Below are 71,501 nucleotides of genomic sequence, written 5' to 3'. Positions count from 1 at the left end.
TAGTGTGTATAATTATTAGTATTAAATCTATGTTCAACAGTGACCTTAAATCCACATCCTGTTTATTATAGTAGTGTTTTATTCCTCGTATACCACAGCAAAAGTCTGTAAATCAACACCTTCTGTGCAGAATTCAATAGCACTTATATGTAATACATATATAGTTTATTATGGTATGCATGTCTTCTTGGGAACGAGGCCTTAAATAAAGTTCAAATAATGTCAAAGTTTTAAATCATTTCCATTTGTTCAGCTATGCATGTTACCTGTGAGTATTTATTTTCCGCGTTCCAGACAAATGAACAGGAGCCAATACAGTAGTTTGCATAGTAGCCAGAGGGTTCATGTATCCATTTCCAACCCAGGTCTTTACGGAAGTCTATATACAGTCTTCTCACACAGCAAACATCTGACTGCCTGAATAAACCACAAGGAAGAAACAATAAGGCGAATGAAATAGAGTAAAATAGGAGAGATGGAGAGAGAGAAAATACATAAACAATACAGGTTTTTCAATACAAGTTTAAGGATGCATCAAGTATGGAATATTTAATTGGATTTATTCTGTGTAATAGCATCATTTTTTTTAAGTGCTCAACTCAGAACAAACGGCATCTCCTGTAGCTTGTCGTTTAATCCGTGAGCTGAGATGACGGGCGCGATCTGCAGGAAGTGACATAACCAGAATATGTGGCTTTGTCATTTTGGCTTGTAAACCTTCTGTGTCTCCTCTCCCACTGGGTATCCCTAAATGTACATTAAACAATACAGGATTTTATTTTTTTTTTAACAACACAGATACACATACTAGAAACATGTACTCAGTATCATTGTGCTTTTTATTACAAATTAATTTATTACAAACCTGAAATTTTGAAAAGCATATTTTTATCAGTCTCCCCACACCCACAATGCAACTTCACTTCTAGTGCTTCACTCTCTGTGGCTAAAACAGTACAATTAATCAGCAATGCATGTTATTTAAAAAAAAAAAATAGCAATTTACACTTCATTACAATTTATTTCTCTTCTAGTCCTGATTTTGTGAAAGATTAAATTAACTTACCAGGATTTTGTAGCCAGTTTTTCACAGTCTGTGTCACGTCAAAAGATATCCATTTGCCGTTCAACTCATTGGTGATGGTATGTGAATAGAGATACCGAGCCTTATCCCCAGAACCATAATAAAGCTCCAACCTCTGCTCATTGCCAGGAGCTATGCGAGAATCCTTGATAAGAAGACGGAGCTCAGCCTGGGAAACCATAGGGTTTGCGCCCAAAACGGCTTTCATTGCAGTAACGTTGAACCGCATCACACTTTTATTTTGAACTATAATAAAAAAATATATATATATATATGTTTACAATTTTGTCCTTCTAATCAAAGTATTGAAACTGACAACTAATGAATTAAACATCTCCATCCAGTGAACTTCACCAATGAACTTTTCCGGCTCATAGGTCCACCAGTTTTGGTTTGTTGGTAGACCAGACTGACATTAAATGGGTGCCAGATCCTTTAATGCTACACTACTTAAACTACACAATGGTACCTACTGTCTGTCCTGAGATGTCTGAAGTAAGATATGTATATATTAAGGCCAAAAGGGAATAAACATTTTTCTGAATTATTTCATTTGAGCTGTTGGGGATTTTTGTTTGAATCCAGGTAGAAAGCCAATGAAGAGAGCAGTGAGAATGTCCATAGAGGAAATAAAACTAAAAGAAGATCTAGTTTTTACCCTTAACACCTTTTTATAGTAAAAAGGTGGAACTAGATATTTAGTCCCAGTCAAAATGCACACAAGTGTAATATAAAACAAAGAGCAAGTATTATTTCTGGAACCTACTTTAGAAAGAACCCAAAGTTGGCAGAGGAGGGTGAAGGTTTGGCAGAATGCCTGTTGCTCACCACCTATCCCAGTGTGATGCAAAATTATCTGTCATTTGTTACAGTAATTACACCCTGGCTAAGGCACTGGGAAAATGGTTTACACACCAAACCTCCCTCTTCAAATAAGTGCTTCTGTGCATTTCACTCTATGTAAACTGCAGAGAAGTGTAATGAAAGAAGAGGCAAAAGACTACATGAATGGAAATACGTATAGGAAAGAGTGTAGTGGTTGTTATAGTAGTTTTTTATAATGTCTGTAGTTTTCCAATGCTCTCAGTTCAAAACCAACAGCCAGGCATGTCCAACCTCATCGAATGATCTAAATTACAAATCCTAAAACTAGCCTCCCTACAATGCCATAGATTAGGACCCTAAATTAACTTGGATATTTAAAAAAAATCATTGGAATGGGGAGAAAATACAAAAAGTGATTATTTGAAGTGATGATAATGTGCTATAATAGAAAAAAAAACATGCCATACTATACCATCACACTATACTGTAAAAGCAGGTAATAGGGGAAAATACAAAAAGTAATTTCAAGTGAAGATAAAGTGGTGATCGAAATTTTATTTTAAAAATACTCTAGGAAGGAATAAGCTTAAAAACCATTTCCTCCAAGTATTAATGTTCCTCTAATTTAGTAGTATTGCAACAGTTTCCTGAGAAAGCCTACAAGTAGTGTGGTTAGGGTTTCTGATAACTATGACAGACAGGTCTGCAAAACTCCCAAATGTTTTTTTATACTTGTCACGCAAGAGTAAATGAGTTTTACAATAATACAACTCCCATATTTACTCTATTATTACTATCCTACCACGGTGCTGTTTATGATTCTTGAATATGGTTCATCAGAAGCTGATGATTAAATGATCTATAACCAGCTCTGAAAACAGTGCCTGCTGTAATACCATTTTCTATAGTAAAATATTAAAGAGTTACTTGTATGATGGATGAACAAAGCTGTGAATAAAACAAAACATATAAAAAGTTTAATGGAAAAAGTTTGTGTATAAGAGTTTTTCTGTAATTAAACTTATTGTATTCTTGTTTTACTAATTTCAAGACAAAAAAAAAGAGAAAACAGGATCTACTTTGTTTTATTGACATTCCACAACACTAAATCTAACTATCAACTGTGTAAGTGTGACTGCCTTTTTTAATAAATAATCATATATCTTGACAATTTCATGTGATATGCCGAGAAAAGAAATAAACTCTTGGGGCTTTATAATTGGTCACTTTAGTGTGGTAACAATTACTTGCACTGGGCTGCATCACACTACGCTATTGTACTTTTACTTCCACATTTATGTGTAGGAGATGTAAATGTACAAGCAGTAACATTTTTTAGGCTTACACTGACTATTGCATGCATATATAATTTATATATAAAAACTTTTTTTTGTCCTTTAAGGAAGAAAAAAACCCTTATATGTCTCTACATATAAGAACTCTACAGTGGTGTTTCCCTGTCAGAAAGGTTTTTTTTTTTAATGCTAAGAACCCTTTTATCCAGTGTGTGGTACCAGTTCCAACTTATTGGAAATGTCATACACACACAATTTAGCTAAACTTTCTTGTTTTTTAAATACTCTTCAAAAGAAATGGGCCTCCTTAAATAGTTTAACTTGTTCTACATGGAAATGTTAGTGGTTTCCCCAAGGGACAAGCCAAAGGAACTACTGTGGGTGGTAGCGTCCTGTCTTCGATATCACTTGCTGGTTAAAAAATTGCTGTACATTGCTAACAACTAACCGAGCAACTTATTAATATCAGACCTGAGTCGTCTACCAAAAATCATTAAAAAAAGAAATATTTTCATCAGAAATGCCAGCTCTAACATTAGGCTATAAAATAAGCAAACATTTTATTTTAATTCATCTAAGAAATGATTGACTTTACTTGCTTTAACTGCAGTGTTCTGTTTAAAGTCGATATGCTTTCAATTAATTTTTTTTTAAATAATGATCATCGTCTGGCTTTATAGGATAAGAGTTAAGTGATGGACATGTGCACCAAGATAGCAAACACAAGCTGGCCAAAGGACTATTAAAAGGAGGATCTGAGTCACTCCTTAGCAGCCACTAAGCACCCTTCCTTCCTGTTTGTGGTTCTGCTAACCAGTGTGAAACCTCAAAAGAAATAGAAAAGGTTTTGCTAATAATTACAGCCTGTTATCATTGTAACTGTTATATATTTTTATACATCTGTTCATATAGAGCCTTTGGCATTTTGATAGAATCATTAAGGAGGTATTTGCTCTAATGGTACTTGTTATACTGATATAACCATTCAACCGGTATATACTCACTCTCAGTCATGTTAAACCTATGAACCTCCTTTGCATAATACTCCTCCTCCTCTTCATCAGGAGAATCCACATGCTCTGTGTTCTGCATCAGCTCCTCACTCAACTCCACCGTGCTGTTGTAGACGGACAGGACCTCCGCAGGCACCTTATCTCCCTCTCCTTCATCATCATCTACTGGTTCTTTAGCCAGCCGTAGTTTGCTGAGGATCTGTCCACGGATGGCCTCGATGCGCTTCCTTTTCACAAGCTCCAGGTTTAGTGGTTTGCAGGTTGATAAAGTGCTACAGTAGCCCACACATCCCATTAGGCACAGTAGTGCCAACAGCAAACTTTGTGCTCTCATTGTCCACAATGGTGCTGTGGGGCTGTCGTTTTGCACTCTGAAGAAATCTCAGGAAGTTCAAGACAGAAAATATGTTTAAGGCGCACACGTGTTTAATGCGTGTTCCATTTCAAGATTGAAAAAAATTTTTTTTCCATTAGCTGGTTGCTTGAATTCAAAACTTCACGGTCAGAATCAGACTACACTACACCACTGTGAAATTGCTGCCCATATCTGTCTTGCTGGCAGGCAGTATTGCTGAATCGGACAAACACACGGCTCCCACAACGAAGTCTTTTAGGAATGCAGTGTGCTGGCACACAATAAACTGAATACAAGCTAAAAACGAAAGTCTCTTAAAACATATTACTTACAACACATGAGGCAACTTTAACAGCATTGAGAAGTCTAAGTGTATGAAACAGCTTAGTGTGTGTTGCTTCCTTGTTTCATATGCCTCACTTAAGTCTCAAGTTAAGGGGTGAAAGAGGAAAAGGAAGCAGCACAGCTTAACATAAAGGACACAAAACTTCCTTTACTGCAAAGCAATTTCCCCAGTGAATTTAACCCGTTAATCACACAGTCTCAGATGCAACGTTCAAATCAGCATTTTTTTTTTTTTACTTCTAGCTCACATTAAATATGTAAATGCTTGTTTATAGCAATCTTTGCAGCAATCAAATGATTTGAGAAGATAAACATAATCTGATGTGTAAAGTACAAAATCATACAACAAACTGATAAACTTATCTGTAAATTTGGCTGCCAGGTTTAAAGATGTAGTGGCCAACTTTGATGCAAGTACAAGGTAAATAATTCCCTCCAAGCAAAAAAGCTAGATTGCACCTAACCCCATGCCGACAGCACACACAGTAGCATAATCCCCTGGCGTTAGATCAGCTCTGTCCTTCCCTTCCTCCCTCCTCTTCTCACTCTTTTTCCTCTCATCAGTCATTGGTTAAGAAAAAAACAAAAAAAAAAAAAACGGAAAGAAACTTGGATGTAAACAGGACACCATGCCAATATGCCACAAGCGACAAACATCCACAATGTAAAAGCTGTTTCATGAGCACGTCCTTGAAAAAGGTGAGAACGCTGATGCGGCAAAAGCTGCAGCGGTTCCTATTTTAAGCCCGATCAACGTTGTGTCCCAACGTTTGGTTATGTTCCACATCTATCTTCAATCTGACGTTCTTCCATTTTCTGTTGTACTAACTGCTATTGCTTGCTTCAGTTCACTGAAGAAAAAAATGATTTGTAAAGAGCAGAACGTTCCAAGCAAGACAACATTGGTAAACCACAACTGTTTTTCCACTTTCTTTTACCCTAAGAGAGAGAAAAAAAAAGTTCCATACAGCATACTAAAACGTCTGTAACGGATCAAAAGGTTCGTTTTTAGCTCGGCCTTGAATTTTCTATCATCGGCAGAATATATGCATACATTAACGTAGATGACAATTTCTATAGATATATGCAGTCATTACTGGCTTCTCCAGCAGTTTAATAAGCGCCATTAGCCACTCATTGTGGTTCCATAAAAATTATAAAACAATATGGTTTTATTAAAATAACATAAACCAATAAAAATAACAATATAGTTCTGTTAGAGGAAAATGAATTAGCAATCGAGTGGGTCGTAACATCGTCAATAATTTTTTTCATAACAGCAAATCCCGAAGTGTATTATTCATCTTATTTTACTGCAATTTGTCTGCAAAAATGTATAAATTTGAAAACAAAACAAAAAAATAGACACTTTCAGAATAACCCATCACCCAAATAATATCTGCTCAGTGGTGGTCACTTTTCATTCCTTCAGATGAGGTACAATTGTAAACTGCAGTGCAAAATCAGAAGCCATAACACGATTCGGAGGGATCAGGTCATTCAGTACTTACTGTTAGTCATGTTACAATATTAAATCATATTCCATATTATATGCTTTTTTGTGTGATTTATGACCTGTAACAGTGATGTAAAATGATAGGAAAATGTAAAAAAAAAAAAAAAAAAAAAAACACAAACAGAAAAAAAAAATCAAATCTTGTAATATTTTAAACGTAATATTGGCTTGTATACATTAGTTTGACTAGAAATTTATATACTATACATTTGCACTGTATTGTCACAAAATAGTGAGTAGTGAAAAACCATTTTGAATTAAAAACTAATTTCCACAGTTTGGTATATCTGCATATTATACAGCCAGCGGGTGAATATAATTAGATGTCTACATATATTTTGAAGGAATTATGTCACTTGAGGTGTAAACTGAGAATGTATACATATAAAAAAAAACTTTAAGCAATCAAATGTTTAATTTGTTTATAATACATCAGAAATACATTCAAATTGTGTATAAAATTAGTCCAAAATTTTACAGATTTATCAAAACATACAGGTCAAATTTATTATCACTGCATCCATAGATGCCTTACAAGCCAGAAATCAGCTGACCTTTACATCTTCTGTGAATAAAAATATAAAGTCATAAATCCACTACTCCACTATAAGTGTAAATAAAAGGCTGGGGGTAGGCAAAGCAATAGTCCCAATTCCCAGCATGTTTCATGTCTAAATATAAGATTTTATTTCTAGTTGCTCTTAAGGGAAAAAAAAGAAACGTATCTAATAAGCTAATCATTCCAAATACCATCGCCTAATGACCTACAAATGACCAAACTGGGAAAACTGTGGTCTGTTGACAGTCGTTTTTTTTACAAGGTGGAGAAATTCTTGTGCATTGAAGAAATTTGATCCTGTCAAAAAGTTTTACTTCTCCAGTGCAGAAGCTAATAAATTTATGATTTGAAATACCTCTCATTACAAGTTGCTCTCTGAATATCCTCACAAATCAGAGTCTCTCAGCTCTCTACGCCGTATCGGTCAAAATGCCGTAGAATGATGCACAGCTCCAGTTCTACTGTGCCCATAGCCTCTGTGTGGAGCCTGTATCTGTCTGCTCCGCTGTAAATGAGGTCAGGAGAGCGAAGCTGAGGTCCTCCGCCAACAAACATTTGGGCCAGCTGTTCCTGCCACGTGCCCACTGGCCTCCATGTGACACACTGCAACCGGTGTTGGCCTGGGCTAGAGGGCACATGGCAGTAGCCATAACCATATAGCTGACATCTGCCAAAAGAGTCCTGATGCCAGACCTGCAGATGAAGCTTTGGCCAACCTGGAAAACAAATGATAAACCAAGTCAGCAGTCAGACAACAGAAGAAAAAAGTTATAAAATCAATACAAAATGTTAACCAACCTTGAAGGCCTTTAGTGGAGTAATGTAAATCAATAGGATGACTCCAGTAAGCCATTTCACCTATTTGGGGTATGTCCACTTGTGTCTGTCCCTCCTTTAGACCAGATAAGAGTTTCCATGCTCCTCCTGCTTCAAATGACATTACTATCAGGCATGTTCATGGATAAAAAGAAATCAAAATGTTAAAAAATGATATCAAAGGGCACCTGTGTGAACGCCCCACTTGCAGAACAGGCTGCTCTCTGGGAAACCGCTGGCCCCAATGATCTGCCCGATTATATGCAGCTCTGCCATATGATGTGCTTTGCTCTATGGAATTATCACAACCGTAGCATTAGAGGAATTTCAGCCGACAGCAGTTACCTCCACTGAATTGTCATTTTATTGTTATACCAATTATATTACATTACTGATATCAGATCATTATGAATGTTAAGAATAAATACAGGAAAAAACACTTGACAGTCGAAGATGATTATTTCCTATAAAGATTATTATTATTGTATGGTAATTATTCATTTAACCAAGAACTGTTTGTTATACTTTTATAGTTATGGTTAAGGTTATGGACCAATCATGAACACATGAACTCCTGTTAATCGCTTATATGGTTTACAGCTTGTTAGATAAAAACTGTAAAGCACAATGGGGTTTCTTCTGAGAACTTCAATTTATAGCTTCACCTCAAACAAAGTGCTGGAGACTCCATCCATACCTGTTAAGTAAGTATAGCCTTAAAGAAAACATCAACGACCTTTTTTGTTTGTTTGTTTTATGTGTATTATTGTTAATATTATATTATGGTACTTCTGCCATGCAATTCCCTGTGAATGAAACTGATTTGATCTGAATGATCAATGGACCAAATGATTGATATATAGGTGGCTTTTTTTTTTTTTTTTTTTGCAGCTGGCAGCATATCCAGGGGTCTTCTACAGCTCCAATATTCAGCTAGTGCGCCGCAAAGCCCAGCATATAAAAGCTTTTGAAGGGAACAAGCTCTATCTTACAAGGAGCTTTTTAAAGGGACGTGGAAAAACATTAACTGATAAAAGTCTTGGTCGATAAAATGTGGCAAAAACAAGCACTAGTTAAGCAGTTATACTCTCCGTTCGATAATCCGGCTACATCTGCTAGTTAGTCAGCTAGTTATCTGCTAACATTGGGGTCTTAGCATGCCAAAAAAAAATTACAGTTACACACATACCCAGGTCCGTTCATTAGCTGTTAAACTGATGTAATCTGTTGAAAAGTAATTGCTAAACTTGCAGTTTGCAAACCCTAATTGTTTACTCTCTTGGTACGCAAGAACCTTACTTCCTTAGCAACGACTTCCTCACTACACGAGAGGAGCGAGTGATGGTCAGGCGAATCGTCGGCGCCACCTGGTGCTTGAATAATGACATACCAGTGCGTCTCTGAGCACATTTAGCCACAAATAACATAACCTAAAGTTGCACGTGTTTAATGATAAATGAATAACAGTGATAACATCATAATAGCACACAACGCAATGATATTTCGGATCCATCGAGACCAGTATAGTGAATTAAGTGGTAATGGTGGCATCCCTACTGGACACCTTTGGGATAAACTGGAATGCTGACTGCACCCCAGGCATCCACAGACAGACAGACAGACAGACAGACAGACAGACAGACAGACAGACAGACAGATAGACAGACAGATAGATAGTTTGATCAATCGATTTATCTTTATTGTCATTGCACAAAAAGACCTTTTACAGTACAGAAATCTAAAACAAGATTAATTTAAAATACCTGACTGATATTGAATATTCAATTTAAACCAGCACCAATATTAAATAGCACCAGCATCAGTCAGTAAAATGTATACCATGTAGACCAATATTTAATGACAGATCATTTTTATTTAAGTTTATTACTTTACACACTGCCAGTCAATTTTTTTTCAACATTGTATTCTGAGGTTCTTGTGGTCTGTTCAATTTTGGTCCCACATATAAAGCTAAGATCTTTGTAGTAATTAACAACAAGAGACACTTCACAGGCCATTTTCAGATCCTAATTGTCTTTTAATAAAATATAATTAAAGGCAAGTGCACCTGGAGTGCAAATGTGTTAAACACTCAGATAAATGACTTTTTTATTACAGTATATACATTCTTTATGAATTTCTTTTGCCTACTGAACAAACAATAAAACAATAAATAAATGAATTAATGAATCTCTTTAAAATATATAATAAATTAATCTCTCTTACATCATTGAGCCTTGAGTATGATTTGTGCTATATAATAAATCATTATATTTTCTGGGATACAAAAGTAGCTGAACACATGATTGAAGATGAGTTCTGCTTTTTCAAAGGTCTAGAGATAAGGCATAAGGAGGCTAGGTCCTTGACCATTATGATAAGCATGTTTTCACTTCTGTCAGATAAAAATAGGAATCTGAGGCTATCGTGGGACAAGTTCACTTGAACAGTATGAGATTAAAAAGAATAATCATCAATATGTTCATCAAATGAATTTAATCTGAGTAGATGCAAATAAATTCAGAAAAAATTTTAAAAATGTAAACTCTATCCCAAAGCTAACTATAACTTTTGTCTTATCGTACATATTAAATTGTGTTGAGTTATACATTTAGAAGTGATAAAGATTTTAGTGAAGAAATATGCTCCTTTGTCCACAGAAAGAAAATCCCACCTACGGGGCTCACAAAAAGACAAGCCAGAAAGTCATCAGGCCAGAAGGTCATCCTCTATATGAAATTCTCTGGTAGGCTGTAAAGGAGGCTATAGATACACTGAATGCTTGTATTAGTTGTAATAAAGTAAACAACCCCATGTTGGACAGCAGTGAAAAAAGTGTGGACTTTTTTTTGTACGTTGGTGTTCACAATGAGGCAGGATCTGTCATGGTACTGTCATATTACCACCCTGGTGAACAAAGTCAGTCAGCTTTTTTTCCAACTTACATGCTCAAGGAAATTTAAACTGTCTTCATTGGTGCTAAGGAACCTTAAATCACACTCTCCAGAAGGTGATACAATCAGCAAAGCACACTATCCACACTTACCTGCAGTCTATCCACAGCAAGTGAACCTAAACCAACGCCTGAAAAAAGACAGTGAAGCACCTGAGTCAACTCTTGCAGTCAGGAAATTGCTTCTACTCACTGTGGGCCAACAGAGAAAAAAAAGGAGAATATTTTTCCCACAGAAAATATGAGCCATCAAACAGAAGAGCACTATGGACTAGAGCTTGTGCAATGATTGTGCACAACATATACTGCCCAAACAACTGTACACATAATGGAACACATCTGTACTTTATTCACAATGTCATTCTGTTTCAGCTCCTGATCTCTGTATTTAACATATATTTTTGTATTTACTTGTAATCTTTTTTTCTTCTTTGTAGCAGTACAGACGATGTACCAACGGTGTATGTAAACTCCGCAAATTTCTAAAGCTTTTCATTGCATGTTCAACTGTGTGACCAATAAATTTGAATGTGAAAGAAGCTCTTATTTTATTAATACACAGATAAAATATATGTAATTTCCTTAGGCACATCATACATTCTGATGTTAGATTAAATCATTAGATTCTTTATCAGGATCTAAAACACCCCATCCTTTGTGTATGTACTGTATGTACAGAAATACATGTTTACATTTATTTACATACAGATCAAAGAAACATAGTTCATTGTTCTTGTCTAATCATTAGTGTTTTGTAAAAGTCACTAAAGGCACAACTTTCTTTGTGCCACAGAACATGAAATTCTGTTTGAACAATGGCCTGAAGGTGTCATCCCTCAGACCATAGATGAGTGAGCTGAGGCAGCGTGACAGGACCACCACTATGAAGTAGGTAAAGAAGCGCACATGTATGTATATGGCAGGTGGCAGGCTTAAAATCATCGACTCTATATATTCATAGAGAAACGACATGAGTGAGAGGCCAAGCTGCAATGAGTGAAATATCACAGTGCGCAAGGCCTTCTGGGCAGAAGAGGTGTTAGAGGAGGCTTTACGGGCCTGCTGCAGGATGGCCACATATGTGTAGAGCAACACAATAGCCACTATGATGAACAGCAGAACTTTGAATGCCACACTCCTGCCCTGCTGCCAGGGAGCCACCATGACCTGTGCAGTGGCACACAGTGTAGGAGACAAGTAAAATGATGGCTCTGCGAGGAGGAAGAAAGCAAACACATCAATTAGAACATCAGTGAGGCCCAAAACCCACACCATAGCCATAGCCACGTACACTCGCACCGGCGTAGCCAACTCGCTGTGCCGCAGTGGAAAACAGATGGCCGTGTACCTCTCCAGGGACATGACAGCCAGGTTCAGCGGTGCATTTACAAATGTTGATGTAGACAGAATCACAATGCAGGCACAAGCAGCACGCACCATCATAATGTAGAAGGAACTGAGCATGTAGAGCAGCATGCCAATCAACAATTGAATGGTGTCAATCAGGAGCATGTGGGTAAACAGAATGTAACGTGGCGTCTCACAGAAGATTGCTTTGGTGCGCAAGGTGAACAGCATCACAATATTAATGTAAATGAAGAGCAAGTGTGCAAACACCACCAAGAAAGTCCTTAAGACCTTCTCCCCTGTAAAGGTCACTCTAATAGTCGGCATATCAATTACGGTCAAAGGACCAGACATGTTGGCCATCAGTAATCCTGCAAAAAAAAAAAAAAAACAGAATTTCTTATAGCAAGTGGTTTCAATTGTAAAAAACAATCAAACACTCCCAGTGATCACAGCACATTAGTTTCATGGTTACATACAAATATACAAACAGTGAATGTTCTACAAATATGTTCCAATATATTTAATCTAGTAATTTGTGCTTCTTATTTTTGGGCAGTACTTTTTATTATTATCATTTTTTATCACTTTTCCTACATTAATTAGGATTGAAGGTAAACTGATTATTCAACTTCTTAATTATAGACTATTGTAATTTGGGTTGGTTACACTACACACACTGCTGTTTTCTTTTAGCATTTAATGTTCATTTAAAGGTTCAAAGCAAATTTTTACAATTTTTACAACTACTGGTGCAGTAGCTAATCCAAAGAAATAAATTAATAAAGAATAATATTAAACAAACATCCACTAGGGCTAAAAATGTTACGGTGCTGACAGGGGGTAAAAGTTATTTATGTGGATAAACAACTAATTGTATAGCTCAATTATCATTGTTTATCTCAATTTAAAGGTTTATTAGTTATACATATTGTTTACTTCAGTTTTTTTGAAATAGCATTTCATATTAAACAAAGCTAATTGCCAGTTTTTTATATTAATTTCTTTTCACATTTTGCTTAGAAACCCAATTAGAAAGCCTAACTATATATTATATAAGCAGCTAAAGTATTTTTAAAGATTAAAAAATCTAGAAATGTAGAATCCACCCACAGTGTTATGTGCTACTCACACCTCTGCTCTAGCTCTGTGTGACAAAGGCCACTATTTAAATATACCTCATCTCTCTTACATCAGCGTGCCTTGAGAGTTTTATGTACCAAAAATATCTGTGTCGATAAACATTGTCGTCTGTTTTTTCCCATATGTCAATTGCTTAGTGTGCACCCATAAAATATTCATAGCGCTTCACTTTTTCCACATTTTGTTATTTCACATCCTTATTCCAAAATACATTTTATTAATTTCCTCGAAATCCTAGAATCAATACCCCATAATAACAAATGTGAAAGAAGTTTGTTTGAAATCTTTGCAAAATAATTACAGATAAAAACAAATCATTATTTGCTGCCATATTCTACCATCTGTAATGCATCAGCAAGGTCTCTCCGAGGCAACTATTTTAAAGCAGACTAGGTTTTCAAGATGTGCTCTTCAAGCAGTTTTAAAGAAACACAAAGAAATGGACAGTGTTGAGGACCGTAGATGCAGTGGTCAGCCAAGGAAACTTAATGCAGCAGATAAAATACACATCATGCTGGAAGTATTGATGATGTTTTCCAGACAAGAGGTGGTCACATCTTAATACTTCTATTTTGGTCATTCTATTCTTTCTTAATTTACAGCATTTCTTTCACTCCTGCCTAAACTTTTGCTCAATAATGTATGTTCCCATAATGTAACACACAATAAAAAAAATCAGTACAGTAGCAGTGCAATATGCACTAGCAATACAATACAACAATGTACAACTATTTACAATTTTGTTTCTGCCATCCTGAAAATTTAATAGCAATCCGTAACTAGAAAAGGCCTATGGTCCAGTAATTAGTGAAGAGTAAATTCATTGAGGAGATCAAGGTAGGCCACCATTATCCCTGGCATGGACAGGTCAGGTGAATGGACCACAACATCATACTCAAGCTCAGACAGTTTGTTGGCCCCTGAATTGGGCTTGATTGGACAGACCATCTCTGATGGGCCTCTCAAACCCAAAAGCTTTATAAGCAGTGAGCTTTAAGATAGGGAACATGACCCACTGCCTTTCCACAAGCTTAGGCTCCAGCAGACACTCAAAATAACATTACTACTTTATAAAGTATCCTGCCAGGCTGAAAATGCTTATGCATCCATGGTAGAATTAAAGTAATATGTTATTGCACTGAAAGCACTGAAGTGGGAGCAGATGCAAGTGCTGGGTAAGAATGTTTATTATAAAACAAGCAAACAAATACAAAATAGCCGGCAAAAACTGAAAACAAGAACGATGAAACAAGAAACTGAAAGCAAGATCATAAGCCATGAAATGTGAATTGTGAAACATAAACCACTTGAAAATCAAGAGAAACTGAAGAAAATAAAATTGGAGAATGTTTAAAAACAGAGTATAAATACAAAGCACAAATGACACAACAAGGGGTGGAGACAGGACAATGATTTTTTACTTGCACTTAAGTATTCACAGCCTTTGTTCAATACTTTGTTGAAGCACCTTTGGCACCAATTACAGCCTCAAGTCTTTTTGAGTTTGAAGCTACATGCTTGGCACATCTATTTTTTGCAGTTTCTCCCATTCTTCTTTGCAGAACCTCTAAAACTCCATCAGGTTGGATGGGGAGCATCGTTAAACAGCCATATTTAGATCTCTCTAGAGCTGTTCAATCAGGTTCAAGTCTGGGCTCTGTCTAGGGAAACTCAGGGACATTCACAAAGTTGTCACGTAGCACGTAGTCACCTAGCTAGTTTTCATCAAGGATGTCTCTGTACATTGCTGCATTCATCTTTTACTCAATCCTGACTAGTCTCCGAGTTACTGCTGCTGAAAAACATTTTTGAACAGTATTGAAAGGTGATGAGCGGTGCCTGGTTTCCTCATTACATGACGCTTGGCATTCATGCCAAAGAGTTCAGTCTTTGTTTCTAATGGCCTGAGAGTCCTTCAGGTGCCTTTTGGCAAATTCCAGGTGGGCTGTCAAGTGCCTTTTACTGAGGAGTGGCTTCTGTCCAGCCACTCTACCATACAGGCCTTATTGGTGTTGTGCAGCAGAAATGGTTGTTGTTCTTTGTTCTTCCTCTTTATTCTGAATTGGGCAATTGATGGCTTAGACTTTTTTTGGCATCCATAATTTTAATTTCATCTCCCCTTACTCACGTGATGTCACTCCAGGTTGTTAGTTGTCAGAAGACACAATTATTTAACCACAGAAGTGGACCCAGGAGATATTCAGGAGATGAGATCAGTGATTTCTGTGGACAGGCCACACTCTGATATACCCAGAAAAATTAAATGTGAGACAACTGTAGGTTAGTCTTCAATGGGGATTGGAACATTGGTGCAACATTGTCTTCATGCCATTGGGCCCTTGCAGGATGCCCACTTCAGGCCAGTGTCATGAAAATATTATCACACCAACATTGACCCAGCAAATTATGCTACAATCACTGGACTAGTAAGGGCCAGCGTTGCTATCCTTCATGGTACCTGGGATTCACTTTATGTCTGCTACTTGTGTGACTTGACTGTATGCCACAGCTAATGTAGGACATCAAATCCTGCACCGGTAAATGCCACAATAATTATTATTAACAATGAATCATTGCCAATATTTTTTTGTGGTTGGTGTAATTGGTGTATTATTTCCTGGCTCTCACACACCACAGACGGAGGCTAGTTTACGAAGCAAACCAACGAGCAGGCAGAATGCAACAAGAAGTATGGGGATAACGTGGATGAGACAGAGGGAGTCAAAGATGGAAGCATGACTGAGAACATCTCCAGGTTACATATGGCACTGAAAGGGAGTGGCACTAAGGTCAAGGTTATAGAACATGATGAAGGTAAGTGGGGTGGACCATCTTCCAGTGTTGCAGATGTCATGGAGAGACACTTCAGCGGAATAAGCCTTAGAGGCTGCCACGCTCTGGGTTGATTGCACTCTGACCCTGAATAGAGTGGGGGCAACCAGAGGACTCATAGGATGATGCGATTGCATCGATAATCCACCTGCTTAGAATCTGCTTATTAGCAGGAAGGCCTCTCCTTGGAGGTCCATAGCAGATGAACAGCTGTTCCAAATTCCTCCCTGGACTCGTACTGTGAACATAAGTGTTAACTACTGTGGAAACAGCTGGTTTAACTTTTCATGGTCTAGGGCCTGAAAAGAAGGAGGATAGAATAGATAAAATAGGATAGAATGCCATGGGACAACTAAGGGCACCTTAGGGATGTAACCTGTTTTAAGGTACAGAAAGGCACTTGCCATGCACAGATTGAACTCCAGAAAAGAGGGGCCACTGAGAGGGCCTGTAAATCCCTTACTCTCTTAAGAGAGCAAATGGCTAAGAGGATCACAGTCTTGACTGTGAGGTGCCTCCAAGATGCGTTGGACAACAGCTCAAAGGGGGACTCGGATAGACCCTCTAACATGACGGCTAAGTCCCACGCAGGCACTCTAGGTCGCACCAATCACTTTAGCCTCCAGGTGCTGCAAAGAAAATGTGTAACAAACGGATCTCTGCCCAATGACTGTCCCGCCAAGGGGACATGATTCACTGAAATGGAATCGCGTAGACCTTGAGAGTGGCCGGAGCCAACCCTTTGGCGAACTGTTCCTGGAGGAATTCCAGTACTAACCCAATTAGGCAGTTAACTGGATTTAATTGGTGCAGATCGCAACATACACTGAACTGACACTATCTCGCAGCATACGACCTCCTCGTGGAGGGAGCTCTGGATTGGAGGATGGTCTCTACCACCTCGGTGGAGAGACTGGAATCTCAGAGCTGTGCCCTCTTAGGGGCCACAGCTACAGCCTCCACAACTCTGGGAGGGGGTGAACTATTGCGCCCCTTTTGAGAAAGGAGATCCCTCTTGAGAGAAATCTCCCAGGAAGGGTGCACGAGAAGGGCTACCAGGTCTATGAACCATTGTGGTCCCACCATGAGGCCACAAGGAGAAGACGGACTCCATCCTGGCGAACTCTATCCAGAATGCCCGAAAGCATTGACATGGGGGAAAGGCATACATCCGTAGCCTTGGCCACGCCTGAGCAATGCCGTCAACACATGCTGAACTTTGAGGTCTGGTAAGAAATGGTAGGAAATAAGGAAGTACCCGGCAAAAGGCATGCTTTTGAAGCATGCGAATGCCTTCATTTTGGGCAATTAAACCCACATGGGGGTTATATATATATATATAATGTGAAAACTAACTTAAATTACACTGTTTTTTTAATTGTACAGATAAAAGCAATACATCATTTGAATCTGTAAAGATGTAAAGAAAAATGTTTATATACTAATAACAACAACAAAATGCTTTGCTTTTGTAAAATGAAGAAAACAGACCGGGGGCACTCTCTGCTGTCTCTGTCATCTCTTTTCGTATAACAACCTGATTCTTAGTGAATATTATGCCTGTGAGGCAAGTAAGTATTCGAATAGAAAGCTTAAAATGTCTACTTTTAAATAAACCACAGAATTTTCTCTGATTATGTAATCCGTACGGAAGTTAGAAGTGGACAGTTTCTCCGGTATCACCTCGTTACCCATCCGTGTGGAAACATAGCAAAAGTTCCATGCTGTGTCCTGATGATTTACGTAAAAACGTAACACCATAATTACATTTACAAGAATATTTTGTGTTCATGCTCTATATTGAGTTTGGTTTTACTAATAATAATAATAATAATACATTTGCATAAAGCATACATATTTCTCTTTATGCCCATGTTGATTGGAGTGTTACAGAGGTCAAGTTGTCATTTCTGGTACATTTAGAACAGATGAAAAATGTGTGATTAAATATTTTAATTAATTGACAGCTCACATATTAACCCAGCCATTAGGGAGGCACAAGCCAGTGCACTCTTAGTGCCAGTCCCAAGCCCGGATAAATGGGAAGGGTTGCGTTAGGAAGGGCATCCAACGTAAAACGTGTGCCAAATCGAATATGCAGATCACAAATAAGAATTTCATACCGGATTGGTTGAGGCCCACAGGTATCGTTAGCCAACAGGGTACCGGTGGAAATTGGGCTACTGTTGGCTGAAGGATGGAGAAGGAGAGGAGGAAGACATCTACAAAGACAACAGGAAAAGGAGAAGTGTATGAGAGTGGAGGTTTGAGTTGGTACCTTTAATGTTGGTACTATGACTGGTAAAGGGAGAGAGATAGCTGATATTATGGAGTGGAGAAAGGTAGATATGTTGTGTGTTCAGGAGACCAAGTGGAAAGGGAGTAAGGCCAGGAACATTGGAGGTGGATTTAAACTGTTCTATCATGGTGTGGATGGAAAGAGAAATGGTGTAGGGGTGATTCTGAAGGAAGAGTACAGTAAGACTGTAGTGGAGGTGAAAAGAGTTTCTGATAGGGTGATGAACGTGAAGCTGGAATTTGAAGGGTTGATGATAAATGTCATCAGTGCCTATGCTCCACAAGTCGGCTGTGAGATGGAGGAGAAGGAAAGTTTCTGGAGTGATCTAGATGAAGTGGTAGATGGTGTACCTAGAAAAGATGGGCATGTAGGTGAAGGGAACAGAGGTAATGAGGAGGTGATGGGAAGGTATGGTTTTAAGGAGAGGAATGTAGAAGGGCAGATGGTGGTAAAGTTTGCTAAAAAGATGGAAATGGCAGTGGTGAATACATATTTTAAGAAGAAGGATGATCATAAGGTGACCTAAGAGGTGTTGGATGATTGGGTAACTACTGCAGGAGTGATGAGGGAGGCAGCTAGAAAAGTATTTGGTGTGACATCTGGAAATAGAAAGGAAGACAAAGAGACATGGTGGTGGAATGAGGAAGTGCAGGAAAGCATAAGAAGAAAGAGGTTGGCAAAACAGAAGTGGGATCGACAGAGTGATAAGAAAAGTAGGCAGGAGTACAAAGAGATGCGGCAGCAGGTGAAGAGGGATGTGGCGAAGCCAAGGAAAAGGCATATGAGGAGCTGTATGAGAGGTTGGACACTAAGGGAGGAGAAAAGGATTTGTACCGATTGGCCAGGCAGAGAGACCGAGCTGGGAAGGATGTGCTGCAAGTTAGAGCAATAAAAGATGGAGATGGAAATGTGTTGACTAGTGAGGAGAGTGTGTTGAGAAGGTGGAGGGAGTATTTTAAGCAGCTGATGAATGAGGAAAATCAGAGGGAGAGAAGGTTGAATGATGTGGAGTTAGTGGAGCAGGATGTGGATAGGATGGAGGAGGAAGTGAGCAGGATGTGGATAGGATGGAGGAGGAAGTGAGAGCAGCTATTAAGAGGATAAAGAGTGGAAAGTCGGTTGGACCAGATGACATACCTGTAGAAGCGTGGAGATGTTTAGGAGAGATGGCAGTGGAGTTTTTAACCAGATTGTTTAACAAGATTCTGGAAGGTGAGAGGATGCCTGAGGAATGGAGAAGGAGTGTGCTGGTACCGATCTTTAAGCACAAGGAAGATGTGCAGACCTGCAGTAACTACAGGGGAATTAAGTTGATCAGTCACATCATGAAATTATGGGAAAGAGTAGTGGAAGCCAGGCTGAGAGAAGAGGTGACCATCTGTGAGCAACAGTATGGTTTCATGCCGAGGAAGAGCACCACAGATGCCGTATTTGCTTTGAGAATGTTGATGGATAAGTAAAGAGAAGGACAGAAGGAATTGCATTGGGTATTTGTGGATTTAGAGAAAGCGTACAACAGAGTGCCAAGAGAGGAGTTGTGGTATTGTATGAGGAAGTCAGGTGTGTCAGAAAAGTATGTGAGGGTGGTGCAGGACATGTATGAGGACAGTGTTACAGCAGTGAAGTGTGAAGTAGGAACGACTGGTTCAGAGTGAAGCTTGGACTGCATCAAGGATCGGCCCTGAGCCCTTTTCTGTTTGCAGTGGTGATGGACAGGTTGACGGACGAGGTCAGACAGGAGTCTCCCTGGACTATGATGTTTGCAGATGATATTGTGATTTGTGGTTAGAGTAGTGAGCAGGTTGAGAAGAGCCTTGAGAGGTGGAGATATGCGCTGGAGAGAAGGGGAATGAAAGTCAGTAGGAGTAAGACAGAGTACATGTGTATGAATGAGAGGGAGGGCAATGGAGTGGTGCGGTTGCAGGGAGAAGAGTTTGAGAAGGTGGAGGAGTTCAGGTACCTGGGGTCAACAGTGCAAGCTAATGGAGAGTGTGTTAGATAAGTAAAGAAAAAAGTGCAGGCAGGGTGGAGTGGGTGGAGAAGAGTGACAGGAGTGATCTGTGATAGTAGGGTATCTGCAAGAATGAAAGGGAAAGTTTATAGGACTGTGGTGAGACCTGCGATGATGTATGGATTAGAGACAGTGGCATTGAGTAAAAGACAGGAGGCGGAGCTGGAGGTAGCAGAGCTGAAAATGTTAAGGTTTCCGTTGGGAGTGACGAGGATGGATAAGATTAGAAATGAGTTTATTAGAGGGACAGCTCGTACGATGTTTTGGTGACAAGGTAAGGGAGGCGAGATTGAGATGGTTTGGACATGTGCAGAGGAGGGACATGAGTTATATTGGTAGGAGAATGCTGAGAATGGAGCCACCAGGAAGGAGGAAAAGAAGAAGGTCAAGGAGGAGGTTCATGGATGTGGTGAGGGAAGACATGCAGGTAGTTGGTGTGAAAGAGGCAGATGTAGAGGACAAGTCAAGTCAAGTCAAATTAAGTTTATTTGTATAGCGCTTTTCACAACAGACATTGTCTCAAAGCAGCTTTATAGAAATCAACAGTCAAGGTGAATGGTGTGCATTTATCCCTGATGAGCAAGCCATGGCGACTGTGGCAAGGAAAAACTCCCTTAGATGTTATGAGGAAGAAACCTTGAGAGGAACCATCCTCATTTGGGTGACATCAAGAGTTTGATCATAAATCTTTCAACAATACAGAACACTGGAGAGTGAGAACTAACATGAGTTCTGGAGTATAAGATTATAAGTAAATGTTCTTTCAACAGTCTTTGGTATAAAAGTAGGAGCTACTGAGCTCAACATTTGTGATCATCACAGGGTGGTATGGAGACGGATGATCCGCTGTGGCGACCCCTAATGGAAGCAGTCGAAAGAAGAAGAAGATTGACAGCCCACATATTAATATGATGTAAAGGTCCAGTTTCCAGCATAACACTAAAACAGGTAGTAGTAAAGGCTACTTTTTACTTAAGTACATGTCAGAGCCCATATTTCTTTATCTTAAAAAAAGTATAGTCAGTACTTCAACTTTTACCCGAGTATTTTAAAACAAAAATATCTGTACTTCTACTTAAGTGTGTGTGTACTTTTGTCACCTCTAGTCACTTCTAGCTAAACTACTGCACACAGACAGTGTATCTGTCATATAGGACACATATACAATCTCTTCTTTTTTATTAATTTGTGCTTACAGACACAGCGGCCCAGTTTCACTATGAGAGCAAGACCATCTAAATACAGATTGCTTTGGCAACAACAGTATTTAATCCTTTACTGTCCCAGATAAGAAAAAATACCCTGGAATCCCCAATATTTGGACTCTTCAATCCCCGATCTAAAACTTCTGAATTTACTGCTGTTATAAATGTAATTAAATTATTCAATCCCTTATTGTTCCATAGTAGACCACACTGTGCAGTGTGATCAGGACGTAAATAAGGGCAAGGCTAGCTATCATATCAAAATTTAAAGTGGAAGCCAGAAAGGAAGACAGACATGAAAGAACAATCTTTAGTGAATAGGAGGCATCAATAAACATTTCTGTTCACCAAAATTCCATAGCTGTGTGACCATGGTCATTGTGGTAGTACCAGTTTACCTGATGGTGGGATCCTAGGATTTCTGCCTTGAGCACATCAGGAATTTGATGAGATGAATTTATAATCATGTCATGTTAATGAGCATGTTGGACGACCAGTATTTGCTCTGAAGTTGTGGGGTGTTGTGAATCCCAGGCTTTCTGGTAGCTGGATAAGCATGTGTCCACGAAATTAGTCTCTGAGGATTAAAGCCAGGAGACATCATCAGGTTTCACACGTGTTAGCCAAGAAGAGGGATCAGAGTCTATCATGGGAACTCATTCACCTAGACTGTACAGTTGAAGATTGGAAGAAATAAAAACACCCTGAACATTGTCATCAAATAAAAATATTTAAGTAAATACAAATAAAGTCTGGAGAAAGCACACAAATGTAAAATCTATGCCAACCATAACATAATCATATACATTATCATTAACATTACCTTATCACACAGTTGATTAATTGTGTAAAGAGTTACATTGAAAAATTACTCCTGGTAAGTGGTAATGATTTATTGTATGTAATTTTGCGAAAATGTATAAAATCTTTGACCACAGAAAAAATTCCCACCTGTGGGACTTACAAAAAAAATAAGTGCAGACCAGAAAGTCTACTGTAAGCTACTGTATGAAATTTTCTGTTGAAGTCAGGAAGCTCTTCTGCTCACTGAAGATAAACAGAGAAATAACATGGAAGAGCCTCTTTTCCACATAATGGAACACATCTTCACATTAAAAATAAGTCATAATGTTTCTGCTTCTGATCCCTGACTTCTACATTCTACATATTTATATTTCATGTTTTTTTCTTCTTTGTAACAGTACAGAAGGTGTACAGGGTGTGTGTGTGTAAACTGTGCTTTCATGTATGTAAATTCTATTTTTTATTATATTTTTATGTCGCAAAGAGTATATAAAGCTTTCTGTTGCATGTGAAATGTGCATGTGACCAATACATTTGAATGTGGATGAAGCGCTTATTTTATTAATACACAGCAAAAATATTTTTCATTACATTGGACACATCATTCATTAGAATTTTTATCAGGGTCACAAAGACCCTATCTTTTGTGTATCTACTGTATCTACAGAAATACATGTATACATTTATTCACATACATGTCAAAGAAACAGATAATTGTACTTGTTTCATCATTAGTTTTTAATAAGAGTCACTAATGGCACAACTTTCTTTGTGCCACAGTACAGGAAATTCAGTTTGAACAATGGCCTGAAGGTGTCGTCCCTCAGACCATAGATGAGTGAGCTGAGGCAGCGTGGCAGGATCAGAACTACAAAGAAGATAAAGAAGCGCACCTGTATGTATATGGCAAGTGGCAGGCTTAAAATCATCGACTCTATATACTCATAGAGAAATGACATGAGTGAGAGGCCAAGCTGCAATGAGTGCAATATCACAGTGCGCAAGGCCTTCTGGGCAGAAGAGGTGTTAGAGGAGGCGTTACGGGCCTGCCGCAGGATGGCCACATATGTATAGAGCAACACAATGGCCACTATGATGAACAGCAGAGCTTTGAATATCACACTCCTGCCCTGCTGCCAGGGAGCAACTATGAGTTGTGCAATGGTACACACTGTAGGTGACAAGTAATATGATGGCTCTGAAAGGAGGAAGAGAGCAAATACATCAGTTAGAACATCAGTGAGGCCCAAAACCCAAACCATAGCCACAGCTGCATACACTCGTGCCGGCGTAGCCAACTCGGTGTGCCGCAGTGGGAAGCAGATGGCCGTGTACCTCTCCAGGGACATGAGAGCCAGGTTCAGCGGTGCATTTACAAATGTTGATGTAGACAGAATCACAATGCAGGCACAAGCAGCACGCACCATCACAAAGTAGAGGGAACTGAGCATGTAGAGCAGCAAGGCAATCAACAAATGAATGGTATCATTCAAGAGCATGTGGGTAAACAGAATGTAGCGTGGCGTCTCACGGAAGATGGCTTTGGTGCGCAGGGTGAACAGCATCACAATATTAATGTAAATGAAGAGCAATTGTGTAAACACCACCAAGCACATCTTTAAGACCCTTTCCCATGTAAAGGCCAGTTTGATGGTCTGCATATCAACAAAGGTCAAAGGGCCAGACATGTTGGCCATCAGTATTCCTGCAGAAAAAAGACAGAATTTCTTATAGCAAGTGGTTTCAATTGTAAAAAAAAAAAAAACAATAACCATAAACCCTCCCAGAGATCACAGCACATTAGTTTCATGATTGCATTAAAATATACAAACAGTAAATGTTTTACAGATATGTTCTAATATATTTAATGCAGAAAATTAGTGTATTTTATTTGTGGGCAGTACTTTTTAATATTATCATTATCACTTTTCCTATTTTATTACAATTGTAATTACATTAAAGCTGCCAATTTATATTCATATACTAAATTTTTTAATTATCGACTCTCAGATTAAACCCAGAAAACTAAAATTGTAAAAATCACAGCGATAACCACAAGTAACCTAATTTACTGTCTGGTTAATATAGAGTATTATATAAACCAAACAATGCAGATGGCGATCAATAAAACTGAACTATTAATCAACTCCTTTATTACAGGCTATTGTCATTTGGGCTGGTTATGTTACACATAATACCAATATTTTTGTCAGCATTTAATATAAATATAATATTAATTATATTACAATTTATTCACAGTTGCCACTGTAGGTAATTTAAACATTCACAGAAATCAATTAATTATTAAAAAAAATACAATTAAGCAAACATGTAGTAAATATATTTAAAGGTAGATAAAAACTTTAAGTAGTCTCTTCCTATCATTATGGGGCTTAAAATTATGCCTAAATATATATAATTTGAGCAGCTAAAGTTTCTTAAAGTAGAATAATCTAGATGTGTAGAAACTACATACAGTGTTGTGTGCTACTCACACCTCTGCTCTGTCTCTGGTTGACAAATGCCACTATTTAAATATGCCACATCCCTCTTACATCAGCGTGCCTTGAGAGTTTTAGGCACCAAATATGTGTGTGTTAATAAACATTGTCCCTTAACTCATTAAAGTGAAAGAGATCATTAACTGACTTTTCTGAAGTTATATCCATATGCAGGTAGGAATTCATTTTATTAGGAATGTTGTAGCTCATTATTTAAATCCAGCACCTGAGCACCTTACCCTTTCTCCAGCACCGTTTCTGTTCTCCCTTTAAACTTTCACTTGAGTAAAAGTACAAAAGTATTTGCCTTCAAATGCACTTAAGTATCCATGTACTATAATATATTATGGCTATAATGACTGATGTTAATGAGTAAAAAATGAGTGATAAGATTTATTGATATCTAATATATTATCATGAGCCCAAAACCTTATTTTCAACAACTTAAAAAAAAAATAGTACAAATAAGGCCATAAGTGTTGTGTCAGGAGATTATTCCATCATTTATTACTTTTAAAATGTTCTGCTTGCTGTTGAACTGATGCTTAACTGTATGTTTGCGCTAAGTAGATACCATTAACCGGCAATGGCGGTTCTAGCTTGAATGATGCCCTGGGCGAACCACGCCATGACCCAACATCACCCCCTTTTGTTAATATCAGCTTTAAAATGCTCCTCTCTGTTTCAGCTACTGTCACTGGATGAGTAATACATAATCTCAGAGCAGTCCACAAATTTGGATACATTTCTGAAAGCTCCATTTCATGTATAAATATTACTCTAAATGCATTTATTGCACAATTTAATACATGTGTCATTGTGCACACAACTCTCAGAACCAAGACACATACAACTCCTTGGCTAATTGTAGCCATAAGATGCATACAACACCTGTATCCTTATAATATATGTCTTTTGAATGAGCCTTTAAAGCTGCACTGGAGATTCCCCTCCTAAACTCAGTTTAGGACCTATTCAGTACAGTCACAGAAAGCCTTTATGACCTCACCTAAATTAAAGGTAACCAAATCAATAAGTGTTATTTTAACCAAAATAATCAACTTTGTTTTTTTGGCGTGAATGGCCTGTGCCACCCATCTCCCATGTTGCCGATGACTAAACCTGCCACTGCCAAGTGGCAATCAAAACAAGTTTAATACAGTGCATGCTCTACTCTGATTGGTGGCTTGCTGCATGTTTGACCAGATAAGTTTTTATCCACTCAAAAATAATAGGGAAGGGTGTTACCAATAATTTTCTTTTCAATCTGATACCGAGTACTTTTAAAACAAGGATCAGTAATATAGTTACCGATACATCTATGAAAAATGTATAAAATGTTTTAATAAAAATCTTATTGTTATAGAAAAATGGCAAGTTGAAATATTTATACTCATATGCAGTGTAATATTCTAACCCATTTATTAGGGTTGCACAAGTCAGTGAATTCTTAGTGCCGGTCCCAATCACGGATAAATGGGGAGGGTTGCGTTAGGAAGGGCATCCAGCGTAAAACATGTGCCAAATCAAATATGGGGATCTGTGGTGAGGCCTGCTATGTTGTATGGTTTAGAGACGGAGCTGAAGATGCTTTTCATTGGGATTGACGAAGACAAAGAGACAGAGAGACAAAGAGACAGAGAGACAAAGTGACAGAGGCCCGATTGAGATGGTTTGGGCATGTGCAAGGGAGGGACATGGGGTATATCGGTAAGAGAATGTTGAGGATGGAGCCACCAGAAAGAAGGAAAAGAGGAAGGTCAAGGATGTGGTTTTTGGAGGTGGTGAGAGAAGACATGCAGATATTTAGTTTGAAAGAGGCAGAAGTAGAGGACAGAGTGGTATGGAAACAGAGGATCAGCTGTGGCGACCCCTAATGGGAGCAGCCGCAATGTCCTGCCACAGTTTCGAATACAAAATTATTCTTAAACTATTTAAAAATTTAAATGTCAGCTTGAACTAATTTTTTACTGATTCTATACTAGTGGAAAATAAATATTTATGTGAATTTTGTTCATCCAACCTAATGTAGCTTGCTATTTATCTTTTCAATACATAATATTTTTTTAGTTATTTTCAGATGTATTTTCTGAGCAGCAGAGTGGACATTCCAAATACAATAATACGTCTTTGTTTTTGTTATAAAATAAACATTGTTGTGATCACTAAATTGCCATAAATGCCCAAAGTATCAAATATGATTAAAAAAAATGTAATATGTCAGGCTTCATAGAGGTAAAGACTTTTACCTTGACTCTCTGCTGGCATACTGCATTTGGGTCCCACCTGCCCATCACTGAAAAATAATTTTATGAGGTAAAATTATTTTTGATGCACAATAATGATGCGTGACAGGAAAATTTGCATTTTGCATTTTGCAACCAATTAAAAAGAAAACAGAAGTGTGTTATTTTGTATAATCATTCAAAAATATTTTGTCTAAGGTACAGAAGTCCCTTAATTCATAAAGGCTATGATTGATTGGGCTCTAACTCTATCAGCCAAAATATATATTATGGTGTTAACTCATTAAAATGTAATTAAAATAATTTTTTTCAAAAAATATCAGTGTATATTATTGTATGTATGCAGTGTATGTTCCCATAATTAGAAAAATAATTTAAAAAATAATTGACAGAGCAATTTGTAATAGCAACACAATACAACATTCTACAACAAAAAATAAACTTGGTGTCATATGTAAAACCCAATTGTAAGTCTCTGATTGAATTAAGCTCTTATTTTATTAGTACCCAGAGAAAGTATTTTTTGATTTCTTTGTACACATACATTCTGATGTAAGATTATACCATCAGAATTTTTATCAGGGTCACAAACACCCTGTCTTTTCTGTATGTACTGTATCTACAGAAATACATGTATACATTTATTCACATACAGATCAAAGAAAGATTGTTCATTGTTCTTGTCTTATCATTTATGTTTTTGAAAGTCACTAAAGGCACAACTTTGTTTATACCACAGTACAGAAAATTCTGTTTAAACAGTGGCCTGAAGGTGTCGTCCCTCAGGCCATAGATGAGTGAGCTGAGGCAGCGTGGCAGGATCAGAACTACAAAGAAGGTAAAGAAGCGCATCTGTGGGTATACTGAAAGCGGCAGGCTTCCCAGCAGGGACTCTATATACTCAGAGAAATGACATGAGTGAGAGCCCAAGCTGCAATGAGTGCAATATCACAGTGCGCAAGGCCTTCTGGGCAGAAGAGGTGTTAGAAGAGGCCTTCCGGGCCTTTTGCAGGATGGCCACATATGTAAAGAGCAACACAATGGCCACTACGATGAACAACAGAACTTTGAATATTACACTTCTGCCCTGCTGCCAGGGAGCCACCATTAACTGTGCAATGGTACACACTGAAGAAGACAAATAAAATGATGGCTCTGAAAGGAGGAAGAGAGCAAATACGTCAGTTAGAACATCAGTGAGGCCCAAAACCCAAACCATAGCCACAGCCGCATACACTTGTGCCGGCGTAGACAACTGGCTGTGCCGCAGTGGGAAGCAGATGGCCGTGTACCTCTCCAGAGACATGACAGCCAGGTTCAGCGGTGCATTTACAAATGTTGATGTAGACAGAATCACAATGCAGGCACAAGCAGCACATACCACCATAAAATAGAAGGAACCGAGAATGAAGTGCAGCATGGCACTCGACAAGTGGATGGTGTCATTCAGGAGCATGTGGGTAAAGAGGATGTAGCGTGGCGTCTCACGGAAGATTGCTTTGGTGCGCAGGGTGAACAGCATCACAATATTAATATAAATGAAGAGTAAGAGTGTAAACAGCACCAAGAACGTCCTAAATATCTTTTCGCCTGTAAAGGCAACTTTAATGGTCTGCATATCAACAAAGGTCAAAGGGCCAGACGTGTTGGCCATCAGTAGTCCTGCAGAAAAAAGACAGAATTTCTTATAGTAAATGTTTTAAAATGTAAAAATCAATCACTAACCTCCACCCAGTGATCACAGCACAGATTAGATTTATGATTACATCGAACAGTGAATGTTCTACAGATATGTTCCAATATATTTCATGCAGAAAATTAATTTTTTTCTATTTGTAGGTAGTAATTTTAAATATTATCACTTTATCACTTTTCCTGTTTTATTATGATTGTAAATAAGTTTAAGTTGCCAATTTATATCCAAATCATAATTCTTAAATTAATTATTAAAAAATTATTAAACCCAGAAATGTCATAGAAACACAGCATTAACCAGTATTAACAATAATTACTACATCATTAGTAAAGAGTATTATATAAACCAAAAAATGCAGATGGCAATAAAACTGAACTTTTCAAATATTTAATTATTGACTATTGCCATTTAGGTCGGTTACACTATACATAATATCAATCTTTTCTTCATGTAGATGAGAGGTCCTAGTACAATTTTTAATTAGATAGATAGATAGATAGATAGATAGATAGATAGATAGATAGATAGATGATAGATAGATAGATAGATAGATAGATAGATAGATAGATAGCATATAAGCAGCTAAAGTATTCTTAAATTAGAATAATCCATAAGTGTAGAAACCACATACAGTATTGGGTGCTACTCACACCTCTGCTCTGTCTCTGGTTGACAAATGCCACTATTTAAATATACCACCTCTCTCTTACGTCAGCATGCCTTGAGAATTTTAAGCACCAAAACATGTGTGTCAATGAGCATTGTCCCCTAACTCATTAAATTGAAAAGATCATCATTGGACTTTTTTCAAGTTATATCAATGTGCAGCTAGGAATACATTTTGTTAGCAATGTTATGAATCTTTTTTATCCTGTATAATATGCAAGAGTGAAAGGAAAAGTTTATAGGACTGTGGTGAGACCTGCTATGTTGTATGGTTTAGAGACTGATACCAGTGGCAGGCTGTGCATTTGGTACCTGGGCTTTCAGTGGGAATGTACCCGAATTAATCCACCTTTTAATACGACCACTACAGCGTCACAATTATCTCTTCCTCCATAGGCATAAAAAAAAAAAATCTACCTCTGATGTATTAATGTGTGCAGAGCACTACACATGTGTTTTCCCAGTCAAACTTGGCTGACACTATTCTGGGCCAGCTAGCTGGCTGTGTGAAGCGAATATGAAATCTGATGGTTAAAGAAAACTATGGTAAAAAGCCAGCAGAACAGACAATGAAGGCCCTGGGCAGATTAGATTGACATGGCAGCACATAGACATCCAACATCCACATACACGTACTGGAAGCAGTGCAGCCAAGAGAAACTTTTGGGAATAAATTAATATAATTTCATGAAAGAAATATTATAATTTAGGTTGTAAATGTAAGTCAGTGCTTCTGATAGTGTTTAGGCCAGCAGAGAAGGCTTTGCTTTTCTGCACACTTTGGTTGCAAAGAGTGTTTATTTAAATTATCATAGTTTTCCTGTCATCTCAAACCTGTCTGATAGTCATCTTTTGTCCTTTCTAAATCCTACAGAATCCTTGTCTTTAGAAAGGACAAAAGATGACTATCAGACTGTTTTGAGATGACATAAAAATAAAGCATTTGAAAAAAAATCAAATAAAGAATTGAAAAGGGAGGGGCAGGGAATTTCTGAATTTAAAACTCGAGATTTTCAAGTCTTAAATTGAAACATTTCAGAAAAAAATTAAACATGTCTGAGAAAAAAAACATTTGAGCAATAAACTCACAAATTTACAAGAAATAAACTTGAAAGTTTTGAATTTAAAACTCAAACATTTGTGTGGGGGGGGTTCTATCAAGGGAGAAAAACGCATATACACTTTGCATGGTTTGGCAGATGGTTTACTTTTACCTTGGATTTAACAACCAGGAAATACTTGTTATTTTAGCACAGAATCATGAGATTATCATATTGGGGATTTTCGTGTTTTAAACTCGAAACTTAAAATATGTGAGTTTTTCTCATGATATTCTGAGTTTTAAGCCTAAAAATTTTGACTTACAACTGAGTTTTCAACTCAGAAATTGTCTGCCAATTCTTTAAATCCCATATTAGCCCTAATACGCTGTCGTATTGTATGCGGATTTCTTCCTTGATAGGAACCCCTTCCAATTGTTTTCGTTTTAAATCCCCCCGTTTATTTCTAGTGAGCTTGTGTAAACACCACCAAGAACATCTTTAAGACCCTCTCCCATGTAAAGGCCAGTCTGATGGTCTACATATCAACAAAGGTCAAAGGGCCAGACATGTTGGCCATCAGTATTCCTGCAGAAAAAAAGACAGAATTTCTTAAAGCAAGTGGTTTCAATTGTAAAAAACAATCATAAACCCTCCCAGAGATCACGGCACATTAGTTTCATGATTGCATTAAAATATACAAACAGTGAATGTTTTACAGATATGTTCTGATATATTTAATGCAGAAAATTGGTGTATTTTATTTGTGGGCAGTACTTTTTAATATTATCATTATCACTTTTCCTATTTTATTACAACTGTAATGACATTAAAAGAGATTGAAAGAGATCATTAATTGACTTTTCTGAAGTTATATCCATATGCAGGTAGGAATTCATTTTATTAGGAATGTTGTAGCTCATTATTTAAATCCAGTATCATATTCATTCAAACACTTTATTAGGACCACCTACTTAACATAAACATAAACTTTGTTATGAACACCTACTCAACCTAAACATAAACCTTATTAGGAACAACTGAACCTGAGCACCTTACCCTTTCTCCAGCACCGTTTCTGTTCTCCCTTTAAACTTCACTTGAGTAAAAGTATCAAAATATTTGCCTTCAAATGCACTTAAGTATCCAAGTACTATAATATATTATGGCTATAATGACTGATGTTAATGAGTAAAAAATAAGTGATAAGAATTATTGATATCTAATATATTATCATGAGCCCAAAACCTTATTTTCAACAACTTAAAAAAAAGAATAGTGCAAATAAGGCCATGAGTGTTGTGTCAGGAGATTATTCCATTATTTATTCCTCTTTAAATGTTCTGCTTGCTGTTGAACTGATGCTTAACTGAATGCAATGGCGGTTCTAGCTTGAATGATGCCCTGGGCAACCCACGCCATGACCCAATATCTCCCCCATTTGTTAATTTCAGATTTAAAATGCTCCTCTCTGTTTCAGCTACTGTCATTGGATGAGTAATACATAATCTCAGAGGAGTCCACAAATTTGGATACATTTCTGAAAGCTCCATTTCATGTATAAATATTACTCTAAATGCATTTATTGCACAATTTAATACATGTGTCATTGTGCACATTTTATTAAACTCTCAGAGCCAAGAAGCCTACAACTCTTTGGCTAATTGTAGACATAAGATGCATACAACATCTGTATCCTTATAATGTATGTCTTTTGAATTAGCCATCAAAGCTGCACTGGAGATTCCCCTCCTAAACTCAGTTTAGGACCTATTCTTTACAATCACAGAAAGCCTTTATGACCTCACCTAAATTAAAGGTAACCAAATCAATGTGTTATTTTAACCCAAAAAAAAAAAAATCTTCTTTGCTTTTTGGGTTTTTTTGCGTGAACGCGTGCCACCCATCTCCCATGTTGCCGATGACTAAACCTGCCACTGCCAAGTGGCAATCAAAACAAGTTTATAACAGTGCATGCTCTACTCTGATTGGTGGCTTGCTGCAGGCTTTTCTTTTCAATCTGATACCGAGTACTTTCAAGACAAGTATTACTGATATCGATACCGATACTTCTATGAAATACGTATAAAATGTTTTCATAAAAATCTTACTGTTAAAAAAGAATGGCCAGTTGAAATATTTATACTTATATGCGGTGTAATATTCTAACCCAGTCATTAGGGTTGCACAAGTCAGTAAATAACACTTTTCACTCTCCTGCCATAAGGGAAGCGGTTCAGAAGCATTCGGGCCGCCACATCCAGACTGTGTGACAGTTTCTTTCCTCAAGCCATCAGGCTCCTTAACAAACATCTGAACTAAACTCTCTCACACACACACACACACACACACACACACACACACTCACACTCACACACACACCTACACACAACTGTGTGACTGATCTGCACAAATCGGACTCAACACACACTCATACTCACTTTGTGTGACTGATCTGTAGAAAACGGACTCAACACACATCATACACTTCGCATACCCATCATTCAGTACCACTCTCACTAATCATTACCACAAAATGTTTACATGCCTTTTTTGCACATATTTCGGGATTTGTTCTTTTGCACAATATTCTGTCCACATTTTTCTGCCACTGCCACTTTATTTTAATTGCTGCTATTGTTGAAATGCACAATTCTGTTGACATTTTTCTGCTACTGTGCACCTTATTTTGTTAAGACAGGTTTACTGGCGGAGCTATTTTGTGTTTTGTGTATTGTCCTGCACTGTCCTGTGTTGTCTTGCACTGTCTTGTGTTGTCTTTTGCACTGTTTGCACCAGTTGCACACATGCACTTTATGTGCCGAGGATCTTTCCACTAGTTCTTGGCCTTGTGTTTTTCTGTTTCTGTGATTGTTGTTTTATGTTGTTTCATGTAGCACCTGGGTTCAGGAGGAACGTTGTTTCATTTCACTGTGTACTGCATCAGCTATATATGGTTGAAATGAAAATAAAAGCTTCTTGACTTGACTTGACTTGAAATTCTTAGTGCCGGTCTCAAGCCCGGATAAATGGGGAGGGTTGCGTTAGAAAGGCATCCAGTGTAAAACGTGCCAAATCAAATATGCGGATCACAAATCAGAAATTCATACCGGATCGGTCGAGGTCCAGGTTACCAACGACCACCACAGGTACTGTTAGCTAGCAGGGTACCGGTGGAAATTGGGCTGCTGTTGGCCAAAGGAGGAGAAGGAGACGAGAAAGACGTCTACAGAGACAGTGGGTAAAAGAGAAATGTAGGAGGGTGAAGGTTAGGGTTGGTAATTTAAATGTTGGTACTATAACTGGTGAAGGGAGAGCAGTAGCTGATATGATGGAGCAGCAAAAGGTAGATATGTTGTGTGTTCAGGAGACCAAGTGGAAAGAGAGTAAAGCCAGGAACATTGGAGGTGGGTTTAAACTGTTCTATTATGGTGTGAATGGAATGTCATCATTGCTTATGTTCCACAGGTGGGTTGTGAGATGGAGGAGAAGGAAAAACTCTGGAGTGAGTTAGATAAAGTGGTGGAGAGTGTAGCTAGAAGAGAAAGATTGGTGATTATGGCAGACTTTAATGGGCATGTAGGTGAAGGGAACAGAGGTGATGAGGAGGTGATGGGTAGGTATGGCTTTAAGGAGAGGAATGTGAAAGGGCAGATGGTGGTAGATTTTGCTAAAAGGATGGAAATGGCAGTGGTAAATACTTATTTTAATAAGAAAGAGGAGCATTGGGTAACGGATAAGAGTGGAGGAAGGTGGACTATATTCTATGCAGAAGTCTTTAAGGTGGTGGCAGGGGACAGTGTAGCTAAACAGCATCAGATGGTGGTCTATAGGATGGCTTTTGAGGTGAAGAAGAAGAGAAGGAGAGTGAGGACAAAAATAAATAAGATGGATAAAAAGGAAAAAAGAAAAAGAATGGAGATGGAAATGTGTTGACTAGTGAGGAGAGTGTGTTGAGAAGGTGGAGGGAGTATTTTGAGCAGCTAATGAATGAGGAAAAGAGAGAGAGAAAGAGAAGGTTGGATGATGTGGAGTTGGTGAAGCAGGGAGTGAATAGGATTGCCGAGAGAGGAGTTGTGATAGTGTATGAGGAAGTCAGGTGTGGCAGAGAAGTATGTGAGGGTGGTGCAGGACATGTATGAGGACAGTGTGACAGCAGTGAAGTGTGCAGTAGGAACGACAGACTGGTTCAAGGTGGAGGTGGGTTTGCAGTAAGTCTGTAATTAAATACAAGGAATAAGACAGAGTACATGTGTGTGAAGGAGAGGGAGGGCAGTGGAGTGGTGCGGTTGCAGGGAGAAGAGGTGGAGAAGGTGGATGAGTTCAGGTACCTGGGGGCAACTGTGCAAAGTAATGGAGAGTGTGTTAGAAAAGTGAAGAAAAGAGTGCAGGTAGGGTGGAGTGGGTGGAGAAGAGTGGCAGGAGTGATTTGTGATAGAAGGGTATCTGCAAAAATGAAAGGGAAAGTTAATAGGACTGTGGTGAGACCTGCGATGTTGTATGATTTAGAGACAATGACATTGACTAAAAGACGGGAGGTGGAGCTGAAAATGCTGAAATTTTCATTGGGAGTGACAAAGACAAGGAGACAAAGACAGAGATACAAAGTGAGAGAGCCCGGATTGAGATGTTTGGACATGTGCAGAGGAGGGACATGGGGTATATCGGTAGGAGAATGTTGAGGATGGAGCCACCAGGAAGAAGGAAAAGAGGAAGACCAAGGAGGAGGTTTATGGATGTGGTGAGGGAAGACATGCAGGTAGTTAGTTTGAAAGAGGCCGATGTAGAGGACAGAGTAGTATGGAGACTGATGATCCGCTGTGGCGACCCCTAATGGGAGCAGCCGCAATGTCCTGCCACAATGTCAAATACAACATTTTTATTACCGTATTTTTTCCCACGCTTTGAACCCCGCGGCTTAAACAACGAAGCGGCTAATTTATGGATTTTTCCTAAGTTTTTCCGGTTTCACAAACTTCAAGCGAAAAAACTGAGCGACATAACATTAGACCAATGAAATTTCCGAACGGAAACGGAAAAACGCACCTCACCTGTGTTCAGAGCTGCACGGCATCAGAAGAAAAACTTTCACCGGTGTTGATTTTTAAACGCACGACGATGCCAAAAGATAAACTCCCGAGAGAAATACAGTAGTTGTGAAAGGAAGGAGGAAGACAGTGAACAATGACTTTCTTGGTCGGCTACTGTTTAGATACAAGCTGTTGTAACGCGTTGAGTCTGGGTGAAGGGAGAGCTCACTAACTCCAGTTGCAAATGAAATCTTATAAGCACAGACAGGTTTCCAAAACGCGTGTTTTTTTTTCTTTTTCTTGGCAACAGCGTTACGGGTTAGTCAAAGAAACTTAGAAATGAGCATCAGAAATTAATGAGCACATAATCCTCAGTCGCACACACACGCAGTAATACCGGAAGAATGCAGTGACGTGCTGTTCCCAAAATGGCGCTCTGCTCTTAAAGGAGCCACAACATATTTCACACGTTACACCGCGTAACGGACACTGTCTTTCGGTAAAGCCTGTGTGGCTTATACACAGGTGCGGCTTATTTATGTTAAAAAAAAAAATATTTGTAAAATTCAGTGGGTGCGGCTTATATAACGCTTTACAGTCCTGAAATTACGGTAAGCTAATTAAAATTAAAATGTCATCTTAAAATATTTTTTTCCGATTCTATACTAGTGGAAATTAAATATTTATGTGATTTTCAATAAAACAAATGTATTATCTGTTATATGTGCCAATTCAGAGAAAACATTTTGAATACACAAACATTATTTTTCTGTATGTTTTTTTCAGAGCAGTTAGGGGAAGATGAAAATAGGGAGGAGAAGGAGTGGACATTCCAAATACAATAATACGTCTTTGTTTTTGTTATACAAATAAACATTGTTTTTTGTTTAAAGACCCCGTAAACACTTCAATGTCTAATAATTTTTTTTAAAAGTATAATTTATGGTCAATTTCATATGTCAGGCTTCACAGGGTCAAAGACCCTTAAAGACCTTACCTTTACCCTTTAACTCTCTGCTTAGGTAGAATCATTTTTGATGCACAATATTGATGTGTGAAAGTAAAAATTGCATTTTGCATTTTACAACCAATTAAAAAGATTCAGAAGTGTGGTATTTTGTATAATCTTGTTTTTTAGGGGTTTTTTTTGTTTTTAATCTATGGTACAGAAGTCCCTTAATTCATAAAGGCTATGATTGATTGGGCTCTGACTATACCTATCAACCAAAATATATATTATGGTGTTAACTCATTAAAATGTAATTAAAATAAATGTTTGCAAAAATGATCAATGTATATCATTGTATGTATGCAGTGTATGTTCCCATAATTTGAAAAATAAAATACAAATTATTAGCAGAGCAATTTGCAATAGCAATTCAATACAACAGTCTACAACAACAACAAAAACTAGGTGTCAAATGTAAAACGCAATTGTAAGTCTGTTTTACATTATATTTCTTGGTTCTAAAGAAACTGTACTCAAGCTCTCAAGATGGGTGATGTGATTGCACACTTAGTTTCCTTACCCACTATCTGTCCACAGCAAGCGATGCTGGGCAATTCGAGTCCTCAACCAGTAGAACACCAAGGACTTATGCAACATTTTTGCACAGCATATACTGCACAAACAATTGTACACATAATGGAACATGCCTGCACTTTATTCTAAACTTTATTCATACTGTGTCTGCCCTGATATCTGTATTCCACATATTATATTTTTGTATTTTATAATTTGATTTATTTTCTTCCTTGTAGCAGTACAGAAGGTGTATGTAAATTCAGTTTTTATGTATGTAAATTCTTCCTTTTATTCAATCAGTTGATGATATACATTGATCATATGCTATCATATGCTAACAAAAACAATGAACAATCTTTCTTTGATCTGTATGTAAATAAATGTACACATTAATTTTTGTGTACATTTATTTACATACAGATCAAAGAAAGATTGTTCATTGTTTTTGTCTTATCATTAATGTTTTATAAAAGTCACTAAAGGCACAACTTTGTTTGTACCACAGTACAGGAAGTTCTGTTTAAACAGTGGCCTGAAGGTGTCGTCCCTCAGGCCATAGATGAGTGAGCTGAGGCAACGTGGCAGGATCAGAACTACAAAGAATGTAAAGAAGCGCATCTGTGGGTATACTGAAAGCGGCAGGCTTCCCAGCAGGGACTCTATATACTCAAAAAGAAACGACATGAGTGAGAGGCCAAGCTGCAATGAGTGCAATATCACAGTGCGCAAGGCCTTCTGGGCAGAAGAGGTGTTAGCAGAGGCCTTCCGGGCCTTTTGCAGGATGGCTACATATGTGTAGAGCAACACAATGGCCACTATGATGAACAGGACAACTTTGAATATCACACTTCTGCCCTGCTGCCAGGGAGCCACCATGAGCTGCGCAGTGGTACACACTGTAGAAGACAAATAAAATGATGGCTCTGAAAGGAGGAAGAGAGCAAACACATCAGTTAGCACATCAGTGAGGCTCAAAACCCACACCACAGCCACAGCCACATACACTCGTGCCGGCGTAGACAACTGGCTGTGCCGCAGTGGAAAGCAGATGGCCGTGTACCTCTCTAGAGACATGACAGCCAGGTTCAGCGGTGCATTTACAAATGTTGATGTAGACAGAATCACAATGCAGGCACAAGCAGCACGTACCACCATAAAATAGAAGGAACCGAGAATGAAGTGCAGCATGGCACTCAACAAGTGGATGGTGTCATTCAGGAGCATGTGGGTAAAGAGGATGTAGCGTGGCGTCTCACGGAAGATTGCTTTGGTGCGCAGGGTGAACAGCATCACTATATTAATATAAATGAAGAGTAAGAGTGTAAACAGCACCAAGAACGTCCTAAATATCTTTTCGCCTGTAAAGGCAACTTTAATGGTCTGCATATCAACAAAGGTCAAAGGGCCAGACATGTTGGCCATCAGTAGTCCTGCAGAAAAAAGACAGAATTTCTTATAGTAAATGTTTTAAAATGTAAAAATCAATCACAAACCTCCACCCAGTGATCACAGCACAGATTAGATTTAATATTACATCGAACAGTGAATGTTCTACAGATATGTTCCGCTATATTTCATGCAGAAAATTAGTTTTTTTCTATTTGTAGGTAGTAATTTTAAATATTATCACTTTATCACTTTTCTTGTTTTATTATGATTGTAAATAAGTTTAAGTTGCCAATTTATATCCAAATTATAATTCTCAAATTAATTATTAAAAAATTATTAAACCCAGAAATGTCATAGAAACACAGCATTAACCAGTATTAACAATAATTACTACATCATTAGTAAAGAGTATTATATAAACCAAAAAATGCAGATGGCAATAAAACTGAACTTTTCAAATATTTAATTATTGACTATTGCCATTTAGGTCGGTTACACTATACATAATATCAATCTTTTCTTCATGTAGATGAGAGGTCCTAGTACAATTTTTAATTAGATAGATAGATAGATAGATAGATAGATAGATAGATAGATAGATAGATAGATAGATAGATAGATAGATAGATAGCATATAAGCAGCTAAAGTATTCTTAAATTAGAATAATCCATAAGTGTAGAAACCACATACAGTATTGTGTGCTACTCACACCTCTGCTCTGTCTCTGGTTGACAAATGCCACTATTTAAATATACCACCTCTCTCTTACGTCAGCATGCCTTGAGAATTTTAAGCACCAAAACATGTGTCAATGAGCATTGTCCCCTAACTCATTAAATTGAAGAGATCATCATTGGACTTTTTTCAAGTTATATCAATGTGCAGCTAGGAATACATTTTGTTAGCAATGTTATGAATTTTTTTTATCCTGTATAATATGCAAGAGTGAAAGGAAAAGTTTATAGGACTGTGGTGAGACCTGCTATGTTGTATGGTTTAGAGACTGATACCAGTGGCAGGCTGTGCTTTTGGTATCTGGGCTTTCAGTGGGAATGTACCCGAATTAATCCACCTCTTAATACGAACACTACAGCGTCACAATTATAGAAACCAAAATAACAACACGTGCCATTACAGAGAGAGAGGCATTTGGCGTTTGGAGAGTGAATAACATTTTACTATAGCAAGAAACCCAGTTAAGACAACTCCAAACCTCTACACTACATGACAAAAACTTTTTTATAAAAATTTTAATAAAATACAACCTACTCACCAGAGATGCATACTCATAATTTGCAGCGCTCCTCAGAGGCTGTAAGCCAGTGGTACTTCTCCTCAGAGGCTGTAAGCCAGTGGTACTTCTCCTCAGAGGCTGTAAGCCAGTGTTACAGCTCGTATTCACTGGTCTGCAAGTGGTGAACAAACCCTTTCCCGGGCTGAGACAAGATATCTAGCTTCGGGGTTGGTGACCTCTCCTCACGATGTCTAGCTTTTCTTGAAAATATAGTTTTTAATATGTCTGAGACCAAATCAATTTCTCTTCCTCCATAGGCATAAAAAGTCTAACTCTGATGTATTAATGTGTGCAGAGCACTACACATGTGTTTTGCCAGTCGAACCTGGCTGAAACTATTCTGGGCAGTGTTTTGTTCTAAACTATAACAGTTTCCCTCTGACCAACCAATCAGAGGACGGAAAAATGCGGACGCTATTCTGGGCCAGCTAGCTGGCTGTGTGGGGCGAATTTTAAATCTGATTGGTTAAAGAAACAGAGCTTTTTCCTAAGGGGACTATGGTAAAAAGCCACCAGAACAGACAATGAAGGCCCTGGGCAGATTAGATTGACATGGCAGCACATAGAGGCTAAAAACTGATTGGACAAAAAAATGTAACATCCAAATACACGTACTGGAAGCAGTGCAGCCAAGAGAAACATTACGAAATGAAGAGAATAAACTTTTGGAAAAAAATTAATACAATTTCATGAAAGAAATATTAGAATTTAGGTTGTAAATGTAAGTCAGTGCTTCTGATAGTGTTTAGGCCAGCATAGAAGGCTTTGCTGGCCCTGACCGCCCGCCACTGCCTGATACATGTTCTTAGCTTTTCTGCACACTTTGGTTGCAAAGAGTGGTTATTTAAATTATAATAGTTTTCCTGTCATCTCAAACCTGTCTGATAGTCATCTTTTGTCCTTTCTAAATCCTACAGAATCCTTGTCTTTAGAAAGGACAAAAGATGACTATCAGACTATTTTGAGATGACATAAACATAAAGAATTGAAAAGGGGAGATATTCAAGTGGTAAATTGAAACATTTCAGAAAAAAATTAAACATGTCTGAGAAAAAAAAACAAAAAAACTTTTGAGAAATAAACTCACAAATTTACAAGAAATAAACTTGAAAGTTTTGTATTTAAAACTCAAACATTTGTGTGTGGGGGGTTCTATCAAGGGAGAAAAACGCATATACACTTTGCATGGTTGGGCAGATGGTTTACTTTTACCTTGGATTTAACAACCAGGAAATACTTATTTTAGCACAGAATCATGAGATTATCATATTGGGGATTTTCAAGTTTTAAACTCAAAACTTAAAATATGTGAGTTTTTCTCATGATATTCTGAGTTTTAAGCCTAAAAATTTTGACTTACAACTTAATACGACCACTACAGCATCACAATTCTGAGTTTTCAACTTTCTGCCAATTCTTTAAATCCCATATTAGCCATAATACGCTGTCATATTATATGCGGGTTTCATCCTTGATAGGAACCCCTTCCAATTGTTTTAGTTTTATATCTCCCCTCTGTTTATTTCTCATTAATTAGTGAGCTTTTTCTTGTAATATTCTGAGTTTCAACTTTGAGTTTATTTTTTTGTTTTTTTCTCAAATATTTCCCTTAAAAAAAAATTTTTTTATTCCATATTGGCCCCATACGCCTTCGTACAAATAAGACACAGAAAACCACAAATGATGCATCCTGGTGGACAAAGTTAAAATGACCTCAAGCTCATTTTGAAGAATGCTACTGTTTATTCGAATACATTTTCTAAATGAACCTGGATAATGCTAATTGGTGGCTTTTTTAAACACAGTTCTAATTTTAGTGGATCTCAGTTATTCACTCACTCACTTTCTGTAAGTACTATTCTTGCTAGTGTTGTGGATATACAATCCTGTCCTGTCGTAAAACAATGAGTGTGAACAGGCATATACCCTGATGATGTACTCAGTCCATATACACCCACATTCACACACTTATTTACACTTGAAAATGTGTCTTAGAGAATCCATCTACTGGTACATTCTTGAAAGGTGGAGAGAAACTAGAGAACCCAGAAGAATCCCATCTTGCATAATCCATCTTCCTCACATACATCATTTAGTCATGAAATTACATAAATAAGAATGTATTCTCATACAGTAGGGAGCATATGATATGCATTATAAGACCACTGATTATTGAGAGCTAATAATTCTTTTATAATGTAGAATTATTTTTTATGCACAATTTTAATGTATGATAGGTAAAACTGCAATCAAAATAAAAAAGAAACAGAAGTGCAGTATTCCGTATAATCTCTCAAAAACAAATTCATCTATGTTACAGAAGTCCCTAAATTCATGAAGGCAGTGGTTGGTTGTGCACTGACTAACAATCAACCAAAATATGTATTATGTAGTTAACTCATTAAAATTGAATCAAATATTTGCAAACATGATTTAATTGTTTTTCTTTCTTATAATTTGAGACAATTAAAATTCATTAGCATTGCAATATTCAATAGCATTACAACAATGTACAAAAATTACATTGTGGCAAATTTCAAATGCAAATGTAAGTCTGTTTTACATTACATTGTATTTATAAATAAAGAACATTTATTACAAAACTGGCATATATGTATATTATATTTATATTATATTTTATATTTTATATATTTTAACAGCACAACGGCACAAATCATGAATGAGAAAAGGTTATGATCGGGCAAATAGTAAAGAGTAAGAGGGAAGCGTCTGTCATGTAGCTGGTATGCAGCATGCTGTAGGAGGACACCTTGTAATTTTTGTAAAAAAAATTTATACAATTTCTCTTTGGCACTAAAGAAATTCCAAAAAAAACATAATTGCAGGTTAGGTCATCTACTGTATGAAATTTTCTATAAAGGGGAAATAGATATCTGAAATGCTGGTGTTTGTAGCAATAATGCTAATATATTAATTAACAGCATAAAGATATCTTAACAAAATCCAGTGAAGAATGTTTACAGTTTTCTGTACTTTGGCATTTAAGTCCTTAATAAGAAAGAAGTAAGTCTGTCAGTTTATTTTACAACTTACTTGCTATGGGGAATTTAAACTTTTGGGTACTTAGGAACCTGTACTCAGGCTCTCCAGAGTGTGATGCGATCACGCACTAATTTCCATTACCCACAATTTGTCCACAGCAAGCAATGCTGGACAAAAAAAATTGCCGCGCTCAACCAGAAGTACACAAAGTACTAGAGTTTGTACAATGATTTTGCACAGCATATACTGAACAAAATTAAAAAATTAAAAAAAGACATTTAAAAGAAAAATTTTTATTGCATGTGCAACTGTGTATGTGACCAATACATTTGAATTTAAATGAAGCTCTAATTTTATTAGTACACTGAGAAAGTATTTTTTACATTTCATAGGACACATTATACATTTTGATGTTAGATTAAATCATTAGAATCTTTACCAGGATCACAAACACCCCATCCTTTGTGTATGTACTGTTTCTACAGAAATACATGTATACATTTATTCACATACAAATCAAAGAAAGATTGTTCATTGTTCTTGTTTTATCATTAGTGTTTTATAAAAGTCACTAAAGGCACAACTTTGTTTGTACCACAGTAAAGGAAATTCTGTTTGAACAGTGGCCTGAAGGTGTCGTCCCTCAGACCATAGATGAGTGAGCTGAGGCAGCGTGGCAGGATCAGAACTACAAAGAAGGTAAAGAAGCGCACCTGTGAGTATACTGAAAGCGGCAGGCTTCCCAGCAGGGACTCTATATACTCATAGAGAAATGACATGAGTGAGAGGCCAAGCTGCAATGAGTGCAATATCACAGTGCGCAAGGCCTTCTGGGCAGAAGAGGTGTTAGAGGAGGCGTTGCGGGCCTTCTGCAGAATGGCCACATATGTATAAAGCAACACAACGGCCACTATAATGAACAACAGAACTTTGAATGCTACACTCCTGCCCTGCTGCCAGGGAGCCACCATGAGCTGTGCAATGGTACACACTGTAGAAGACAAGTAAAATGATGGCTCTGCGAGGAGGAAGAAAGCAAATACGTCAGTTAAAACATCAGTGAGGCCCAAAACCCAAACCATAGCCACAGCCGCATACACTCGCGTCGGCGTAGCCAACTCGGTGTGCCGCAGTGGGAAACAGATAGCCGTGTACCTCTCCAGGGACATGACAGCCAGGTTCAGCGGTGCATTTACAAATGTTGATACAGACAGGATCACAATGCAGGCACAAGCAGCACGCACCATCATAATGTAGAAGGAACCGAACATGTAGTGCAACAAGGCACTCAATAAATGAATAGTGTCATTCAGAAGCATGTGGGTAAACAGAATGTAGCGTGGCGTCTCACGGAAGATGGCTTTGTTGCGCAGGGTGAACAGCATCACAATATTAATGTAAATAAAAAGTGACAGTGTAAACAGCACCAAGACCGTCCTTAAGACCCTGTCCCATGTAAACGCCAGTTTGATGGTCTGCATATCAACAAAGGTTAAAGGGCCAGACATGTTGGCCATCAGTATTCCTGCAGAAAAAAAAACAGAATTTCTTATAGCAAGTGGTTTCAGAATGCAAAAAAAAAAACAATCAAAAACCCTACCAGTGATCACAGCACAGATTAGTTTTATGTTTACGTTAAAATATACAAACAGTGAATGTCTAGAGATGTACATTGAATCTACAGATATGTACCAATATATTTAATGCAGAAATGTGTGTTTTTTATTTGTGGGCAGTACTTTTATATATTATCATTATTATCTCCACTTTAAAAAATTCCAATCACAATTTTATTATGATTGTAGGTCAAATTAACGTTACCATTTTTTCATACATATACTACTTTCTTAAATTATTGCTCTTAAGATTAAACCCAGAAAAATGACGTCACAAAAATCTTAGCACCAAAACATCAGACAGAATTAACTAGTATTGAGATTAATAAGTGGCTGGTTAATGTTTATTTAACTATTTATTTACAGACTATTGTAATTTGGATTGGTTACACTACAAACACTACCAGTCTTTTTTCAGCATTTAATGTAAATCAGAAATTCTAAAAAAATTAGTACTGTTTATAATTAGTGCTGTAAATAATTCAAACATTCAAAGAAACCAAGTAAGTAAATAAAAAAGGACAATTTAAACAAGCAGCATGTAAAGATATATAAAGATATAAAGGACTAACTAGCTGCTTTCCTTTCATAATAGGTCTCAAAATTATGCTTCAATTTAAGTGCAGGCAGGAGGTAAAACAGTTATTCCTGTGAATAAACAACTCATTATCAATTCAATGCACAAAAGGCTTATCAGTTATACATATTGTCTACTTAGCTTCTTTAAAATAGAATTTCAGAGATTAAAAAAACAACCAATTGCCTGTTTGTCCAAATGTAAAAATATTTTTTACAGCTCTAGTTAAAAAAAATTGTGTTGTAAAGTATACAATATAGTATAAATTATATTGTTATATATATATATATATATATATATATATATATATATATATATATATATATATATATATAGTTCTTTAACAGGATACATACAATTAAAAAGTCATGTTACATCTACATACATATACACAGTATAAACCAAACTAGAAAGGATAAGTATAACATATAAGCATCAAAAATATTCTTAAAGTACAAAAATCTAGAAATGCAGAAGCCACATACAGTATTGTGCGCTACTCACGCCCTTGCTCTGTCTCTGGGTGACAAACGCCACTATTTAAATATACCACGTCTCATTTACATCAGTGTGCCTTGAGACTTATCATCAAAAATATCGGTCATTTATATTGTCCTATAACTCATAAGAGTGGAAGAGATCATTAATGGACTTTTCTGGAGTTATATCTATCTCCAGGTAGGATTATATTTTGTTAGGAATGTTGTGACAAATCTTTTATGTTTAGAAAAACATCTGGTCTTTTGTTCCAAACTCAGTTTCACTTTCTCAATTGTGTGAGAAAATCATATTCTCACTGGGCAAGAAAGATTAATTACTCTGTTTGAAAGATTAGTTAATGTAATAAATTCATTCCCATGTGCAGATTTTCAGGACTGTAGGGACAGTGATATGCTTTTGTGAGAATAAGATACAGTATGTGAGGTGACATTTGTTTAATAAATAAACTCTGATGCTAATGAAAAACTGGAGATGTGCTCCTGACTTTCTTTCTATTCATTATATGTTTACTTTATTAAGGGATTATCATTCTTGAGATCATTTATAATCAATGTTGGCCCTTTTTATTTTTACTAAAAACATTTGTTAGCTGAAGAATCCAGAAGATTCCTATTTTTGTGTACAGATTCACATACATCATTCAGTTATCAAATGAGTAAGCACATGACATTATGCATTATAAGATCATTAATATTAAGACCAGAAGATTATTTTATAATGTAGAACACTCAATCTTATGATACAGGAGGGCAGTATTTCATACAATCTCCCAGCATTGTTTTCATCCATGTTTCTGAAGTCCCCTTATATTATAATATAAAAATTAATTGATTGATGATTGGTGATTGATTTCTCTCCTATTATAAAAATCAACTATATCATATTATAGAGTTTACTCTTGAACATTTTATTCAAATGCTTATTTTTCAAAAATAAATCATCAAAACTCAATACAAGTGCAATATGTCAACTATGTATACATAGATATAGTTTAAGATTAACTATATACAATGGCTGCCAAAGTTACAATGCAGATTTCTGTTTTATATTGAAATTTCCAAGTCTAGTGTGTTTCTGCCAGGCTAAATGCCATCCTTTCACTTTAATTTACTTTTAGATGTTAACTTTGTTTGTTTACTTGGTTTTGGTCACTGATTTCTTTCTCACTTATGAAAATTTATATTGTATTTAGTTTTGTTTTGCAACTTTTACAATGTAGCATAAATTTACCTAAAAAAACTACATAAAAAAAAGTAAAATTATACCTAGTGAGTTGGGAATTGGAAAAAAAAAAAGAAGTGGTGTAAATGACACCCTAACATATAGCAAAAATTTATATCGTATGTATATATAAAACAAGAGAGTATTAATACACATAACACAAATGACACAACAAAAAGTGAGACAGGACCAGGATACAATCCGTGGTTCCTTGGTAAAATGTTCTTCAGTTGTCAGGGTTCTCAAAGCTGGCACTGCTTAAGAGGGATATGTCATAGCAGAGTCAAGAAACAGACTGAGCGATGACATCCTAGGAGAAATAGCCAAAGTCTGGAAGCAAAAATAGCCAATATGGTCAAGGCCATGATTGTAAAGAAAACAATGTTGTTGAACAACAGAGGTGAAGAGAAGCTGATATCAGTAGAGTATTAATAAGTAGAGGCACCAATATTAACAAAGCTAGAAGGTCTAGCGGAGACAATATCAAGAAAGCCAGGAAGTGGAGAGGAGACATCAGTAAAGCCAAAATGTGGAGTGAAGACAATTAACCAAGGACATGGTGACTAAACAACATCATTGATTTCTGCGGACTGCCTACACTCTGACATACCCAGGAAAATTCAACGTTAGATGACAGTTGGTTAGTCTTCATTGAGGATTAGCACATTGCTGCAACGTGTCACAGTAATGAGTAAATTACCACTGAACAAAGGTGTGCTGCAATACTTCATGTATAATATATCAAATATCAAATGTTTTAAAGAATCAGGAGAAATCTCAGTGCGCAAGGGAGAAATTTACTACTCAATGCTTGTGATTTTTGGGCCCTCAGGTGGCAGTGCATTAAAATCAGGCATGATTCTATAACAAGAATAAGGAAATCACTGCATGGGCTCAGAAACAATGCCAGAAAACATTGTCTGTGAACACAGTTTACCATGTCATCCACAAATGAGGGTCAATTGTCTATCATGCAAAGAAGAAGCCATATGTGAACATGATCTAGAAACACTACCTTCATCTCCATCTTCTTTGAGTCGAAGCTCATTTAAAATTGCCTCAGTCCATTTGGAAAACTATTTTGTAGTCCCATGAATCTGCCTTGAGGGACCATCTGGCTTGTTATCAGTATTTAGTTCAAAAGCCTGCATCTTTGATGGTATGGGGGTGCATTAGTGCCTATGAAATAGGTTTTCACATCTGGAAAGGCACCATCAATGCTGGAAGGTATATACAGGTTTTAATTCAGATGTGTTTTTTAGAGAAGGACTTGCATATTTGAAGCAAAATAATACTAAATCACAGCTCTTCAGTAGAAAAGTTGACCTCCCTACTGGTAATTGGTATGCAATATACACAAATCAATATGAAAAATTTACCTTTGTAAATCTATTTTTTTGTTTGGATTGGTTTAATATTAACTTTATAAAAAGCCTGATAAACAAATTAGATTTTCCATGCCAAAGTCAGTTGTGGCTGACTCAGCTTACACACAACAAAATGTTTTTAACCTGCCTCAGTCTTGTGGGACCATAATATGAACTTGGGATTGACTTAATAAACTACTGCATGGTTATGAAATACAAGAGGGAATATATTTTGCTTTGTGTTATTAACAGAAAAGCTGTCTTTCATCAGTGTATATCTCTAGAGTCAACGCTAAAAAAACTCCCAAGTTCCATGCAATTATTAATCCTATTAATTATTAATGCTTGCCTGTTTGTGTTTGACTTTGTTTTGACAAATGCTGCCTGTAAATATCAGGAAAAAATCACAATAATGCATGGTGCAAGTTTTTGTATTTAAATTTGGCTTTATTTATCTAAAGAAAAACAGTTCAACAACAACAACAACAAAATTGTTTTCATAATCCTAATGTTCTCTGCCAACCAAGACATGTTGATATCTTCAAAACCTAAACACAATCCAACTATTGTGATCCAATGATTCATCCTTTTAAGGAGATTGTATTTAAAATGAAGAATTATGTAAAAGCCACTTCAATAATAGCCTATATTTCTGCCAAACAATATCTTTGCAAATACACACCAATATCTGAATAATATAAAAGAAGCCTGTTATTTTGAACCTATAAATGAACCTTCATTTTTAGAAATACAACTATGATTTTCTGTAACTATCTCCTCTAGATCAGAACAGTAACTTTATGTAACATTAATCGTAATTCTTAAAACTTTACTGAATTTACTTTACTTTTACTCTAAACTGCAGAGTAGGAAAATGTATCATTTGAACCTGTTGTCAATGTTTGTCACTTCAGCTACAGTATATTATTATTCCTAGTAATTATTTACACTTCTTCTGTAACACACCCTAAAGCAGAACAGTTTGTCAAACCTGAGATTTTACTGAAAATGGTTCATTTCCTTCAACATTTTCTCTCTGTGGAGAAACATTGAAACCAGTTTATCTTCCTTGTTACTTTATCTTCTTTTGTCTGATTGAGGACTGTCAAGAAAGACACAACTTCATTTGAAAATAATTCTTCCCTTGAGTAGTTGTGAAAGTTTTTAGCAGCAGTTCATTGCAAATAATTTTGCTTGTAGATGCAGTAGTGTAATAGAAAAATAGCTGACCCAGCTGTAATGATATGCATAGTGTTTGTTCTAAGGGACTCATTCATTGAAAGAAGCATGTTCAAAACAATACCAGTGTGGAGTTCAATTATTATTCATTCTTTGAAAAAACAGGTGTCATTAATTATCCTTTATTATAGAAGAAAGCACATGTTTCACACATTTTTATAAAATATATTGCATTTTGAATTGCTAAGAAAAAAATGGCCATTCCAAACATTGTTCTAAGAAACAATGCAATTTGATGCAACGGTTGGAATGGGGAAAAGGTATAAAGAAGTACATCAAAAGCTCAGCTAAATTGATTTTAAATGCTTTATAGCAACAAAAACCCAAAATGTGAAAGAGAATAAGCAACTAATCTTAAACGAGCCAATCATAATCTCTAGGAAAATCAAAGATGATCTCAAATTAAGTTTCATTGAAGCTAAGCTATCAGCAAGAAGCCCAAAGACTAATGTGCAGAATCAGTTAAAATTTGCCACGGAACACATCAAGTGGTCAAAGAGAAATGGCATAACATTCTGTGGTCAGATTAGAGTATTAATGTTACTTTTGGGTCTAATGGTCATAGACAGTATTTCAAAAAACCTCCAGGTAATGAATTCAAGCCACCGTATACTAAGAAGACATTAAAACATGGAGGCAAAAATATCATGGTATGGGGAAGTTTTACATACCATTGTGTTAAGCCTATTGATATTACCACCAAAAATCATGTATCAGTTTAAATAAATCTAAATACTTGGAGATTATTTTGCCTAATAAAGAGGAAATGCCCCTGAAATGGGTGTTTTTAACAAGACAACAACCAAACACACAAGTAAACAAGCAACCGCTTGGTTTCAGACAAAAATTATTAAGGTAATGGAACAGCCAGCACAGTTCCCTGACCTCAAGCCCATATATATATTTAAAAAAAAAAAAAAAAAAAACGCAGGGTGAGATTAAAAAAGCAGTTTCTGATGCAAAACCAAAAAATGAACATAAGCTGTAGAATCTGGTATTCACCCTGGGCTGAAGGTGTCAGAAGTCAGTTGCCTTGACGCAGCAGTTATTACAAACAATGGTTATACAACTAAATATCAGTTCAGAAACTTTAAGTAAATATGAATCTTGAAAAAAAAGTTTATAAGTGTTTGAGGAGAAAAGTTTTTTTTTTTTAAACAAACTTTGTTTACTGTAAAAGAATAACACAGACTTCATAAAATTCATTGATGCTTTGTTTAGAAAAAAATGAATAATTTTCACTGCTTTTCAAATGTGGACATAAAAGCTATAAAAAAATATTAGCACTTTTATTCACATACAGCTATTTACTGGAACACACTAGTTATGATTCTAGAGAGTAAGTGAACCTACATTAAAATGTTTCAGCTACAAATACATTTATATAACTGCAAGAGTTTACCTGTATGAGGTACCCGAGGCACACTTTTAAACAATTAAGAAATGCTAACTATTCAGATTTTAAACCAAATTTTAAAGCTATTGCAATAGTAAATATATTTATGTTTTAACATCATACACAGAGGATTATGTTTAAAATCTTTTATTGGTGTAAAAGAGAATCTACACAACGTATGAGACTGAACGGAAAGCTGATTCACCACACAGCTCATTTGATCACAGAAATAAACACAGATCACCTCGGCCACGATATTGTAAAACACAACACAAAAAAAAAAAACAAAACAGCAAAGTCTTCGTTTATAGCACTTTGTATCGGCCTTTGGCTGTCGGCTGGTACGAATTTTGCTGAAAGGGAAGAAAATAAATATTAATAAGCAATCAAATAAAAATAGAAATATTTTGTAATGCACTCTTTTAGCCATTTTTTTATTTCAGCAAAAAACAGCAAAAGTTCTAACTTTAAAATCTCATTTCAGTAAACCATCAAATTATTTGTTCACAAATAATAATCCCATAATATACACAACACTATCACATCTGCTAACCAAATTTTACATTTAGAAGTTTACAGTCTTCATGTTAGAACTAACTAATAATAATAATAATGATAAAATTAATAATAAATAAAATAAAAAGATTACCAGGCGTATGAGTTCTTCTTTGATGAGCCGTGTGATCTCTGCTTTTGCTTTCTGCACAGCCAACTCATTTGCACCTGAAATACAATGATGCACATCATCTCATTTATTATTAAAATTTATTAAACATAACTTTTGTGTGCATGTGTAGGTGGGTGGCTGTACTTACTCTCGATGGCAAGGTAAATCTTGCGTTCTCCCTCTTTGGGTTCTTTGCCAGGAGGGAAGTATGTCCCCCTGATGGTGATGGCGGCCTCGGAATATTCGCCAATCCTTTGCAAAGCCTCTTTAGACGTGACCTTCCACCTTGCCGTCTACACGGCAACAAAATGCAAACAATCAGATCAGTATGCAGCTCTCTCACACACACAGGATAGAAGGAGTTAGGTATGTGTACACACACACATATGCGCCCCGACACACACACAGTGTATCAGAAGTCTGGTGTAGGTCTTTCACATCAAGAAGAAGGTGAGTGAGTGCTTACCTGTGGAAAGTCGTTGATCTCCAGCTCCTCTTCGTATCTCTTGACACTCTCCTGCTGTTCAGCATTCTGTCGTTCCTCCTCTAGTTTCTCAATTGGTGTGTAGTTCAGCTTGGCATTGATTTTCTCAGCAAGCTGCTCAGCAATGGTCTTAGCGGAAATGGAGGGTGCAATCATGGTGCCACCCCTCATGATGGCATTAGTAGCCTGCTGCATCACGTCCTAAAATTCAGATAAATTATGTATGGATCGATGTACAAAGCCTGGTTTTATCCCAAATACAGAAGACATTTTTTTGTGTTTGGTATTTTAAAAACAACAAAAAAAACAGTTTTACCTGAGCTTCTGCACCAAGGTTTTTCTGGGCATTGATCTTCAGCGCCAGTTTCTTGGCAATCTCAAGTTTCTGTATGTTTCCAGCTGAAGGTACAGCGAGACCACCGAGTCCTGCAGCAGTAACGGTGAGTCCTGAAGCTGATGGAGCGGCACTACCAGGAGCCGCCAGATCCTTCACCCGCTTCTTAGAGTTAAACATGCTTTCAATCTGTTCGTCTATCTGTGAGGGGGAACAAACACCTCTTTTAACACCACACATCATTAAACACAGATCAGAAATGAATACAAAACACTGACAACACATGCAGGTGGCATGACGTTAGTGGATCTGACCTAGCAGTTTATACTCCCACACTACACAGAACCGTGCTAATTTATGCTACCTTCCATGGATACCTTCATTTGGGACAAACAGTCAGATAGAAAAATCAACAGTTAATCAGAACATTAACACCGCACTGAATCTTCACGCTTACATCCAGTGCTGTGTCCTCATCATCCGAGTCATGAAGACCGAGTGCTGCTTTCTGCAGTTTCTTCCTTTCGTTAGCCAGAGCGTGTTCAGTCTCATCGAACTTAAAGCCTTTCCCTGAAAACCCACTGCTGCTTTTAATAGTCTTCCCTTCCTGCAAACACACAGACACATAAAAGATGTGTGGTTTAGTTGATAAGATGATGTTATGGGGTGTGGTGATAGTGAATAAGTGGCCTTATGTAATGTTTTTGTTTATTGTTTTGGTTTTTTTATGCCATGCCAGCATTGGTGGGTATTTTCATGACAAGATCAAGTTGGATATGATGAGATGTTATGGCATTTTACAGAGTTTTGACTATGGCAGAGTTCACTGGTTATATGGAGTCCTTCAGTTAAATGTGTCATCAATATTCTAGTATTTTCTTTGGTGGTACATTTTGGAAGATTCCTATATTACTTTGAGTAGAAAAGATGTCTTTTGTTTTTAAGTGTATTGCGATGGTGAAGAAGGTGAAAGTGTGGCATCATGCGTAGCAGTAGGGGTGTGAAAAAGTTGAAACGTTGGTTGGTGTTGATGAATGAGTGGTGTTATGGGGTGTGGTCTCAGGGTCTTACCGCTTTCTGCTGCTCCTTGAATGTGCCCCAAAGCTGCTCAAGCTCAGGAGGAACTGGGGATCCTGACAGCTCCAGGGCTTTAATGATGTCACCTGCATATCGCACCTGATTCTCTGTGATAAATGTGTATGCATAGCCCTGAGAACAAAAAATAAAAAACACATACATATATAACATTGGCCAATAGAGAATTGGAATTTCACACCTACAGATGTATGTTCTGTTCAATCGTCATTGATTGCACATGTGAAGGTTGCATTAGCACAGCTGTAGCATAAAATATTGCATATCTACAAGACATAATGAAAGTTCAAAGTAAGACAAAACATTGGTGGCCATCTCACTGGCACATCTGTGGCTAAGACAGAACGTTTTATGGTGAATCAAAAGCCAAAGTTTCTAGGTTAATGATGGCAAAGAATTTACTACATTCAACAGGAGAAGGCTGTCTGAAAAGGAAACAGTAAGACTAAATATTATCATGCCACTTTGGAGTGTCTGGAAGGTGTGAGCCAGAAAATGTTTCTTTCACCAACATCATGTAGTGACCGTTTTACCAAAGGAATGGCTCAACACCATTCCCAAAAAGAAATGGCAGCCAAAAGCAATAATAAATTATTTTGGTCCAAAACCAGGTGTTTCAGTTCCATAATCCAAGCACTGTAGATACAAACACACAGGCCAGAAAATATGAAGACACTTAACCATCACAAACATACTTTTCATCCTATTCTAGACCTTGCCTTGCCACTATAACAACATCCAATCTTCTGGGAAAACTTTTTATTTTGGAATCTGACTCGGGATTTGCTTATGAAACCGCAAGAGCAGAATCAGAAGGTCAGGGGGGAAAACACCAACTCATCTATTTAACATTCTAAAATCATCCCATTTTTTAAGTGGGGTTGAGTTTAAGGCCATTAGAGTTCTTCTATACCAACCTTTGCAAACCATGTTGCTATGGACCTTGCTTTGTCCTCTGGTGCATAGTCATGCATGAAACAAGTTTGGGCACCTAAATTATAGTAGAGGGAAATCAGTCTTTCTAGACAGTTGTGTACTTCCAAATTTGTGCCAACAGGCTTTCAGGTATCCACATAACTTTTAGTGTGTGTGCGTGTATATCCGTACATAAACAAAATTAAATTCAAAGTTTAACATAAACGTCTATAACTAAAACTTGTACTTGTACATAATTGTACTTAAACAAGACACATGATGTGCTAAAAACAATACTGAAATTACAGACATTAACTTAAGTGAAACAAATGCAAGTACACCAGAGATTCATTTTTCATTCAATTGCATACACCGTTAGATCTTTTCACAAAAAAATATGTAGCCAATGCCTTTTTTGTTTCTCAGACTGCATATTACGCAGGTAGACTAAAAAAAAAAAGCTGTTAACATCAAAGACGAAAAATCGCAGTCCCCCACAAACAAAAACTGCAATGTAATGACAACATAAACATTAAATTAAAAAAATTCTCAGTAATGTGCTCACATTTGTTATAAACAGTATAACATTATAATGATCATCTAACCTTATTTCCAGCTCTGCCTGTCCTCCCGGCACGATGGACATAGTCCTCATAATGATTTGGACAGTTGTAGTTCACCACAAGAATAAGATGCTTTACATCCAGGCCTCTCGCTGCCACCGATGTGGCCACCATCAGCCGACATGCACCACTTTTAAAATCATTTATTATACTATCGCGATCGTACTGATCAATTCCTGCGACAAAAAACAAAAACAAAAACACAACATATTTATACAAAACTTTATACACCAAAACACTAATAACCTGAAGTCTCAGAATGTGTTTACCTCCATGTAGAGACATGCAGGGGTACGAGGCCTTCATCAGGTCTTTCAGCAAGCCATCAGCATGTTCCTGTTTATCTACAAAAATAATCACTGTGCCTTTCTCCTGATAATGACCCAAAATCTCCAACAGCTTCAGGAACTTCTTGTCCTCCTCAATCACAATCTGACACAGAGAGACAGACAAATGAAGAGAGAGGTCCTCAAATACTGAAAAAATATAAAACAGAGTGTACAGTAATGCATAAGTGTGTATGTGTGAAAGGGCTATATTCTCACCACATGCTGCTCCACATCTGAACACACCACACTCCTTCCCCCAACCTGAACCTCGATTGGTTTGTTGAGGATGCGGCGAGCCAAAGCCTCCATCACTCGAGGAAATGTTGCTGAAAACATCACAGTCTGGCGATCTGGACGAACATTATCCATTATGCGCATCACCTACACAAACACACAAACACATAACCTCAGTGTCCTCATCACACCCATCAGCAGTTCTAGATCCAGATCTAGATCAGGACAGAGGGTGTCAGCAGCAGAATCTATATCAGATATTATATATCAAAGCCTGTCCATCATACAAGCATTACTGTGGGAGTAATCACGGATTGAGAGGCTCACAAAATCCAGACAATTAATAACACTAGCATACAATTTCAAGTCCTATATAAAAAAATTTACAAACTGATTGAAAGCAGTTAAAGTGGTGTTGCGTGTGCCGACTCACCTGAGGTTCAAAGCCCATATCAAACATTCGATCCGCTTCATCAACGACGACGTACGTAACTCTGCGCAGGTTCGTGACTCGTCCTGAAATCAGCGTAAAATTCGCATTAGTGAACACAGTGCAGCAAACACACTTAAAAGAAACACCCTGCATTAACACTAATACTGATGAGGCTCGAAGACAGACAGAAGGTTACTGCTGTTTTCTTGCGTACCATCGTTCGGCACAGCCAACCTGTTAAACAAACATTAAACACCACGTGCTCACCTGGAAAACACACAGCACAGATTACACGCATGTGTGGGAGCACAAGCTAAGGATTGAAATAAAATCACACAGTCCTGGGGGAAATAAAACCAGTTACACACCACCTTCCTCTAACCCACTTATTAAACATTTATGTATACAGACAAAAAAATTAAGTCATTATGTTTTCCTTAGTACTTAGTTACTCATATTTAATCCTCAGCCACCAGGATCCTTTGACATCACTTACTGGCCTCGCTAACCTTTTAGCAATACGAAATGCTTGTGAGCGCATAAATACACACACAGAAATGAGGAGACACACTCTCACACACACACAAAATAGGTTTGAGGTCGTCACACTTACCACTGTTGGCTCCCAGCATGTCAATCATTCGACCTGGAGTGCACACAATGATTTCAGCTCCACGTTTCAGCTCTGCTATCTGCACACACGACCACACACACAAGCATTAAAACAGCACTCGAAACACGGGCCACAAACCAGTGTGCTTATTATAGGTCACTGGCCAAAAATGTGAGCGTGCACTAAATGCATGCAACATTCTGCTTTGTGTTCCTGGAATCAAAAAATGGAACTTTATTTTCACACGCCATTTGCATCCATCATATGAGCGGACACAGAAACACACAAACAAACCTGCTCGCTGATGCCTGTTCCCCCGTACACACACACCACTCTGAGCCCCAGCGGCTTGGAGAACTTTTTACACTCTTTAGTGATCTGTAGAGCAAGCTCACGTGTCGGCGTCATGATCACCGCTGCGACACAGAAAAACGTGTTAGCATGAACACCCAATACGTAACATGTAGCAAATGTCTGACCTGTGTATTTAGTGCGTGTATGTGTATACCGATAGGCCCCTCCCCCTCCTCTAGAGGCCGCTGGTCTAAAATATGGCGAAACATGGGCAGGAGGAACGCGATGGTTTTCCCGCTTCCTGTTTTGGCAATGCCGATGAGGTCACGTCCTGACATGATGGCGGGAATGGCCTGAGCCTGGATGGGTGTAGGTTTCGTAGTCATGTCTGAAAGACACACATACACATTCATATACCGTTTCATAAATTATTTCAAACCGTGTGCCAGTCATCAAATATTTATTTTCTCTTTTGCTGCTATTATTAAAATACTGCATTTAGTCGACTTAATCTTACACTTTCCTGCACAAAATGTTTTAGAATTAGGCGACTAAACAAAAAGTGGAAACGTAAAAACAGGGCCAGTGGTGAAATACCTACTTTTTAAGTGCATTCAAGACCTTCATGGAGGTTCCACATTGAACCCAGGCCTTTATGGGTTTGGGACAGCCTTTTCCCTTCACAATGATGCCCTCAAGCTCCAGACGATACTCATTCACCTCTGAAACACACAGTCAGTTCAATACTCTTCTGTGTACCCTTGATTATAAGTGTAGACCTGATCAAAATTTGGTTTTTTGGCCATGTGTGTTGACACACACAAGGAATTTGGTTCCAGCTGTTACTGACTCAGTACAGACATAAAAAACACTATACCGTACCTTCCAGTGTCATTTTGGCCAGTTCAGGAACTTCTACATAGAAATTCTTGCGGTAGGATTCGTACTGGATTTTCTGGTGATCGACGGGCTCTAGAACTTTTCGCTGTTTGGTCTGGAAGCCAGTGAGAGCAGTCTGCAAGTCCACTTCCTCCTCCTCTGAAGAATACTATACATGCACACACACAAACTCTCATGAGTTTCATTCGTTCTGTGTTCAATAAAGACTTCGATCTTAGACACCATTCACATTATAGGCTAACTTTACTGTCACAGTGATGTATCTTTACACACCCACACAACTGTGTATGGCTTTTACCTCCATAGCGTCCTGATCGTTCTCCATTAACTCTCCTTTCTTTTTGGTGGTGTGAGGCGTCTTCTTCGTCTTCACCACCGTCACCACCTTCGTTACAGTCATACCTCCTTTCTGCACACATACAATCGAAACACTGTGTCATTTCACATGGCATGAACTTGTTCATCACAACAAAAACAGCATGGCTTCTTTCCCACACAAACACATAATGCACATCAACAAAACCATGTTGGAGTTTAAATCAGTGTTCTTGTGTGTCTCACTTTGTCATTTCCTCCCTTCATGGTGCCCATGTTGAACTTCTTCACTTCCTCCTTCACCTCCTCCATGTAGGCATCTAGGGGGTCAAGCTCTTCCCCTCCCTCCTCCTCCTTCATCTCCATTTCCTCCACCTTCCCCTCCTTCTCCTCATCCTCCTCTCCCTCTTGATCCACTAAAGTCGGACCTTCATCATCATCATCTACACACAAACACATTTATTACTGGATGCAATCAATATTGCATTAGAGAAGAGCCACACGTTTATCTCACACATACACACCATCGTCATCCTCCAAGCTCCACTTCTTGCCCTGCTTCATCTCTTCCAGCTCCTTTTTGATCTCGCCAATGTTCTCCATGGCCTTCTTCCTCTGCTCCTCCCTCCATTTCTCCACCCGTTCCTTCCTCTTCCTCATCTCTTCCTCCAGTGTCGTCTGGTCAAAGTCCTGCTGTGGATTTATTCATTCATTAGTTAGTATTATGATAATACAGTTAGCTACTGCAAACCTGCACACAGTCAGATACACAAAAAAATAAAAAAATTTATTTTTACATCCTCCACTCGCTCCTCCTCCTTCTCCTCTTTCTTCTTCTTTTCTGTTGTCTGCTCTGCCCCATCTGACTTCTCCTTGCTGCATCACACACACAAACATTCCAGTTACCACAAAAACAGTATACAAGCAAACTCAAGAGATTACGCATTGTTTCTTTCATTATTATTATTATTAATAGACGTCTGACCTTCGTCCTTTGCTGCGGCTCCTCGACCTCCTGCGCTCACGACTTCTGGAGCGTTTACGCTCACGACTCCGAGACCTCCTGTTAGGCACGTACAAGTACAGTTTTACAGAAAGCATAGGGATGAAAGAGACACTGAATAACGTGTGTGTGTGTGAGGATGTATAACCTCTGTCTCTTGCGGTCCCTGGATCGTGATCGCCTCCTCTCTCTGCTGCGTGTTCGTTCCCTGCGCCCCCGGTCACGTGCACGGTCCTCTTTCTTGGCACGCTTAGAATCGGGCGAGCGGCTTTTAGAGCGACTTCCCGAGCGCCCTCGAGATGATGAGCGTTTCCTATAATGTCTGCAATTAACACAGTAATACTGTAAACAACAGCAGCTTAAACACTCATTAAAAAAAACTTTATTATTTCAGTATTGGGCAGGGTTGATTTTTATCCTAGGGAAAATGAAAAACTAGGGTTATACGTTACTAACAGTATTATATTTGTATTATAATTATTAATAATAATAATATTCAGGATTTGATGGGAGCGCACTGTCTCTCACAGCGTGACGGTACCCAAACACAGATGGCTAGATAGCTCACTGAAGCAGACAATAAGGTTCTCATTAAAGAGACAAACTTGACTTAAGCAGCATTAATAACTGTCCATTAATAATTATTATTAATGAATAACTTATAACACTGGCTTCTGTTAGCTGGTTAGTTAGCAAGCCCGCTAATATTAATTCACTAATATTTGCCCGCTAGCTAACAGTGTTAGCTTACATTAATTTACAATTATATTTCTTTCTATCCGCGAGTCACAAACTATCTTTTCATCACCAGGTAACCAGCTTTATAAATGATTTATATAATTACAAATTTCTCACCGAGATTCTCGTCCCATACTGTCTGTAAACTGCTCAACTATTTTACAACGTCTCTTGTTTCTTCTTTCCTGACTTCCGCCTCCGGTTTTTCTTCGTCGGTGTTAATTTCGTGAATAGGAAAACCGACTGAAGATAAAATACTGCCACCTGGAGGTACTACAACCTGAACAGACAGGACCAAAGCGCCCCCAGGGCATTGGCGTCGCACTAGGCTTGAGTAAGTCTCACAAATAATGGATTAACAAGTCAAACGGGAAGTGGGTATTTCAGCAACGATTTTAGTCACTGAAAGTAAACAGGACAATGATCAACATATGCAGTGACAGTGCCACTTACTGGTGAAAGGTTGCAATAACACGTGAAAATGCTTGTACTGTATTCATTTTTATCATTCCTCCAAATTTTGTCCAGATTTGTTTTAGATCATTGTGACGCTGTCAATTTGTTGACCCAGACCTTTTCTTCTACATCCAGAAAATTCCGGCATTGTCTGTGGTTAAAAAAATACACAATATAAGTGCAACTATATTGCGCTTGCTCATGCAGCAGGTTGTCTGGGTGCTTGATCATTCAATAATATAATATAATAATATATAATATAAAATATTTTTCAAAATTCTTCGATCATGGTTTAAATCCTACTCTGTGTACAATTTTCATCGAGGGGAATCTGCCCTATTGTTTCTAAAAGGCCTGGAATCATCTTACAAATCAGTTTACATTATTTTACTTATGTTAATAGCTGCTCATTCCTTGGTGGCAGGTGAGATTAAATAAAAACCTTTACCAGAACGTCGTTGAAAAGGTTGTGTGTGTGTTAAAAATGTCCATGCATTGCTATAGCCCCTCTATATGTATACCCTTAATACATCATCTATGAGTAAAACTTCACTACAAGAGTAAACTATATATGTTTGCTACTAAAATATCTTTTCTATTATGTGAGTCTCTATAATACATAAACACTGCCAGATCCATAGTAGAGAAAAGGCGGTACTTTGGGATTTTATAAGTTTACATCAACTCTAGTGTAACACACTGGCATTAAATAATAGAAATAGCAAAACAGGTGTATGTGTAGGTACAAAAACAAGGTTCTAAATATAAAAAGACAATGAAACAACAGTATGTTTTGCAGTTTGACGCCTTTGCATCTTGTGATGAGTTGCTGTAGATATCGTAACACATACTTGACGATTACAATAATCTGAAAATTATCTCAACATTTCTTTCTCTATCTGTGTTTGAGCATAAGATAAGATAAGATAAGATAAGCTAAGATATACTTTTATTCGTCACACAGTGGGAAAATTTATTTGTTACAGCAGCAAAGGAAAGAAATAAAAATAAATGCAAATATATTAAAATAATATATACATACTATAATATACAGTATATACACAGTACAATGTATAAATACAATAAGGGAAGAAAAAAGTACGCATTCCAGATAGTATTTCACACAGGTAATATTGCACATATTGCAGGTTATATTGCACATGTTGCATGTAATATTGCACACATATAACATATAATGTTATTGCACAGCTAAAAAGTAACAACGTGTATTTTGGTGACTGGTTTTACTGGGAGCAGCTTTGATTGTAAAGTCTAATAGCAGCAGGGAGAAAAGACCTTCTGTATCGCTCCTTCAGACACTTAGGATGTAACAGTCTGTCACTGAAGGAGCTGCTCAACGATGTAACGGTTACATACAGGGGTGAGAGGCGCTCTCCAGCAATGATGATAGTTTGAGTGCAAAGATGAGAGCATGTGTGTGTGTAAAGCAGTGTCCTTTAGCAGTTGGTTGCTGATTGTAAGGGCGTAAGTACAAGACTTCCAACATGTGCAAACCTCTAACGCAAACTATATAAATGAATAATGTTAAGATTAAAAAGATTTTAATTTGTGTGCTGGGCAGTTAGCTCTTTATCACTATAGATGCCTTGTTAACATTCTACAAAAAATTTGCTTTATATTTTACTTCAATTTTGACCACAGATGGTGCAGGAAAACCTATACCAAGCATATAATACACTTAACAAACTACTGTAGGGTCAGGTATTTGACGAACAGATGTGACCACACACCTGTGATTTATTTTTTTTTATTCTTAAATAATTTTTGGTCAAATTGAAACCAACCTACAAATTTGATTCGAATCAATGTGGAGTCAGTACTTGTTACTACTAAGAAGTGTATGAATGTTGTTATTTCTTTACAGGTTGTAAAGTGAGCACACACAATCGTCTGTCAGACAAAACGAGTCAAATGTATGCATCAGAGGCCGTGAAACATAGTGGTGGTAGTGTGATGGTCTGGGGCTGTTTTGCAGCTTCAGGACCTGGGCAAATTGCCACAATTGATTAAACTAATGAATTCTGCACTCTACCAAAAAATAAATAAATAAAAAATCCTGAAAGAGAATATCCAATCATTAGTTTCTGACCTCAAGCTCAACTGCACCTAGGTTATGCAGCAGGACAATGATCTAGAACACACCAGCAGATCCACCTCTGAATGGCTCAATAAAACAAAATTAAGGTTTTTGTCAAGTCTGGACTTAAATCCAATTTAGATGCGGTGGAACAACCGTAAATTGTTCGTGTTTGAAAACCCTCCAAAGTAGTTGGATTAAAACAATTCAGCAAAGAAGAGTGGGCCAAAATTCCTGAACAGTCTACTGAAGTTTATTGTTCACGTATGGTCTTATAATGAATTTATTTAGCAATACCGGGGAGCAGTTTTTTTTATACTTTTATAAATTACATAAAGTAAAAGAAAGCAACATAAATAACTTTAATCACAAAGTTCCAAAATATTTTCCAAAAAAAAGTCACATCACAAATAATCCAGCAACACGACGAGGTGGGAAACTCTATGACACTTAACATCTTAAATTACATTCCATCAAACACAATTAACTTCTCCTCTAATACCTGTTAAGTATTAGGTAGAGAAGTGTGTAGTGTGCAGTGTATAGGATTGTTGCAGACACACCACAGTGAGGACATGGTACTGAAGCCTCATATACAGTTTCTGTACAGATTGCTGACTAGTTATCATGCTAATTAGCTAGCCTACAATTTCATTAGCATTGAGCAGTAGTGCTCCTTAAGCAGTAAAAATGGAGGATTAAAATTCGATCACATGACTGGCATGTCTGTTAAAAGTTCCTTTTTAAAGAGCCTCCACTGGTAAACAGAGAACGTATTCAAAGCAAGACTGGAACACTGAAGTTAACTGGAATCAACACGCTAAAGTATGTAGCGTGTGTACAAATATTTTTGCGTGGTTGTATAAAGCATGTGCGTGTATTAAGTGGACTGAGAAGAGAACGCTGTAATGATCTCGTGACAGGTGATGAAGGTGAAAAAATAAACACAAAGGTCAGAGAAAACGTCTCCCATCCTCCTGTAGGTTTCTGCCGAGCGATTAATCACCTCAGCTGGAATCCCGGAGAGGAGCAGCGCAGCAGAGAGGACTGTTGTTTTCATTTTCCTGTCCACCTGGACGTGGATACAAAAAGGGCACAATCAGCATTGTGGGCGATTTGTACAGAGAGGCAAAATTTTCTCATATAACGACAACACTAACTGAACATATTAATGCCATTAGTGCAGTGCATGTAACTAGCGTTTATTCTGCTTTACGTGTATGTATTTATAGGCTGATTTTATATACAGTTTCAATTGTTTAACAGTGCTTTTGGCAATGTGTATAATTAAACTCAATCTCCCAACCACCATCTTATGACCTTCATCACTAACATCCCTGCTACATAAAATCTACAACACCCTGTCTGTATGTTAATGTGGGTGGGGTTTAGGTAATGGCCTCAATATGTCTTTAATAGACTGCTGTTTTCTGAGTTTTTGTTTGCCCATTTGTCTGTCTGTTCATTCACCGTTAGTCTCACCTTTGGGAAGTATTTGTATAGGCCCATGTAAGCAAGTTCCAGGGTGAGAAATGGTGCAAATATAGACTACAAACCAAAACCAAAACAGAAAAAGAACAAATTAGACAACTGATCACTTAAGATTAACGAAACATGTTTGTAGCTTGAGACAATTGTCTAATAACGCATGTAAATGTGTTCATCACTCTCACCAGGTAATTACAGACAAATACCCGTACACACACGGCTAACAACACGCTGCCAAACAGCCGGAAAAGCGAAAAACGTCGAGCTCTTCCACGTCTGTGCTCTCCTGTGACACCTTCTCACTGGTCAGTTGACCCCGCAGCTTCATTGCATCATCAAAGCGAGACAGGTAGGTGTTTAGGCCTCTGCGAGGAGAACGAGTTCGTTCTTCGCTCGACGTCTCTCCCCGTGGTCTAAGCCGAACCCCCCGTTCGGTTTCTTCACCCTCGTCATCCCTCCTCTCATCTAACACTAGTCCCTCGCTCCGAGTTTCTGAGACAAATGGAGACACTCTTTTAGTGGGCACAGAGGGGGAGAAGCACTCGTTCCTGTCCAAGTCCAGGTGGAACCGGGGCTCCGGTGCAAGCTGAGCTTCTGCAAAGAAAACAAGTAAGAGGAAATTTACATTAAGTCATTTGGCAGATGCCCTTATCCAGAGCGACTTACATTTATATCCTTCATACAACTGAGCAGCTATGGGGTTAGGGGCCTTGCTTGGGGGCCCAGAAGTGGCAGCTTGGTGTGGCTGGGATTTTAACTCACGACCTTTAGAGCCAAAGTCAAACGTCTTTACCAATGAACTAGCATGTCCCTAATTTTCTTAACCTCCGCAAATGTACTTTCCAATAACGTTTTCTTGATTTATAGAGTAAACCACACAGGGGGTAAAAATAATCATTATTCATTTAACATGTATACATGTTCTTTTTTTCCCTAAACTGTGTAGGTTTTAGAACAATGTTGCAGATAGAAAAAATCTGTTTGTAAGCAGTGTCAAGACAAGTTTTAAAGCAAGCAATCAGAATGATATCTAATCACTTTTTGCATACATACGGTATCGCACACAGTGAGCATGTAAAGTTACAATATATACAAACTGTACAGAACCTTTTCTGTTCTTAAGATGTTTCTGTAAACACTCGGAAACCTAAATTCGAATTATGGAGTGGATGATCAGAAGCATCTTAAAACATTTTTACTTGTCACACGTACATTACAGCACAGTAAAATTTTTCTTTGCATATCCCAGCGATTTTAGGAAGCTGGATCATGATACAATGAGTGGCAGCTTTTGTTTCTAATGACTTATAGAAGGTATATTAAAGATTACAAATGTGCACGTCATTTTTCCTAATGCAAAAAATATATATAATTATTAGAAAAATTGTCTCGATTTTCTGAAACAGGACCCGTTTGGGCTAGAGTCAGTCACCGACAAGAGGTCGTGGCTTTCTTCAATAGTACATCAAGGGTCTGGTGATTTTTAAACATCTCTTGCTGTATCAGGTGCGTCTGAGCAGTACGGTCACCACCAGCCCTTTTTTTAATTATTAATGCACAAACAAAGCAGGCCTGACTCATTGTCCACCACAGCAGCACCACAAACAAGTTCTGTGTGTAGATTAACCCGCTAACAAAAGCAGACACAAGAATTATAAAGCTTATTTCTCACCGCTATTTTCTGCGTCGTTTTTACTAAAACCCACTATTCTGTTCATCCGCTGCTCGGAGTTCATTAGGAGTTTCCTACGGCGGATTTCTGCTCGTTTCTGCGCCGCGCTCACTCCTCTTTCCTCCGGGGTCGAGCTCTCAGCCTCCATCATACTTACACACTCACACTTATCTTTCCTATAGATTACTCTCTTGTTTCACATCTATTTCCTTCTCCTTATTTTAGTTTAGTGCAATCAGCCAGTAGCTTGTCCAGCTGCGCCTTCTTCTAAACAGGCGCTTCTTTGTTCAGGGCGCACAGCGATGACGTCACACAACAGTAATTATGTCATAAATAAGCGCCACACCATAAGCAGTCGTTGGATTTATTCTAGAAAAAGCTTCAGGAACATATTAAAGATATTGTGATATTATACAAAATGTCAATCTAGTATTTTTTTAATGACCTCGTATAAAAAATTAATTAAGGTGTGTACTGCATTAACCCAACGAACCCAACCATTACTGTTGCACAAGCAAGTGCACTCTTAGTGCAGGTTCCAAGCACGGATAAATGGGGAGGGTTGTGTTAGGAAGGGCATCCAGCATAACACATGTGCCATATCAAATATGCGGGTCATGAACCAGAATTTCATACCGGGTCGGTCGAGGCCCGGGTTACCAACGACCGCCACAGGGTAGAGGTGGAAATTGGGGTACTGTTGGCCGAAGGAGAAGAATGAGAGAAGGTAGACGTCTATAGAGACAGCAGAAAAAGGAGAAGTGGAGAAGAGTGGAGGTTGGGGTGGGCACTTTAAATGTTGGTACTGTGACTGGTAAAGGGAGAGAGGGAGCTGATATGATGGAGAGGAGAAAAGTGGAAAGTGAGTAAGGCCAGGAACATTAGAGGTGGATTTAAACTGTTCTATCATGGTGTGGATGGAAAGAGAAATGGTGTAGGGGTGATCCTGAAGGAAGAGTACAGTAAGAGTGTAGTGGAGGTGAACAGAGTTTCTGATAGGGTGATGAATGTGAAGCTGGACGTTGAAGGGTTGATGATAAATGTCATCAGTGCCTATGCTCCACAAGTGGGTTTGAGATGGAGGAGAAGGAAAACTTTTGAAGTGAGTTAGTTAAAGTGGTAGAAGGTATACCTAGGAAAGAACGATTGCTGATTGGGGCAGACTTAATAGCCATGCTGGTGAACAGAGGTGATGAAGAGGTGATGAGTAGGTATGGCCTTATGTGGAAGGGCAGATGGTGGTAGGTTTTGCTAAAAGGATGGAAATGGCAGTGGTGAACACTTATTTTAAGAATAAGGAGGATCATAGAGTGACATATAAGAGTGGAGGAAGGTGCACACAGGTGGACTATGTTCTATGTAGGAGGGCCTCAACACCTTCTACTGCAGGTTCGAGGACAATATCTTCACACCTCTCATCCAACCCAGCCCACTGTCTGCCCCCACCACACCTCTGGGAACCCCTTTAACAACACCTCCCAGCACTCAAGTTGTGCTCATGATTTGTGAAGAGGATGTGTATCGGCTCTTTCAGAGACAGAAGACAAGGAAAGCTCCCGGCCCAGACGGTGTCTTCCCCTCCTGTCTCAAAGCATGTGCTGACCAACTGGCTCCTATCTTCACCTGTATTTTGCACTGGTGCTGTGTGAGGTCCCCTCCTGCTTTAAACTCTCCACAATCATCCCGGTCCCCAAAAAACCCTCCATTACTGGACTAAATGACTACAGGCCTGTTGCTCTGACATCTTCATGAAGACCTTTGAGAAGCTGGTATTGACCCACCTAAATAAGGTGACAGAACAGCTGCTGGATCCCCTACAGTTTGCCTACCGAACAAACAGATCAGTGGATGACGAAGTCAACATGGGGCTGCACTACATTCTGTAACACCCTAACTGCCCAGGAACATATGCCTGGATTCTATTTTTCAACATCATTTCGGCTTTCAAAACAATAATTCCAAGGATTCTCCACTCCAAACTCCGAAACCTCACTATAATCCCTGCCATCTGTCAGTGGATTACCAGCTTCCTGACAGGCAGGAAACAACAGGTGCTCCTTAGGGATGTGTCCTCTCCCCACTGTTATTCTTCCTCTATACAAATGACTGCACATCAAGTGACCCAACTGTTAAACCCCTGAAATGTATTTTATGTGAGATTGGTTTGGACATGTGCAGAGAAGGGATATGGGGTTTTATCGGTTGAAAAATGCTGAGGATGGAGCCACCAGGGAGGAGGAAAAGAAGAAGGCCATGGATTCATGGTTCATGGATGTGGTGAGGGAAGACATGCAGGTAGTTGGTTTGAAAGAGGTATATAATTGTATTTAATTGTATTTAATTGTATATAAATGATTAGAGCAGTCTTTATGCACATGGCAATAAATTAAAAAGTAAAGTGAGGCTTTTGTGTCGGATGTACATTACAGCACAGTTAAATTCTTTCTATGCATATCCATGCTTGTTATGAAGCTGGAGTCAGAGCACAGGGTCAGTCATGATACAGGGACCCTGGAGAATAGAAGGTCAAATGCCCAACAGTTGGTGGTGCAGGGGACTGAATCTCTGACCTTCTGATTTGTAACCCAGAGTCTTAACCATTAAGGTACCACTTATAAAACTTTTAAAGAGTCATTAGGTGGACCAGCTAAGATAAATTGCAGTTAGTGTGAAGTGTATGAATTAGTGTGTGTGCATGATGCCATGGTCCTGGACACTAAAAGGTTATAAGGATTGGAGTAGCATGGATGAAATATGGAGGAAGTGATCAAACTTTCTATTTGTAGTAAAAATATCTGGCAGCTACATTCTGGAATAACTGTATTTGGGATCATATGTGTGTATCTTTGATCATAACATGGCACTAATATTATCGTGTAAGGCGAATGTCCGATGTAGTGCACCTATACGAAATTTGGATCGGGGCCTGAGATGTGTCCACAACAGACTTGTGTTGTGCACTAACATCTACGGAAATGCTCGACTTCATTTGGAACACAGCCCGTCTCGATGTGGCCGGTCCAATCAGAATGGGGCTTTTCTGAGCCACGGTGACGTCACGTAGACACACGAAAAAATGGCGGCGGCTCTGAGCAGTGAGTTCAGTGACTTGGTGCAGATTAAAAAGCAGCTGAATTCTATGATATCGCAGTGTAAAGAGCGCGGACTGGTGCACAGTGTCAAGTGGTGAGTTAGCTTATAGCATATTATACAAAAACCTCACCATAAGTGTGTTCCATAACCGATATGCTCGGGTTTGTAGCTGCCGGGCTAATGTCTGTGTTTCCTGAGAGGGAGTAATGAAGTTTATTTATATTTATGCACAAATTCTCTCATTCATTAATGTTCACTAAACAACAAACAATATAAACAGTACAGAAACCAGAGTTTAATTTTTCTAAGTAAACATTTATTCAGAATCAGAGCCATGACGTTTCTCTGACCTACAGCCGGACATGCACTTAATATCTATATATTTTACACATTCAACACTAAACTGTTATATATTTTACAGGTTAAATACTCATAGTAACATACTAAAGCATTTATAAACTGAACATCATTAAGTTAATTTAAATATATTATACAGTTATGTTGTTTCTTTTTGTGAAACTCTTTCACTAATTACATTCAAATATGATTGTATTCACTTGAATTTTGTCAGAATTAAATTATTTTTCTTTCTTGTCTGCTTATTGTGTGTATGCTTTTATTATTCTATATGTTTCCTGTACTGTTTTTATAAATAAATAATGATTTATCAATATGTCATCCTTATTATTTGATACAGAGATTAAAATGCATCATTGTGTGTGTGTGTGTGTGTGTGTGTGTGTGTGTGTGTGTGCGCGCACGCACAGGGCTTCTGAGTTGGCTTTTTCGCTCGATCCTCTTCCACTCAGTGAGATACCTTCTCCATCTCAGGTCACGGAGGTCAGTGGGTTTTATTGTTCTGTCCAATCACAACACTTCTCATAATTTAGTTACTGTTTGAATGATGTTGATCATCAGGACAAGATACATTTGTTTGCGATAATGATTTCGCAAGGCAACACCCAAACAAATACATTTACAGCTATGATCACGAACATGTATCTTCTCTGTTTGTTAAATGTAAAAGTTAAAGAGACACTATGTGATGTGATAAGTGACTACACTGTAGTCAGAGTGCCTTCTAAAACACTGTGTATCTGTATGAGGTTATCATCTGTATGTGCAATATCCTTTCTATTTAACTAATCTTTATAAGATAACTTTTTATATTTTATACAGGAAAGGATTTCATGCCACAGTTAGTGCATATACAAACACCAGAATCAACACTTATTACTGTAGCATTCTCACTCTATTCTTTGTTCTGATTGTTTATATGTCTTTGTGTTCAGGATGAAGCCCATGACCTGGATGCTTTGTGTTTGGCAAAGTCGTATTTTGATCTAAAGGAATATGACCGTGCAGCATATTTCCTGCGTGACTGCCACAGTCAGAAAGCATATTTCCTTTACATGTACTCGCGCTACCTGGTAAGACAAGCCCATTGTTACTGCCTACTTACACAAATGTGTTTATTTATGCCAAGAGGTGTTGCCTGTTTTCTGGTATTTTCAGCATTTTTCTTTTTCTTTGTGTGTGTGTGTGTGTGTGTGTGTGTGTTGCAGTCAGGAGAGAAGAAGAAAGACGATGAGACAGTGGACAGTCTGGGTGAGACACATTCATACACAGTTATTAGCTGTTTTTTCACTGTATGATGTTTTTCAATAATAAATAAATGATTATCAAAAGGTTCCAGTGGCTGGATTTAAAATAAGTATATATTTTGGTGTGTGGGTATTTAGGTCCTCTGGAAAAGGGTCAGGTGCGTAATGAAGCTCTGAGAGAATTGAGAGTGGAGCTCAGCAAGAAACACACCGCTGGAGAACTGGATGGATTTACACTATACCTGTAAACACACACACATTTCACACACCACATTCTTTCTTGTGGGAATGTTTTCTGTCTCTTTAATGTTCATTCTGCCTCTAAACCACCTTTATACAGGTATGGGGTTGTGTTGAGGAAGCTAGATTTGATGAAGGAGGCTGTGGATGTGTTTGTGGAGGCGACCCACGCTCTCCCTCTGCATTGGGGTGCCTGGCTCGAGCTCTGCAACCTCATTACCAACATTGATATGGTACACATTCAACACACTCACATTCTCACATAAAGACTTTGACTTCTGTCTCTCTTTTTGTGATGGCAACGCAAGGCTCTGTCTGTTTGCCTAAAACTGAAGTCTCTGTCTGTATGTCTGTAGCTGAAGTCTCTATCCCTGCCAGACTGTTGGGTGAGGGACTTCTTCATGGCCCACATGTTTACAGAGCTACAGATGATAACGGAGGCGCTGCAGAAATACCAGAGTCTGAAGGAGGCTGGATTCTCCAAGAGCACCTATATCATCTCCCAGATAGCTGTTGCCTACCACAACATTCGAAGTCTTGAACCATTTTCTTGTACACATTGTCATTACACATCTGTTTGGTTTATCTGCTTTATAAGTGCATTTTTGGACGATGCATACCTACAATACACGTACATGGAAAAGTCTTTACAAAAATGCAAATTTTATATATTAATAGGAGAGAATACAATGAAATTCTTAATGCCACAAACCAAACTGCCACTTCCAGTGCATTGTGGTTTATACACACACACTGTATAAACACATCACTCACAGTGAAATTATGAGACATATGCATACATCCTCGCACAATAACGATTCACACTGTATGAAGACACTGCTCACGAAAGTAAAAACCCTAGTAAGTGATATTGTATCGATTGTATTTGATTTTGTTTTACTGTCGATGTGTGTGCACAGATATTGACCAGGCATTGGATCTATTTAATGAGCTCCGTGAGCAGGATCCATTCCGCATTGAGAACATGGACACGTTCTCTAACCTGCTGTACGTCCGGGTAGGAAAACTCTCATCATATTTGCTACAAAGCATACAACAGGTCTTGAGCAGTTTTTTTTTAGGTTAGGCGTAACTCAGCAAAAGAGTTTAATGTGGATCAGAACTCTGGCCAATATTGAGGATTGTCTCAAGATTGAATATAA

The 71,501-nt window shown here is 37.9% G+C and overlaps 7 protein-coding genes across 12 annotated transcripts in view; 1 reads left to right on the top strand and 6 right to left on the bottom strand.

Annotated features, from left to right (window-relative positions):
- The window catches only part of tgfb1b (transforming growth factor, beta 1b), an 8,536-nt gene extending 3,050 nt beyond the window's left edge, over positions 1 to 5,486 (bottom strand). The window contains exons 1-5 of the mRNA XM_046867790.1: positions 4,209 to 5,486; positions 1,067 to 1,330; positions 866 to 946; positions 600 to 747; positions 267 to 417 (exon numbers count right to left, since the gene is read on the bottom strand). Of these exons, the coding sequence (XP_046723746.1) occupies positions 267 to 417; positions 600 to 747; positions 866 to 946; positions 1,067 to 1,330; positions 4,209 to 4,551 (987 nt within the window). The 5' untranslated portion in view covers positions 4,552 to 5,486. The remainder of the gene's footprint in view (positions 1 to 266; positions 418 to 599; positions 748 to 865; positions 947 to 1,066; positions 1,331 to 4,208) is intronic.
- A 723-nt stretch (positions 5,487 to 6,209) lies between these two features.
- b9d2 (B9 domain containing 2) lies at positions 6,210 to 9,191 on the bottom strand. Of its 4 annotated transcripts, none has more exons than XM_046867791.1 (4): positions 9,108 to 9,191; positions 7,997 to 8,099; positions 7,791 to 7,919; positions 6,210 to 7,708 (listed from the first exon to the last, which is right to left on the bottom strand). In XM_046867791.1, exons 2-4 carry the CDS (start codon positions 8,082 to 8,084, stop codon positions 7,395 to 7,397), a joined length of 531 nt encoding a protein of 176 aa, XP_046723747.1. In that variant the 5' UTR covers positions 8,085 to 8,099; positions 9,108 to 9,191; the 3' UTR covers positions 6,210 to 7,394. The 4 variants fall into 4 exon arrangements, with proteins under 4 accessions (XP_046723747.1, XP_046723748.1, XP_046723749.1 ...); XM_046867792.1 differs by having other exon boundaries at positions 7,791 to 7,916; positions 9,108 to 9,187; XM_046867793.1 differs by having other exon boundaries at positions 8,998 to 9,181.
- A 2,314-nt stretch (positions 9,192 to 11,505) lies between these two features.
- On the bottom strand, positions 11,506 to 12,462 carry LOC124398226 (odorant receptor 131-2-like). The gene has a single exon (XM_046868311.1). It carries the CDS (start codon positions 12,460 to 12,462, stop codon positions 11,506 to 11,508), a length of 957 nt encoding a protein of 318 aa, XP_046724267.1.
- A 10,479-nt stretch (positions 12,463 to 22,941) lies between these two features.
- LOC124398163 (odorant receptor 131-2-like) lies at positions 22,942 to 35,651 on the bottom strand. Of its 2 annotated transcripts, XM_046868230.1 has the most exons (4): positions 35,603 to 35,651; positions 27,153 to 27,199; positions 23,738 to 24,107; positions 22,942 to 23,600 (listed from the first exon to the last, which is right to left on the bottom strand). In XM_046868230.1, exons 1-4 carry the CDS (start codon positions 35,623 to 35,625, stop codon positions 23,441 to 23,443), a joined length of 600 nt encoding a protein of 199 aa, XP_046724186.1. In that variant the 5' UTR covers positions 35,626 to 35,651; the 3' UTR covers positions 22,942 to 23,440. The 2 variants fall into 2 exon arrangements, with proteins under 2 accessions (XP_046724186.1, XP_046724185.1); XM_046868229.1 differs by having other exon boundaries at positions 22,942 to 24,107.
- A 15,190-nt stretch (positions 35,652 to 50,841) lies between these two features.
- On the bottom strand, positions 50,842 to 59,960 carry ddx46 (DEAD (Asp-Glu-Ala-Asp) box polypeptide 46). The gene is given in 24 exon segments (XM_046868228.1): positions 50,842 to 51,063; positions 51,360 to 51,433; positions 51,526 to 51,670; positions 51,844 to 52,062; positions 52,178 to 52,396; positions 52,653 to 52,802; positions 53,267 to 53,404; positions 54,811 to 55,004; positions 55,098 to 55,260; positions 55,374 to 55,538; positions 55,825 to 55,907; positions 56,438 to 56,516; positions 56,732 to 56,853; positions 56,946 to 57,109; positions 57,111 to 57,119; positions 57,333 to 57,453; positions 57,614 to 57,779; positions 57,930 to 58,040; positions 58,193 to 58,389; positions 58,471 to 58,639; positions 58,744 to 58,822; positions 58,932 to 59,009; positions 59,098 to 59,271; positions 59,805 to 59,960. Coding segments are annotated over 24 exon segments (3,084 nt in total). The 5' UTR covers positions 59,822 to 59,960; the 3' UTR covers positions 50,842 to 51,015.
- A 2,512-nt stretch (positions 59,961 to 62,472) lies between these two features.
- Positions 62,473 to 65,722, bottom strand: camlg (calcium modulating ligand). The gene is given in 5 exon segments (XM_046867112.1): positions 62,473 to 63,313; positions 63,724 to 63,789; positions 63,915 to 63,979; positions 63,982 to 64,323; positions 65,402 to 65,722. Coding segments are annotated over 5 exon segments (816 nt in total). The 5' UTR covers positions 65,553 to 65,722; the 3' UTR covers positions 62,473 to 63,121.
- Positions 65,723 to 68,437: 2,715 nt separating this feature from the next.
- Positions 68,438 to 71,501, top strand: part of cdc23 (CDC23 (cell division cycle 23, yeast, homolog)) — a 6,991-nt gene continuing 3,927 nt past the window's right edge. The window contains exons 1-8 of one of the 2 annotated variants that reach the window (XM_046868059.1): positions 68,438 to 68,587; positions 69,262 to 69,334; positions 69,787 to 69,924; positions 70,060 to 70,102; positions 70,237 to 70,342; positions 70,439 to 70,571; positions 70,695 to 70,872; positions 71,259 to 71,356. In XM_046868059.1, the coding sequence (XP_046724015.1) occupies positions 68,478 to 68,587; positions 69,262 to 69,334; positions 69,787 to 69,924; positions 70,060 to 70,102; positions 70,237 to 70,342; positions 70,439 to 70,571; positions 70,695 to 70,872; positions 71,259 to 71,356 (879 nt within the window). In that variant the 5' untranslated portion in view covers positions 68,438 to 68,477. Of the gene's footprint in view, positions 68,588 to 69,261; positions 69,335 to 69,786; positions 69,925 to 70,059; positions 70,103 to 70,236; positions 70,343 to 70,438; positions 70,572 to 70,694; positions 70,891 to 71,258; positions 71,357 to 71,501 lie in introns of both variants that reach the window. The other variant, XM_046868058.1, reaches the window with a different exon arrangement.

Source organism: Silurus meridionalis, chromosome 15 (assembly GCF_014805685.1).
Source record: "Silurus meridionalis isolate SWU-2019-XX chromosome 15, ASM1480568v1, whole genome shotgun sequence".
NCBI lineage: Eukaryota > Metazoa > Chordata > Actinopteri > Siluriformes > Siluridae > Silurus > Silurus meridionalis.
This window is presented reverse-complemented; position numbering and strand designations above follow the sequence as displayed.

What these genes read in the sequence shown, in the direction of transcription:
- b9d2 (XM_046867791.1), bottom strand. Translation starts at nt 8,084, where the DNA reads ATGGCAGAGCTGCATATAATCGGGCAGATCATTGGGGCCAGCGGTTTC. An exon ending in CAAGTGGGGCGTTCACACAG is followed by an intron (nt 7,920 to 7,996) that starts GTGCCCTTTGAT and finishes TGTCATTTGAAG; the next exon opens with CAGGAGGAGCATGGAAACTC. An exon ending in CTCCACTAAAGGCCTTCAAG is followed by an intron (nt 7,709 to 7,790) that starts GTTGGTTAACAT and finishes TTTGTTTTCCAG; the next exon opens with GTTGGCCAAAGCTTCATCTG.
- LOC124398226 (XM_046868311.1), bottom strand. Translation starts at nt 12,462, where the DNA reads ATGTCTGGTCCTTTGACCGTAATTGATATGCCGACTATTAGAGTGACC.
- LOC124398163 (XM_046868229.1), bottom strand. Translation starts at nt 35,625, where the DNA reads ATGCCGTGCAGCTCTGAACACAG. An exon ending in CCGTGCAGCTCTGAACACAG is followed by an intron (nt 27,200 to 35,602) that starts GTGAGGTGCGTT and finishes ATTATTTTTCAG; the next exon opens with TGATGGGCAGGTGGGACCCA. An exon ending in TATGCCAGCAGAGAGTCAAG is followed by an intron (nt 24,108 to 27,152) that starts GTAAAAGTCTTT and finishes TTTTTTCTGCAG; the next exon opens with GAATACTGATGGCCAACATG.